This window comes from Solanum stenotomum, chromosome 1 (genome assembly GCF_019186545.1).
Source record: "Solanum stenotomum isolate F172 chromosome 1, ASM1918654v1, whole genome shotgun sequence".
NCBI lineage: Eukaryota > Viridiplantae > Streptophyta > Magnoliopsida > Solanales > Solanaceae > Solanum > Solanum stenotomum.
The window spans coordinates 15,460,976-15,533,064 of NC_064282.1; the positions used below are offsets into that span (position 1 = coordinate 15,460,976).

At 32.3% G+C, this 72,089-nt stretch overlaps 6 protein-coding genes across 6 annotated transcripts; 1 reads left to right on the plus strand and 5 right to left on the minus strand.

Moving 5' to 3' along the window:
- Nucleotides 1-251: 251 nt before the first annotated feature.
- Nucleotides 252-6,406, minus strand: LOC125873326 (ascorbate transporter, chloroplastic). The gene is made up of 11 exons (XM_049554242.1): nucleotides 6,190-6,406; nucleotides 4,272-4,858; nucleotides 3,700-3,807; nucleotides 3,250-3,405; nucleotides 2,717-2,932; nucleotides 2,058-2,267; nucleotides 1,332-1,469; nucleotides 1,109-1,210; nucleotides 956-1,021; nucleotides 736-820; nucleotides 252-644 (listed from the first exon to the last, which is right to left on the minus strand). Exons 1-11 carry the CDS (start codon nucleotides 6,242-6,244, stop codon nucleotides 547-549), a joined length of 1,821 nt encoding a protein of 606 aa, XP_049410199.1. The 5' UTR covers nucleotides 6,245-6,406; the 3' UTR covers nucleotides 252-546.
- Nucleotides 6,407-10,064: 3,658 nt separating this feature from the next.
- LOC125864978 (glycerol-3-phosphate 2-O-acyltransferase 4) lies at nucleotides 10,065-13,159 on the minus strand. The gene is made up of 2 exons (XM_049545130.1): nucleotides 12,468-13,159; nucleotides 10,065-11,118 (listed from the first exon to the last, which is right to left on the minus strand). Exons 1-2 carry the CDS (start codon nucleotides 13,095-13,097, stop codon nucleotides 10,243-10,245), a joined length of 1,506 nt encoding a protein of 501 aa, XP_049401087.1. The 5' UTR covers nucleotides 13,098-13,159; the 3' UTR covers nucleotides 10,065-10,242.
- Nucleotides 13,160-17,665: 4,506 nt separating this feature from the next.
- LOC125853970 (probable aquaporin PIP1-5) lies at nucleotides 17,666-20,155 on the minus strand. Its single transcript, XM_049533676.1, has 4 exons — nucleotides 19,756-20,155; nucleotides 18,514-18,809; nucleotides 18,297-18,437; nucleotides 17,666-17,924 (listed from the first exon to the last, which is right to left on the minus strand). Exons 1-4 carry the CDS (start codon nucleotides 20,078-20,080, stop codon nucleotides 17,829-17,831), a joined length of 858 nt encoding a protein of 285 aa, XP_049389633.1. The 5' UTR covers nucleotides 20,081-20,155; the 3' UTR covers nucleotides 17,666-17,828.
- Nucleotides 20,156-22,711: 2,556 nt separating this feature from the next.
- On the minus strand, nucleotides 22,712-34,451 carry LOC125853954 (signal peptide peptidase-like 4). Its single transcript, XM_049533675.1, has 14 exons — nucleotides 34,075-34,451; nucleotides 31,699-31,857; nucleotides 31,483-31,594; nucleotides 31,042-31,161; nucleotides 30,726-30,877; nucleotides 30,398-30,580; nucleotides 30,054-30,088; nucleotides 27,776-27,938; nucleotides 26,595-26,648; nucleotides 25,576-25,668; nucleotides 25,307-25,449; nucleotides 24,849-24,919; nucleotides 24,253-24,336; nucleotides 22,712-23,301 (listed from the first exon to the last, which is right to left on the minus strand). The coding sequence occupies exons 1-14, from the start codon at nucleotides 34,219-34,221 to the stop codon at nucleotides 23,198-23,200; spliced, it is 1,620 nt and encodes a 539-aa protein (XP_049389632.1). The 5' UTR covers nucleotides 34,222-34,451; the 3' UTR covers nucleotides 22,712-23,197.
- Nucleotides 34,452-39,874: 5,423 nt separating this feature from the next.
- Nucleotides 39,875-49,496, minus strand: LOC125866636 (U-box domain-containing protein 33). The gene is made up of 9 exons (XM_049546936.1): nucleotides 48,504-49,496; nucleotides 47,042-47,163; nucleotides 46,514-46,635; nucleotides 44,139-44,243; nucleotides 43,415-43,841; nucleotides 43,102-43,263; nucleotides 42,296-42,826; nucleotides 40,678-41,439; nucleotides 39,875-40,306 (listed from the first exon to the last, which is right to left on the minus strand). The coding sequence occupies exons 1-9, from the start codon at nucleotides 48,766-48,768 to the stop codon at nucleotides 40,124-40,126; spliced, it is 2,679 nt and encodes an 892-aa protein (XP_049402893.1). The 5' UTR covers nucleotides 48,769-49,496; the 3' UTR covers nucleotides 39,875-40,123.
- Nucleotides 49,497-56,893: 7,397 nt separating this feature from the next.
- Nucleotides 56,894-62,447, plus strand: LOC125877858 (putative recombination initiation defects 3). The gene is made up of 13 exons (XM_049559137.1): nucleotides 56,894-57,095; nucleotides 57,691-57,868; nucleotides 58,763-58,907; nucleotides 59,043-59,174; nucleotides 59,384-59,436; nucleotides 59,529-59,723; nucleotides 59,821-59,886; nucleotides 59,992-60,038; nucleotides 60,628-60,754; nucleotides 60,876-60,920; nucleotides 61,044-61,088; nucleotides 61,333-61,414; nucleotides 62,003-62,447. The coding sequence occupies exons 1-13, from the start codon at nucleotides 57,031-57,033 to the stop codon at nucleotides 62,101-62,103; spliced, it is 1,281 nt and encodes a 426-aa protein (XP_049415094.1). The 5' UTR covers nucleotides 56,894-57,030; the 3' UTR covers nucleotides 62,104-62,447.
- Nucleotides 62,448-72,089: the final 9,642 nt, after the last annotated feature.

Consider the following 72,089-nt stretch of genomic DNA (forward strand, 5'->3'; position numbering starts at 1 on the left):
TAATAAATTCAACTCTATTTCTTTCCAGGAACTAGCAAAATCCCTTTTCTTGTGTGCACGTAAGTGAAAGTAATATAAATTAATAACTGTGTGCACGTAAACGGAAGTAATTCAAAGTCTTAATTTGAAAATGGTTATACTATCCTATCTCAAGTTTCATAAATTTGTTTAGTGTTCACAATCAGCATCCTGAGACGTATTAAACATGGAACGATGAAACCATAATAACGCGATGTCTAGCGAACAGTATCGAGGTTGAAGGAAATTACTCTGGCTAAAGAAATGTCCAGGCGTCTATGGAAAATTCATGCCAGTAAACATACTAACATTTACAGGGTCAAATTACCCAGATAGCTATTAACGAAGCATGGTCCAAAGTTTTATGCTAGTAGAGAGCACCTTTCTTCCCATAGGCAACTCTGAAAATTGTTTGCATGGATCCTTTTCTAGGTATAAACCTGGGGGCATTAACATCCTCTTCTCTTAACTATATTTTATACTTGTTTGCATTTTCTCTGGGCTTCCTTTGGGCAACAAGGATTATCTCTACTCCAGGATTCTCTCTCCCGTTGAGAAGAAATTCCAGACTAATGTGCCTATGATGTATAATACAACAGCCACCTTAAATACATCATCCCAAGATCCTGCACAAGGAAAATATAGGAATACCATTGTATGTATTAACTCAAAACTGACGTTCTCAATCAGAACCACCAAGCTGATAAGGGAATATACCTTTTTGTAGTATGTATCCGGTTGCAGCTGTACCGAAGACACCAGCTAGCACACCAGCAGTATTAGATAATCCCAACAACACTCCCTGCGGGAGGGGAAAGCACACAAAAGTTTCAAACATCTAAATTTAGAAAACAAGCTATGAATTGTACTCTTGTTTGTATAAGTTAAAAAGCTTTTCTTTTTCATTTTGCCATGTATAACAAGTAGAAGTACTTACAGCATAACGTGGTCCAATGTCTTGGTGATTAGAGTAGAGGCCAGATTGAGAGAAGGCATCCGATCCCTGCAAACAGATCAAATTATTATTTAAAAGCAACAGACTTGCAATAATCTCCCAAAAGTATGTCATTTCATTATCCATGGCACCGACCTGACTGCATGCCATGCACAGCACTGCAAACGCAGGAGTTTTCACATGGCTTAATTGCGTAAGGAAAAAAGCAGGGCCCAGAAAACCAATCGATTGCATAATCTGCAAATTTATTTAGGATGAGTTATCTATTAGAACAAAATAAACACAAATAATCCCTCATCATCAGATGGTTAAACTAAAATGCTATACACTATATACGGAAGTTCTATCAAGTGCTTGCCTTACGAACTGATGTTATGGAGAATCCTTTGCTCACAAGTGTATCGGCAATCCAGCCACCTAAATTTGCAAATATGGCCATGGTCAGCCATGGCAATACACAGAGTAGTCCAGATTCGGTGAGGTTGAACTTCAAAACCTGAAGAAATAAGAGGATTGGAAAGTAAGACCTTAAATAGCTTGTACAGTGAGATTTATTCTAAATATGGCACCATCTTCTAAATAATTGATGAGCATTGAGTCATTTCGGATAATTTAACCTGAAATCTCAAAAATTCAACCCACAGAATACAGAGACATGACAAGAGCCACTAGATCTAGTAACGTAAGCACTTCTAAAGGTATGCAAAAACAAACCAATATCCAAATTTAAGTTGTAGAATGAGTAACTGCAATTTTCACAAGATTTTTATTTCAGATTCAGCGTCATAATAACAAATTCTAGAGTCTCAAAGATTCTGAAGATCTAACAGGTTTATGAATGAAAGCAAGACATATATTTCATGATGCCATGCCAAATATTGATATTACAACGCCAGAAAATGGACTCGAACAAAGAAAGTAAAGCAGAATGGATTTGCCTCCAGAAAACAATGCATGAATCTACTAATATCCCCACTTGGACCAAGACAAAGTTTAAAGTTTTGTTTATTATTTCATTCTCCATTTTCCATGGTGATGAATATGCCAAGAGAAGAAATTATTCCAAGAAGGATGTATCAGATACCTGACTATAGTATGTAGGCATCCATGTCAGTAGAATAAATGTTCCCCAGTTATGACAGAAATGGGAGATAATGAGGGCCCAGACAGGTGCCTTTGATAAAATTAGTTTCCATGGGATGTTAGTGACAGGTTCCTTAGAGACACTTCCATCCATGATTAGCCTCTTTTCCTGCTCACTAAGCCCTGGATCATCTTTCGGAGTGCTATATGCCTGGAAAGCAAAATAGTCAATGTATAATAAAATGAGTTAGTCTGGTAGGACTCAGATATGATGGCACAGGAAAAATAAACCAGACAGAACTGGACTTCAAGAGGTCACCCTGTTCACAAGAACCAACAATTACTGTAGCTAAAACTATATCACGGGGTGATGTTTCAACCATGAAAAATCATGGAAAGAAAATAACAACCAGACATTTTTGAGCCATTGACATGAAACTTATGCACCTAAGTTTTAGGTCTAAGCAATGATCTTAGAAGCTGAAAACTAATAACTCTGTTGCATTTTTAGGACCTCATAACTAGCAGCACAAAGGTTCATTTTATCTTAAGCCAATTTGATGAAAGCAGTGAAAGGGGGGAAATAAAGAGAAGTCATGAAATTTTGGAAGACTAAAAAAATAACAGAAGTCGAAATACAGAAAAAGCAGACAAACTCACCTTGGTCAACCAGAGTGCAAACCAGATGCTTCCAAGGGAACCAAAGGAATAAAATACAGATGGCCATCCGAACTTTTGGATCAAAATAGGAGAGAAAGCTAATCCTGTAACAGAACCAAGATACATTCCACTATATACTAGAGCAAGAGATCTGCTTCTTTCTGAGACAGGAATCCATTTTGAGAGCATATTATTCATGGCAGGCATTGCGACACCCTGACAAGAACTTACATAGTCAGAACAAAAACTATGCATGTGATAACTGATTCAACTCCTCACCAACTACAGTACTGGTACAAAAGAATCAGAGTGTGCGGTGAGGCCCCACAATTTATCCATAAGTTTATGAGATGTATCTTCTCAAATCTACTATGTTTAGTATAGCTAAACATGAAGCAATTGGTTTGTCTTTCAATGTCCATAACCAGAATAGCTTCAGACTACTCACAAAATGAAGACAACTTACAATGTTTGGAAAATCAGCTGTGTCTGAGATTTTGGAAGAAACAGGGAAAAAGCATATAGAGACTAACCTCCCCAATACCCATTAAGGCACGCACAACAAGTAAGAACGGAAGTCCAAGTCTGGCAGCAAAAGGAGTTAAAACAGTTGCAATCGACCACCAGACAACTCCAAAGCCAAGCACTACCTTCCCACCAAGTTTATCTGCCCATATTCCTCCAACAATCTGCATATAGAACATGTAAAACGAAAGTAAGATAATGGTTTGTCAAGCACATGAGAATAGCATACCAGAAATTAAATTCATTCTCCTACGTGTTTGTCCCTATTCAATGGCTACATAGAGTAGAGTTATAAGGTTAGCTTAGAACTTAATGATAGATAAAACCTTAGGTTGAGACATGGGCAGAATACATGAAAACCACATCCATCATGCAATAGATTGATCAAATACTAGTACTGAAACAGGAAAGAGTTCATGCACTAGAAGAGACCAAGACAAAGTTGAAGTGAAGAAAACCTGAGTGAGAAGATAGCCCCAGAAGAAGGAAGACTGGATGAGACCAACCGTAGCACTGTTCCAGTTAAATTCCTTTGACATCGGAAGAATTGCAATACTCATGTTTACCTAAAAGCAAAAGTGAAACCCGAATTAGGACAGTATTAAATGGTCACACATGGTCTTGTATCAAATAATATCAAACAGATGAATAGATAAAGTATGGAAGGAGGAAACTCATTTTTATTCAGCTAATTTTAAGAACTTTAAGAGCTTTAGCGACTTAATCAATAATAAAAAACTTCAAGGCAGGGTATCTAGAACCTCACAATCATGTTTAAGGAACAAATTTTGATGGTGATCATTGAAAATATAGGATGTGCAATAGTTAATATAGTGGCCATGAATTTTTGCATGTGTTTAAGCTACTGAATCGGTTATGCTTAGATGTCTTAATTTATTTTTATTTGAAAAAGGTAAGTAAACTACATTCAAACATCCCAAATAGGCATTATAATATCCAATCTTAGGAGGGGCCATACGATCAGAATGGAAAGCAAAGTATCAAAGTAAAAGTTGGAAGAATTACTCACACGATCCATGTTGCATAACAAAAATGCAGCAAAACACAGGAGTACAACAATCCATCTTCTTGGAAATTGCTCCCACCAAGGTTTTGCTTGCTCAACCCCTTCCACCAAAATGGCTTCACTTGCCCCTTCCGATGACATAAGAGACCCCAATGCTCCAGTTATGTCATATCCATCAGATTTGAAGTCGGCTTGGGCTCTATTTACTGCAGCATGTTTTGTCTGCTGCTTTTGTCCATCAATGAAACCAAGCTTATCCAGCTTCCTTGGTTGAATCCAACTGTTACCTGAGTCGGTAGAGGAAAGATAGCATTCCCATCTTTTGGTTCTTCGCTTAGGATTGATGACATGAGACTTTCCACTAAACCGGTTAGGTTGAATGACTTCAACATAAAATGGTGATATCGATCCAAAAGATTTACCATCCAAAGGTCCAACAGATTGGGGATGTGAGCTATATATGCAACCTGAGTGCGATAAGCCACTCCTTGAGCGACACCGCTCATTGTATAACATATTCCTCTGAACATACTTCAAAGCAGCAAACCCCAATCGCTCTCCATGGTGATGTACTGTATACTGCTCTCTGCCTGTTGACATAATTCATTGATTTACTAGCTAAGGCACCACAAAGATGCAAGATACTAAGAACTGAATAGATCAAGTAGATGACAAAATCAGGAAAAAGCTTGAGTGAAGTGTAAAATTTAGTTTTTGCAGCCACAAGTGCTGCCTAACATTCTGATCTTTACATTTCATTTCACTTCACTATTCAGAGTAATCCCCAGAAACTACAAGTGAAGTGAAAAAGAAAAAGTTAAAAGACTCTGCCCTTTACTTTTCAAAAACTACTCGCTTTATCCCGAGGGCAACTTATTGCAGCATTTTCCATTACCAACAGGATTCACAAGATTCCCTGAATTCGTAGTATTCACATATCCATATAATTGAGTCAAATCATGAGTTAATTTGCACATGTTCATTAATTGATCCCAATTTTGGAGTCAACGTTCCCTTAGTTTTGTAATGTATACGAACTATTTATCAAATCATCCAGTACTTTACAAAAGTTTGTGCTAAAGGATGGTCCTTTAGAAAGTGTGCAAGAGATTATTAGAAGCTAAGGGATCAGACAGGTTACACTGTGAATGTTATCTTGATAGAATAGGTCTTTTCTGTTTGTCTCAGTACAAAGTACCAAAATGATTCTACAATGATTTTTAATGAGTGAAAGAAACAAATGGTCATTGTTACCCATGGTCCAGCCGTAACCAATTTAAGGGGCTGTTTGGCCATGCAATTTGAACTTCACAGCAACCTCTGATAAATCAATGATTTCGAATTCATATCCAAACACCTACTAAACTTTGTCTTAGTTAAAACAGTTTTATAGAATCAACCTAGATATAGTCGCTTAATTGAATTCCACATCCAATGTATTCTTGATCTAAATTACACACCTAAATGACCAATGGTAAAATCTCTGCCACACAAAATCTACAATTATCCAATTGCCTGCAAAAGATTCCTTTAGATACCTACAGGTTAAACCAAGCATTGAGGCAAACAAGTACTCCAGCACAAAAAAAAACATACAGAAATCCAAGTAGCCAGCACAAAATCATGAATCTCGAGTCCTTTATGCAACCTTTTCTTTTTACCCCTGGTGACTCGAACTCGAATTTCCACCAAAATTAATTATTCCTAATCACAAAAAACTACATTCAAAAATTCAACAAACATGCAATCAATCAGCCACATGCATCCGCCATCCAATACTTCTTCACTAATTCTCAAAATGAACATTTGCCGTATAGAAATTCACAACTTCCGTAAACTAAACTAATCAGCTAATTGCTACACAGCTAAGCAGAAACACTTAAAGTAAGCATCCAAAGTTCAAAGCCGACAAATTATTTACCTGAACCGATGAAACCACCGAAATTCCGGTTAGAAACAACGGCGCCGATAGCCATTGTCTCCGGCGACTACGTTTTCCGGCAGCTACCAACACTCTCAGCTTCACACGAAATTCGTTCTCCCTCAGATTTAAGCAAAAAACTCCAAAATTCCCTCTCTAAAAACTGGGCAGAGAAAGAAGATAACAAGAGGAGTGATGTTCTTCATCCAAATTTCACTACAAAATTACTACTTATATTTTTCTGTTTTTTTTTTCCTTCTTAAAAGCGGGAAGAGTAAAAATCTCAGTGGGCGTCGATACAACCCAAAGCAAACAAGGGCTGAGAATATGACACGTGGCGTTTCATCCACCGTGATGTAGTTAAAATCTCGGGAATACCCCTTGTATGTTTAGAAATTGATGATAACAAGTAGGGGTGTTCACGGATTGATTTGAATCGGTTATTGGTCAAAATTAAAACTAAACTAATTTAATCGGTTTTAAAATTATCAAAACCAAACCAAACCAAATATAATATACATTTATCGGTTTGGTGGTTGTCGGTTTCGATTTGATTTGGTTCGATTATTAACCATACACAAAAATAAAAGAAAAAACTCATTCAAAATGTGAAAAAAGTGACAACAATCCATTCAAAACAAAAAAATAAATAGTTAGAATGATTGAAATTATTGAACTTTCGATCACTGAATTTATTATGATTAAAGCTTTAAAATTCACTATATTGGCTTAGAAGGAAGAGACATTAACATTTCCAGTCCCACAAAGAATTGTCATAGACACTCTTATACATGAAATCAATAAAATAAATGTTTTCACCTTGGGCATTTTTGCTTTAAATAAGTAAATTATAAAGAAATTATAATGAAAACATATATAAGATCTTTAAAATTGTTTATAAAAATAATATATTAAGTATGTTATTAATAAAATATATGTATATAATTCATCGGTTTGGTTTGGTTATTTCTTCGATTTTTTAGAATAAAACCATAACCAAACCAAATACTATCGGTTTTCAAAAATCTAAAACCAAACCCAAATAAAATCAATTTTATTTTATCGATTTGATTCGATTTTTTGATTTGGATCGATTTTTATCCAAACCGTGAACACCCCTAATAACAAGGTGAGACGTTAAGGGTATTTTAGGGTATTCAAATGAAAGGTGCGTGCTATGGCTTTTTACTGAAAAGCCCTTCATAGTTGAGTCTCATTAAAAGGAATAAATTGATGTGAGATGTACAACGTAGGTCATTTTTATCCACTCTTCTTTGAGTCAATTCCCTAAATGGTCACCCAAGTTTAGGGAATTGACTTGAAATATCATTTATGTTTTATTTAGGATCAAAATATCACTCAACTTTCACTATTTTCCTCCAAATATACTTGACACTCCAAAAGTCTCACTCTTTCTTAGTTGGCATGACATGTCATTACAATCTTTTTTTTAATAATAGACTAATTTAATTCATTAAACTCATTTAACTAAAATAATGATCATATTTTTTAAAAAAGAAAGATATATTATTTTATTAAGAATAAATTTTCATACTTAAGAATCTTTTATCATAATTAAACTTTTTATTTTTTTATGTTATGAAGAATAGGTTTTTAAAACGTACTATAATATCATCAATTTTTAATACTTATAAACACATACATTCAAAAAAATATTGATATACAAATCAGTCATGAATGCTAACTTACATCAATTAATCATAAATTGCGTATTGAATCAATAATATTAAAGGTCAATTAACTATTACAACAATATTAATTATGTATTTTGAAATTCATGCTTACAATAGTGAATAATATTATATTTTTATCCAAAAAACAATACTAAATACCTCAAAAGTCTCCTTCTATTCTAGTTGATACGTCATGTCATTAAATCATCATTTAAAAAAATAATTGACCTATTTAATTCATCAAACTTATGACTCTACAAAACAAATATATAAATTACATGAGAATTTATGGAGATTATAAAAAAAATTAAAAAATATAATTCTTTTTTATATTTTTACCAAACAAAATTCAATGAAAAAACCTCTATGTGCAATTATTACCTGGTAATTTTTAAAATTCCTAAGTAAATTATTTGAAAAATTTTAAGCAATTTTTTCCATAAAAGTATTCAAATAAATTTATAAGGTTGACAAAAAAGTTGGTATGAAAGAGAAAATTATTATTTAACTTTTTTTTTAATTTAATTTTTATTTTTATTCTTTTATTCTGTTTTATATATTTTAACTTCTCATATATATATATATATATATATATATATTCTTATCTCATCCCAAATTTATGATATACAAGTAGTAATTAATTGAATTGCCTATTTTAATTCAATAATATACATATTATATGAGATTAATATACTGATATATAAAGATCAAATTTAATTTTCTAATATAAATAATATTCACTTTCTATTTTCTTTTCAAAAAAAGATATTGTAAGTATATATGGATTTCAAAGCACCCAATTAATTATTTTTTAATAGTTAATTGACCTTTAATATTATTGATCCATTATATAATATATGATTAATTGATGTAAGTTAACATTCATAAGTGATTTATATCTCAATATTTTTTTGAATATATGTGTTTATAATTATTCAAAATTGATGATATTATGGTAAGTTTTAAAAAACTATTCTTCATCGCATAAAAAAGTAAAAAAAAATAATTATGATAAAAGATTTTTTAAGTATGAAAATTTAATATGATCATTATTTTAGTTAAATGGGTTTAATGAATTGAATTAGTCTATTATTAAAAAAAGATTTTAATGACATGTCATGCCAACTAGGAGAGAGTGAGGCTTTTGGAGTGTGAAGTATATTTGGAGGAAAATAGTAGTAGTTGAGTAATATTTTGGTCCTAAATGAAATATAAATGATATTTCAAAACAATTCCCTAAACTTAATGATCATTTAGGTAATTGACTCCTCTTCTTTACACAAAAAAAAAAAATCAAAGTTGTTTGAACATAAAAAGAAAATATTGAAAAATTAAAGTCACGTTTGAAAATACATTTTAACTTTTTTTTTAAAAAAAATAGGGTCTCGAATTTATTTATTTTTTTAAAAAGGTAAGCCTTATGTGAAGATAAGTAGACTATTTTTATTACTTGATTATAGATACTAGAAATTTTATGAAGTGAATGATTATTTCAGATCTAAATTAAAGTTAGTGGTTGGTTTAAGTATAAATTAGCATTAGCAATGATATTATTTAATAACAGAGTAAAGTTTTATCGATTAAATTATATTTCGTTGAGTTAAATGAAAAGACTTGTTAAATTTGTTTACTCTATATTAAAGACGAGATTGATTTATGAATTTATAGTTAGATTGTGAAAGTTAAGTATGTGATATCATTAACAACAATAATTATATATATTTATATTTTATTTATAAAAGAGGGAGTTCTATCAATTAATATATATTCTCTTGAGTTAAAGAAATATATTTAGTACATAGTGAGAATAAGTTGAGTTTATAATTTGATCGATTAGTGTATGATCTACAATGATCTTTTAATCATATAATTAATGTTATATGACGTAATAGATTGTAGTTGAAAAGAAATATATTAAAACAATTCATTCACTCTTAAAATATAGTTGAGTCATTTTTCTTATAAATTCTTAGTTTAATATCACCCGTGTCTTTTAGTCAGAGCTTCAATACGGATTTATGTGCCAGATTGTCAAAGGCCAAATTGATGCCGTTGGCACACAAATTCGAGCTAGACCTCAACAAGCCTGAGGGGCTAAGAATGAGGAATTTCACAAATGATCCGCTAAAAGTGCTTCATCTTTTAGGCCCAAACTAATAAACAGTAAAGAGAAAGTTAGTCTTAGGCACAAATTTGATTCCAATTAATATTGTCTATTGAATACGAATACAAAGTAACTAATCATGTAACAAACATAGCCTCTTCTTAACAACAAGAGTTCTATATAATGTTGACCACAAATTTTACTAACAGAATCCCCTCAAAGCAATTAAAGCCTTTCTCCCAATGAAATTGTAATTCAGGCTTTCTTGGAGTACATAGACTCCACTTTGCCATCATTTCCACCAAGCAACATATACTTATCCTTCCTTGTCAACTGAGTGCATTCAAATCCAAGAACCCCACCCAACACTTTCTGCACATGGTTGGCTACTTCAATTGATGTTTTCCCTGCCTTGCATGTCATTTCCATTGGCAATGGTTCAAGAAATGTCAATTCATAAGTTGGCCTTGGGTTCATGAAAAAGAAATATGGATCCCAAAACTTCACTCCGCGGACTGTTGTACCGAAGAACATGCTCTGCTTTGAATCCACTGCTACTGGCACGATTCTATCGCTTAATTCTGCAAACAGAGCACTGAACCTCAGCAAAAACGGCTCTCTACATGTAGTCCCCTCGGGGCATACAACGAGATCACCCTTCTCCAGCAATTTCTTGATCATTGCAGCATCAGCTTCGCGATCACGTGTCAAGGCAATGGCTGGAATTGGGGATAAGAATCTCGAGAGCTTGCTCACGCTATATGTGACGGTTGACACTTTCCTCCCTAGTGCAATAGCAACGATGATAGGATCAAGTGCTGAACGATGATTACACACATAGAGGTTCCCTGGGGTACCCGGTGATGGTGGAGGTGGTCGAGGGCCTTTGATCACGAGGTTGATCCCTACCATCCCATATGTATAACGAACAATACGCTCAGGGAGAGGGAGATTGAAGTATACGCGAAAAACTCCAAGAGCAAATCCAAATGGCAACCAAATGTAGGTGACTAACGCGTTGAATGGAGTTGGGCGTTGCACCAGGCGACCATCATGGAAGATCAATCTGCTTTTCAAGCGATCAAGTGGTACTGGCTTTGCTGATTCGCTAGGGAGCACCATATAACCCTCCTGTTATTTGACATACATATTTTAGCGAATAAACAACGATGTAGATCACCTATTGATTGGTTCAATGTTGGTACACTTGATGTAACATAGTGGTTTTTAGATGCATTTATTATTCAATAAAGAAAAACCAACTACTCACTATAGCACACTTATTTTGAGACGGAGCAAGTACTACGAATATCTCAGTTATTGTGACATACAAGTGAGAGTGAAGGACCACTGTGATTCAGCTAAGAGGCAGGTAGGAAAGTAATTGGCGAGGCCCCTCCACAATTTAATTACTTTCACGTGTTATGGCTCAACCACTTCATTAAATGGCCTAGTTGTTTTAATTTATTGTTCAAGAGTATAGAGTTGTAAGAAAACGTATTCATTGGAGGCTTTTTTTTTTTCATTCTTTCAAGAAATCAAAGATAAGGTTCTATTTTAAGAAATATTATCAGATAAATAAGAATTCTTCACGCAACCCACTTGAAAAATAATATGACAAGTTTGGTTAACAACATCATGCACTAATTGGAACAAATTACACTATCAAATATAATTAATATAATTTGCTAAAGATAGAAATGGAAAAACTAAACGTCAAAGACTTAAATATTGTTAGATTTTCCTCCAGATACGAGATTACCTCTACGTAAGATTCATACTGACAGAATTTCAGTATACTAATCTAAAAGTGTTGCAAATATGTACGTATTTAAGAAAATAAAGTTATACTCCTTCCTAGTGGTGTAGCCATAAATAGCTTAGAGTGTCAGTTTAACATTATACGTCGAAAAATTATTTTACGTATATAAAAGATTATTCTCATACATATACATTAAATCTTGAACACCTTAACTAAATTTCTGACTTCAGCACTATTTCTAAAAGAATGAAGAGTTCGGACGACTCTCCTACATTTCATTTTATTTGACTCAGGTTGCTTTAACCCTCCTTAAAAAAATATTTATTATACTAAACTAATCTTATTAATTATACTTTAGAAATCTAACTTTGACTACAATAACTTTACGTAGTTATTTCATAAGGCTAATATTAAAAGAAATAATAAATATCACTTGATTTGCTAAAATAAATAAGTAAAAAGAAAAATATAATTTTAACCAGATTTTATTTTTAATTTACCCTCAACATTAGTCAAAACTCATTCTAGAAGTATAAATAGCAATGTTAATAACAAGATGAGTGTTTATTAAAGAGGGATTAATATTTTATGAAAGATTTTTTTCTAAAGGTACACTTATTTTGAGACGGACGAGATAGCAAATATAGAACAGAAAGAGTATAAATTAGAACAGAGTATTGAGTTGCAATTAAAATTAGTGCTAATTAGTAGTAATTACCTTGCAAATGGACATAAAATCATGATCCGATTCTCGATCACCCAATCCAATATCAGGCATTTCTTCTCCAAATTCCTTCAAAATCGACAATTTCTTCCATTTCCCAACCAAAATCCCAGGACTCTTCACAAATCCAGTAGCCTTTTTCGTCTTCGGATTCACCTCGATCTCTGTTCCAAGTACTTTATCACCTCCTAAAAAATCCTTCACAAAAGGCTCAACCATAATAGTCGGATTTGCAGTAACCACAACTTTCCTCTTACACTGATCGAAGACCTCGAAACTCTCCTTCCTAACGTCCGTCGCGTAAAATCTCGGGAGAACAGCTCGCGAAGCTAGCTCAATGTCCCGGACTTTGAGTCCGGCGAAGGAAATGTAAATCAGCATCTGAATAGCTAATGCTTCGGATATGAAGACGTACGCAATCGCGATGAGAGGGAAAGAGAGGAGGAGGATCAGTCCGCGGAAAAGGCTCCCGGCTTCGATTGCAACTAGCATGAAGTAAGGGAAAGATGAACGGGAAATCAAGAGAGTTCCGTCGAGATCCGCCGCCACGGAGTGGTGGTTCACGGCGGAGGTATCACATGTCGTCACCGACGGGAAGGATTTTTTGGATTTTGGAAGTGACATTTTTGTTAATTGCAGAGAAAAACAGAGCTTTTGGGGGGTTTTTTTTTGTAAGAATATAATGGAAGAAGAGGCGAGGGAAGATCCGGTTTTAAATGAAATCGGTTGAGTGTGAAAGTACTTAAAAGTCCTTCTGAGATGGTTTATATAGTTGGAGAATTCTTTGGAGGTAAGATGGTAAAATGACCTAAATATCCATGCTTGAATTTAATGCTAACATTAAATTTTTAAAAAATGGTGTTAGGTTGTGCCTTTGTAATTTTTGTGAAGATAAGGATTAAATTTATATTTGACTTTCATTCTTAATAAATTAATAAAATTTGTTGAATTACCAGAATCAAGTTTATCTACAATATTTGTTGGTGTAAATTTTGCATTTTCAATTTCAAGTTTGAATAAAGAAAAAGATTGCCAAAAGTAAATTAGAAAATACATCTAAATAGGGGTTAAATTAAGTATACTTTGTTTTCTTCAAATTTCATTTATTAACTTACATTCAAATTATTGTTATTGAAATAAAGTTAATATTTTAAAATTGACATTTATACTAATAGAAGTTAAATTGGTAAATAAATACTCGTTTTGGTTGAATGCAAGTTATTTTTGTTTGTTAAGGTCAAATTTGTGTTTAAGAATTTTGGGAAGTAATCATGGTTAATTAACCTTGATTAACAAAAGTAGTTAAATTAGGAAAGACAAAGGAACTAATCAATATGAAATGTGTTACCCAAGGTTAAAATTGAATTATCTAAAAATACTCACATATTTGAAGCGTAATGTTTTATACGAAAATATGTGTATTTTTTATTTATATATTTATTTTTGTATTTAGTACATAAATAAGAATATCACTTACAAATCTTGTTTTTCTATTTCCATTAGAGAATTATTTTCCTACAAAAAATAGTTTCCAAATTCTTTTACCAACTCAAGAAAATATTTCCTCCATATCGAATACACCATATCAAATATAAAAGTAAATTGAACACTTATTTGACATATGATAAAAAAAAAAAGATAATGAAACCCAGCTATGCAAAGCTTTGTTATTAATGTCACGAACTTAATACAGATATGAAACCTTTGTTAGTAATGTCATGTATTTATTAATTTGACATAAAAATGGAATAATTTTTTATTTTTTAGTCTATGGTTGCCAAGCATATAAGCAATTTGTTGTGTGTGGTTTGGGACAATTCTTGACTCACTTTCTCAACCGACTAGACTTTTATGTCCTCCAATTTCATTATCAACATTATTTGTTCCTAATTTAGTTGTGCTATTAATTGCAGAGCTGTAATGTTTGGTGGCCATTTATTATATTTTGGAATGAATTTATAACTTAAGCTTTTTGGCCAATTAGCTTGAAGTAGTAATCCAAGTAAATAATAGAGTAGGGCTCCGTTCGTTTCATATTAATTGTTCACTTTCTTCTTTACATAATTCTTGAGAAATCATAAATAAAAAGTACTTTAGTTTTACTTATTTACCTCTTACGAAACTTTCATAAATAATTTCTATCGTATGTGAGGGTAATTTGGAACTACTATTTACATTAAGGTGGGCAAATTACTTTATCTATTCACTTTTATTTGTCCATTTTAATAATAGATTTTTACTTTTACATGTCACTTTTAACATATCAAGAAAAGACAATTGATTTTTTTTTAATATATTTGATCCTTAGCTTTAATTATTTAATCCTCAAATTATTTTTAGAGACTAAACATCAATTAATATAAATATTATAATAGCGATTCAGAGTATGCAATTTTTATTCCATCATCTCTTTCTTATTCTCCATATATAGTTCTAGGGAAATATATTAAAATTGGAGGGCCAAATAAATACAAAAAATGATATTCGAGTTATACTATTGACTTATACGCCCAAATAATAACAGAGAAATTTATGTGTGATGAAACATCAGAATAAAGGAATGTTTTTATTACTATTATTTTCTTTGTCAAACGACATAGGATTCATTTGTTAAACCGCTATTAGAAATAGAGATTTTTCATATGATGAATCATTAAAAAAATTGTACTATAAAATGTGACTTTTTTTATTTAATTATTATTGAATTAGCTCATGACTGAAAAAATGTAGAGTGGAAAACATATTTCCATTGAAATACTGAGAATAATCATTGAATCCTTTTTTTCTCATTGATTCAATTAAAATATTTATAGAAATTATCAGTAAACACTTTTTTCTCACTAATTTAATTAAAATATCTGTGCAAATAACCGTCGAATATTTTTGAATGTAAAATTTCAATGGAAAATGAGTAATTTTTTTAGTAGTGAAATAGTATATCAGAACAAAATATTGGGTGGGGGGTGAGGTGGCAGAATCAATTGACTAAAATGTACATACTCCATCAAGAAACCTTAAGCATATCAATTTCCCATTCCAAGAAGAAAGTTGAAAGTAGAATGTATATAGTCTTAATTAGTTATATCAACATTTGGTGCCTTTATTTTCTTTTTAATCTCGAATTCGATTCGTGTCAAAAAGGTTCACATTAAGAGAAGGGGTAAATCGTTCTTCCTAATAAAAATAACTTTGTATCTACAATACTTAAAATCTAAAACATCTTATTAAAAATGAAAATTATTTACCATGCTCCGCGATTTAATACCTTTATGAACACATGGAGGTCTAATAAGTAGGTTAAGTTGGTGCTTCTTTTTGTATATGTAGTTGGCTAGCTATTTATTATACATAGGCTTACTTGTACCAATTTTCTTCACAACCAATTTATATGAAGACTTTTTAGTCTTTTGGTATCTATTTTAGTCATTCTAAACCCAACAAAGCATATGAGTTTAACAGCTAAAGAGACCTACTGTAGTAGAGTTGAATGAGAAGTATCATGATCACGTTAACTTTATAAATTTCAAATTCTGAATCGACTCACGAAGAAATCAATAGTATTATTGGTGGTGAGAGACATAGGACATAAAGTGTAATTGAATGTAGAAAAAGGAAAATTTAGAAGTAGTTGGGGAGTGAACCAGGAAACTATACTAGGACCCCATGTTTTCTTGTTGCAAATTCATTAATTGACTGTTAATGTATGAGTAATTTATTAGATGCAACAACTCTCCACCATACATATTTTCCACATTACATATGTGTAATAGAAATATATATATATATATATGGATGCAGTAGCTTCACAGCTCCACCAACTTTCACCTATATTATATGTCATTTGCCTCCTCACTTAATTATTGGACCCTTATCTCTTTCTTTCTTTATTCTCTAGTATTTCTTTCGCGATCGTCTCAACAAGATTGAGGGTCTAATTATTGATCCATTTAACGTGTGTATATATATACATGGATCATAGGAATTGTACTATTTTTTTAATGTGTTTATTAAAGTCTTCGAGTTCACCTCAAGTTTTTGACAAGTCAAGTTCATCTAGTTTAAGTACAACTTGACTTTGAGTACTTAACAAGTTTCAAATCATGAAAAAACAAGTTAATCCTCAAATTAGAGCTTATAATCAATTTCTCATCGCATATTTTTGAAACATATGAAATCTCTTGAGTTTGAATTTAAGTTATAGCTATTATATCGTCCTTTGTATCATAAAATTGCACGTTTTATATTTTAAATAGGTTGATCTTTAATATTTTAATCTTGGGACAAAGGACAAATATATCTTCAAACTATCGTAAATAGTATGCAGATATCCTCCGTCATACTTTTGGGATATTGATGCCCCTACCATCCAAAAACTAGAGCATATATACTCTTCACTTTAACGGAAGACTAAATAGAGACAGGTGGTGCAATCTTATCCGTCAGATCGGCGGATAAGATTATGACATGTGTATGTCCATTAATATAAAGGATATATATGCTCTAGTTTTTAAACGGCAGGGACATCAATGTCCCAAAGTATGACGGAGGGTATCTGCATACCATTTACGATAGTTTTGGGATATATTCGTCCTTTTGCCCTTTAATCTTTATTGGATTCTTGTGTCTGGCCCCAACTGAAAAGAAAGAAACTTTGGGCTCCTTTTGAAGGATCCAATGTCCAATCTTAGCCCATTTATATATTGGCCCATTTTTGCTTTAGCCCACCCAAAAAGATGCCTTCCAAGTTTCCATTTTTCTTTTTAAATGCCTTACAAGTTACAAGTTCTGAACATTTTAAAATGTGCTACATTATAACAATAGAATTTCACTTATTCATATATATACACTTACACTTGGTGCTGGATGTTTTAACGCGACATATTGACGATGAAGTGTCATGGTGTGCGACATATTGACGATGAAGTGTCATGGTGTATGTTATTTGCAGATGACTACAAGGTATATATATATATATATATTTGACATAGCAACACATTTTTACACTTGTAATAACAAGTCAGTTGCCATTTTAACCAAGTTATCATTAATGTTTAGTATACAAATTTACTTGTAATTATTTATAACTGATTTGATAATATAAAGAAAAATCACACCACCAGAAGTTAAAACTCTAAGCAAAAAAGATGACAGACATAACAATGCCAATAATGAAAGGTAGAATAAATAAGATAAATTCAAGAACCAATACAATAATAAAGCATTACAACAGCTTTTTGTACATGATAATTAAACATTAATGACCATCATTGTCAATCATAGCAAAGTAACCAAATACTGAAACAAGACATAGCCATAGCCATAGCCATAGCCAAAGCCAATAGGCCAAGGTGTTTCTCAGTTTCCACTCTTGAATGGAATGGCTCTTATGATAACTTGGTGGTATAAGGCAGCAAGTGCAGCTCCAATGAATGGTCCCACCCAGAAAATCCACTGCATTTTCAAAACAAAGAAAAAATGGAAATCTTTTAGCAACTCATATCGATAACTACGCTTCAGTCTCAAGTAAGTTGTCACTAGCTCTATGAATCCTTATCATGCATGTCGCTTCATTTAAACTCATCTTAGTCATCTATGAATCCTTATCGCACATGTCAGCATACTTTGTCATGACTTCTTCGCTTCCTATTTCTTTTTCCAAACTGTTTTGAAATTCCTTGAGCTGAGTGTCTATCAGAAACAACCTCTCTACTCTACTTTTCAAGATAGGGATGAAGTCTAGGTATACTCTATCTTCTCCAGATCCCACTATTGGGATTACACGAGATAACTATTTTTATTAAGAAAATAATATAAGAAACTTACATGATCATCCCATGCATGTTCTTTGTTGTAGACAATGGCAGCACCTAGGCTTCTGGCAGGGTTAATGCCAGTGCCTGTGATAGGGATGGTAGCCAAATGAACCAAGAACACTGCGAATCCAATTGGGAGAGGAGCCAAAATCTAAAAAACACAACCAAGAGTTAGCATACATATCCATTTAATTAAACTCAAAATGAGAAGTCAACTAAGTACTCACAGGGACATGGGAGTCTCTAGCATTTCTCTTGGCATCAGTAGCAGAGAAGACAGTGTAGACAAGAACAAAAGTGCCAATAATCTCAGCACCAAGGCCATCTCCCTTGGTGTAACCATGGGCAACAACATTGGCACCTCCACCCTTAGTCTCAAACAAAGATGGCTGGAACCCTTTGACAACACCAGCACCACAGATTGCACCAAGGCATTGCATCACAATGTAGAACACTGCCCTGGTTAGGGACAATTTCCTTGCCAGAAACAAACCAAATGTCACAGCAGGGTTAATGTGTCCACCTGATGATCAAAACCAAGAATTTTCTCAAGGTAAGAACACAAAGAACAAATTTAAAGTACTCAAGTTATATAATGTAGCGGCACAAAGATTTCTTGCACTACAACAACAACATACCTAGTGTAATCTCACAAGTGAGGTATGAGGAGTGTGGTGTGTACACAGACCTTACCCCTTAGACCCTCGGCTAAAGTAAAGATAAAGACTTCTTGCACTTAAGAGTAATTTAACTTATGTTAGCAAGTTACTTAATTACCATTTTTACTTGGTTAACATTTAATTTTTATCAAAGAAATTTACTTGTAACCTGCCTTAATAAGCAATCTGATTGTGTGATAGAACTTAAAACTCTATTAAAAAACCAATTCTCCAGGATCTGGCCATCTTTGGCTAAGGTACTACTTAGAATTTAATCAAGCTCTAGCAGAAGGAAACACCATTAGCATATCTAAAAAGACAATAACAACATTACATAAAAAAAACCAAAAAAGAATCTTTTGTTCACCATATGGTCCAAAAGGAAATGTTAATTTTGTTTTTATATGAAACTCCAGAGTACTAGATACAATAAACTCAAAAGCTGGTAAAGACTGCAACTTGATAGGTTTTTTGTTTTCCTTCTACATGAGTAAGAAAAACACATTGAAGCTCCCATCTTTGAAGGAAAAAAGACTCAAACTTTGAAGCTAAACACACAATTTTAGATGAATATATGAACTATAGAGGTAAAAAGTACAAAAAATAAAGCTCTCATCTATGAAGCAAAATATCACTAACATGATAGAAGACTACAACTTTGAAGCTAAACACACAACTTAAGGTGAATACACAAACTAGAGAGGTGAAAAGGACACATTAAAGCTCTCATCTTTGAAGCCAAACACACAACTTTAGGGTGAATACATAAACCATGTATGTAAAAAAGAGTCAAGAGAGATATATGTATACCTGATATGCCAGCAGTGCAGTAAACAAGGGCAAAAATCATACCCCCAAAAGCCCAAGCAATGCCTTGAACACCAACAGTACTACATTTGTTATTAGCCCTTGAATAACCCATAACAGTCAATACAGTTATGTAAAGGAACAAAAAAGTAGCCATGAACTCTGCAATCCCAGCTCTCCAAAAAGACCAAGAATGTAGCTCACCAGCCTCAAAAAATGGTGCTGGTGGTGCCTCCTTGTAGTCCTTGCTCTGTGCTGAAGTCCCTAATGGCTGCCTTTCTGAATACTTGTTTGCTCCAACCTTCACATCCTCTTCTTTCCCCTCCATTTTTACAAAAATTTCTTCAAGATTATGCCAAAGAAAACAACTTTTGCTTTGTGTGTTGTCAAGATTGTGGAGATGGTGATTCTTTTTATAGAGGGAATTCCCTTTGCTGACAAATATTGTTTACTTTTTCATTTGTGACCCTTGAGGTTTCCAATATTGTCAACCAAGTATCCAATTTATGAGAAATTGACAATTTTGGAATCTAATTAAGAAATTAAAGTCTATAGAATCATTCCATGTTTATCAATTGTATTAGTTTTTTAAAAGAAAACTCATAGTTTGATTTCTTTGTCTAGACAAAGCAAGGTTTATTTGTCAATTGTTGATAGCAATTTATTAGTTATCATCAAAATAACAAATTATTCATATTATTATTATCACACTCAAACTTATCTATGCAAAATATAAATCTACTTTAAAGCAAACTGTCAAGCCACTACATAATTTTCTAGTCAAGTAAGTAAAAAATAGTGACTGTTATTTTTGTATTTCAATCTAATTTCTCTTTGAGACGCAATAGTGTACAATTCCATACTTTAACTATGTATGATCTAATTCTCTTTGCCAAATTCAGTTTAAAGCAATATGATGAGTGTAAAGAAAATGCTTAGCTGTTAAAACAAGGAAATAAAAGGGTGGAGTAAAGTGTAAATTATGTAAAAAAGAAAAGGACATGAAGAAAAAGAAAGAATGGGAATTAGGGAGGGAAGTTTAATTTTAGGTAAAGTTGTTCTTTTCATACTCAAGTATATTTGTCTCTTTGGTCCATTTCTTTTTATTAATTATTTTTGCTTTTTCTCTTTAGTTTTGTGTGTGATAAAGTTTAAAGAGCAGCATTAGGCCAGATGTTTCTGGAAAAATGTAGCAATAACAAGAGAAACAAGTGAGGGGTCAGGTCAGTTGAGCTGTCATACTCATTTTCCATTGAACAACAAACCTTTTTCTAAAGTTTTACTATTTTCACAATTTGTGCTAATCAACATGTAATTAGCTAATCTTGTTTTATCTTAATTTTAAACTATTTAATTAATTAACAAAGCTGATTCACAAATTCAAAATCATTTGCTGCAGAGTCTTAGTGAGTGGCATGCACACAATTTTGGTGTTAGCTTATTGATGGTGGTGATGATTGTGTTGTTGTGACAAGTGGTCATGATTGTTGTATATATGGTAATTGATGGTTGGCAGTGATTGTTATTGGGGTGAAAGTGGTTGATGATGGTGATTGTGTGGTGATCGCATAACGTTAAAACTTATCGTTAATAAATCAAGATTTGAATTAAATGTAACGTTCAATTCTTAAAAAGAAGCCCTTTAGATTTTATCACCTTATCTGATTCTCCCTCTGTTCCAATTTATGTGGCACTTTTCGTTTTTCGAGAGTCAAACATTTTACGTTTGACTGGGAGTTTGCGCATGAAATTTTCAAATTTCTTGAAATGAAATTTATATATTTGTTAACTACATAAAAAGTATTATAAGTCACAATAATTGATAATTCAAAATGTTTAAATGATCTATGAAAAATTTACGGTCAAAGATAGATTCGTTTGAATCTTAAAATCCGAAAAGTGCCATATAAAATAGGACGGAGGGAGTACTATATACTACTATAAATTAAGAAAAAACAAAAACAACATGGACTGGAAAAGCAAAAAGGCAAAAGGATCCTTGATTAGGAATTACTCCTCTTGTCTCTATTTATTTATGTGACCTATTTTATCTTTCGAGATTCAAACAATTTAAGTTTGATAGAGAATATATTTGCACATAAAATCTTCAATTTTTTTGAAATGAAATTTATATATTTGTAAACTACATAAAAAATGCTATAAGGCACAATAATTGACAAACCAAAATATTTAAAAGAAAAATTTACAGTTAAAAATAAACTTGTTTAAATCTTGAAATTTGAAATATGTCATATAAATTAAGACGAAGGAAAATACTAAAGTAGAGATGATGTAATTTTTAAAACTGAAGTCATAAAATGTACTATTCCTATAAAAGAAGGGACCGTTAGAGAAAGTTTCAAAAGGTATTTCACGAAAATCAACGCTAACGGTCGCACATGCCGTTGATGATCATGTTCTGCTTTTGGGTTTTTGGGGCCTTTGGCAACTCAACCATAATCATTATTTTAATGGCAAAAAATTTAAAATGTATCGAGCAATTATATCAAAACAATAAATATATAATATGCATTTGAACATATATTTTCACTCAATTTATGTGTTGTGTAAAACATGTTTGTCATAGGGTCCCAAATTCCAAATCATCTCGCAAATTACAACTGATATCAAGCTCGAATAAAGAAGAAAAGTTGCAATAGATTGTAGAACTAGTCTTAACAAAAGCTCACCATATGATAATGTTGCTATAGAAGTGTAAACAGAACTTACTAAGAGCCCGTTTGGATTGGCTTAAAAGTCGATCAAACTTACTTTTAAGTCAATTTTTTACTTTTGAAAGTGTGACAAATATAAAAAATGACTTAAAATAAGTTACGAAGTGTTTGGCAAGGTAAAAATGACTTAAAATAAGTCAGAAACCAAAAGTAGGTCTCCCCCTACTTTTTACTTTTTATTTTTAATTTAAAAGCTACTTTTTTTAATTCAATCCAAACGGGCTCTTATAAAATGATTTCAGCTCAAAGAAACAAAACCATAGTTGAGTAAAATAACATCTACTGTTCACTGAACAGCCCTCAAGTTAGTACAAAAGCTGCACAATGTAAGCTAAAACAAGTTGTGTTATACAAAAGTTGTCTTTTTTTCCTACTATAGATGAAATTACTGCACACTGGCTTCGTCCAAAGAAGCGCGATTACAGCTACTGCCTGATGGTGACAGGATTTGAACAGCTTAAGGCATGAAGCTTGGCAGGTGCACGGGCAGTACAACTCTACTTTAAACTACAAGTTCTACATCTCAGCTTTTCTGCTAAGCAGTGATATGTCTCTGCTCAGCGTTCACAACAAGGACAGTCTACTAAAGTGTCCAGCTATCTTCAGCGTTCCACCCTCTTGAACGATTTTACTCTTATGTACACCAACGTGTATATGGAGAAATCAGAGTTATACGTGGATTACAGATTGATGGCTTGTCTACTATCTAGTTACTCTGGTTGAAGCCGGACATGCGGGCAAGGCCTGTCTGGCTCTCCTCTTGTCCATAGATGCTTGAGATCACCTCTTTGCTTTCCCAGCGTCAAAAATGTGCCTAACATGAGCAATAACAATTGTTTAAAGTGATGAGCACTAACATAGAAAATGAAAAGTTCAAGCTTTTATTGTTTAGTGTTAGAGTGGGGGTTAGAGTCACACATTGGTTGGGAAATGGACTAGTGGTCTACTTATATAGACTTGAGCAATCCTCGTGAGGTAGCTTTTGAAGTTCAGTTAGACCCAAAATTCATTTCCTTTACATGGTATTAGAGCAAGAGCCAGAGTAGTTCTCTCTACTGTGAATTCCTCATTCTTCTCTCGTAATACCCCTCGTCTTTTCGTTCATAGCCTTTGACCAACACCCACCATTTTCACAACTGTTCCCCAACCTATTCTAATGCGCTGGACTTCTCTCTCTCAAAATACAATAGCCTCACATGCCACTATGGGCTCCCTCAGCCATCTAGACACCGATTTTGCTTTAGTTCCACTCTTAAGCCTGTTGAACGTATGCTTTCTTTACTCTAGATTCATTCTTCAACTGGTGTCTCATAACTACAGCCTCTCTCTTCTCAAATGAAAAACAAAAACATGAACAAAAATAATAACTAAAACAATTTCCCTCCACAAGTAAATCCAGAATCGAGTTGCACGTGCAGGATGATGTTACAAATAAATTTACACCTTGTAGATTGTGGAGAAGTTCTCAAAAAGATTTCATAATATTAGGCCCTTGGTGTGGGGATGATAAATTGTCTTATATTAGTTGCTCAAAATGATGATTTTGGATAATCCCTCACCTCATAAGCTAGCTTCTAGACTTGAAGGTCCATTTCTTTACACTCATTCGTTCCGATGTTAATTCTCACTTCTTTTACATGGAGCGACCCTATGTGTGTTTGTGGTGGTAGATTAAAGTGCACAGTGGCAGATTATCACTAGAATCAAACGTTATCGGCTTAGCTGCTCCATTATGAGAGATGTTTTTGTGCTTCATGTAATATACCTAGTGTGAAAGGAACAATGTAAAGCAAAGCAGGTTGACCATGACCATCCATCAAATTCAGTGCCACATATGTAGTGAGCAAACCTGTAAAAGGAAAGAAAGAATTAACAGGCAAACAGAGACTTGCATTGGTTCTAAATCTTGAAAAACACTGATCAACAGTACAAATGGATGCTAATACATCATACATACGCAATAGTTCGATTGTTCACACAAAACATATTAACTTCTCTTGACATGGTAAAAGACATACATATCAAGCTAAGACACTAACATATCACTCCTCAAACTTCGCCTAATGCCTGAAATACTTTTAATTGAAGTATTTATTATAAGTAGGAAAATGGGTATAAACCGAGTATCATGACAGCAGTTAATCACTTAACCATGATCAAGTTGCATATTTCTGTGAGATAGTCCCCTGCTATTTCAGATTAAAGAGGTGAAGAGAAGGTAGAAAGAGAGAGGGATGAAACATAGAAAACACCAACCAGCAAGCATTTCTATTGACAACAAGAAAATGCTGTTCCATTTGGTCACAATCAAAAGTACATTGTGCTAAATAATTTTACTCCCATTTTTTGAAGAATCAATACCTAAACCATAAGCAAGCATAGCCCACAAGAAGTATCCATCTCGAAGTCTCTTATTACACAGCCAGTCGTACCTGCAACAAAGAACAAAATCGATGGGAAAAAAACAAAAACAAAAAAAAAGGTATAAAGCTTTGGACTGCTTTAATTTTTTGAACTTACAAGCATTCATCATTTAAAATGATAACCTAATATTCAATCTTTCTTTTAAGTCTTGAGATTAACTTAAATTGCTCATCTGAAGAATCAGAAATATTCAACATGGAAGCACTTAATTATGCAGCCATGTCTCACAGAGGCAATCATAGGCTGTTTTGGAGAATGGAAAAATAAGTTTACTGAAAATAAAATTGAAGCCTCCAAGAAATATAGAACTTGATGGAACCACATCAAGGTAGAAAATAAAAATAAAAACAAAACAAAACAAACAAAAATAGTTTCATTCAGCTCCATGGTCAAACCTTAAAGAAAATGCTACCAGTAAACCTGGTAAAATTATGTCACCGAATCCAATGATACTGTAGCCATGCCAAGGATCAAACAACCGTGGGATTTTCAGTAACATAGGAATGCCATCTTCTCCGCTTTTATCACCTCGTGCAACCTACAACAGAGAAATTGATCACATTTCCAGAGCAATAGCCAAAGCTTCGTAGTGATAACTGATAACAAGGAAAAAAGTACACAAACAACACAAATAAGAAACTCTACAAGCAAATAAAGAGCTTACCACTATCATCACACTCTTATGGAACAAACTTTTGGAAAGAAACACCCAGAAAAGGTCATACAATAAAGAACAACTCAGAAGAACTGTTCCCACCTGATATAGTCAAGGAAAATAAAGGATAATGTCAGACTGCCAGTAATACTGATAATCTTTGCACTACTCACCAAGAATTCAAGTCTAGAAGGACCAATAAATCAACACAGTAAAAGATAATTCCTGAACCAAAGTATTAGTAAAAACTGTTGTTTTTTTCTTATAGTTGTTTGGCTGCAGGACAAAAGAGATACAACATGAACTGCAGAGAAATCAGCCGTGAAGCATTTTCCCAATAGGAGGAGGAAAAGTGAGAGGACTACACAAATGATGGATTCTGAAACCATGATCTCGTCTTTCTAAACCTCTTCTACAAATATTTTTTTATATGGTAATTTGCTCCCTTAGTGACTTGAACCCACAACCTTAAGGTTGGTGGTGGAGGGGTTTTCCACTTGAGCTATTCCTCTTCTCCAAATAAATAGAGCAGGTCACTGATTTGTTTAATAAGCATTTTAGTGGCTCTAAAGTGAGTTATATTAATATCCATTCTAGGGACTGTACTCATTTGGTAAACTTCTTGAGCTTAAGAAGATTTAAGGGAATAAAGGGTAATTGAGATTACTTAGTGGTAACTCTCTGTATTTTAATGTATATACAAAGAAGTAAGTCAAAGGTGATTCACAACTTTCTCCATACTCTCTCCTCGTTTCTTATTAGTTGTTGACAATTGAAAAGCAAAAATATAATTTCTACTGAAGTAAAAGGTTAACTTCTATAGAGTTTAGGTTTTGGGGGAGCACTTATCTACTTAATAGTTGACGTCGAGAACAGGGATACCACAATACATTAAGACATTGCTCATCCACAGTAAAATTTCAAGCATTATTGAGAGAGTCCAGGAATATACCATTTCCTAAAACCAAAACATTATATAAACTGTAAAGCTGTAACACAATAAAAAACAGCAGCATGAATTGTTTTACCTTGAGGTTTGGAATCTGCACAACCTGGAGAACCGTGATGATCAATGCAATACCCTAGTTAAGAGAGATCATCAGTCCATTACCTTGAGTCAATACTAATAAGAATAAAAATAGAGCTATCCAATTATCAAGTTACCCTACTTTCCTTTTCTCCTGCAGCTTGGGGGTTGGGGTAGCTCTCCCTATTGTCTAGATATATAATCATACCTATTGAAAGTAGTGGTAGCCAAAGAATAGGAGTTGATATTCCAACACTGAAAAATATGCCTAAAACACCCCCATGTTGCAGGGTGAACAAAAAACATATTTCCAAAGAGTAAAATGTTTACAGATTTAAATCATCAAACGTTCTTACAGGAAACAAGAAATTGCACCAGAAGTACAGTAGTTCCAAGAGAACAAAAGACAATGAGAACAGAACTTGATAACTCAAAGAAAGAACAACGGAAAAAAAAGAAGCAGAAGCCAATATTATTCTCTTGAAATCCAAAGATGAAAAGAATTCAAGCACATAGGTACGTCAATTCAAGAGCAAAGATGTTACTAGTAATCTGATAATATAGAAGAAAGCTTCCAGTTCCTTCCTCACAACCACATTTTTAAACACATACCTACTGTCTAAATAAAATAAAAAACATGTCTACTCTTTTTAAGCATATCGTGTCATCCTTAAGATAGCATCTGCAAAAGATTTTTTTTTCTTTTGTAGCACAGAAAGGGTTGACTGCTCTGGAATTTTTAAATTTTTTTTTTATAACTGTAGTGTCTGGAACAGCTTTCTCGCACCTTGATTAATTCCACGAGATACCTGCCTCCTCCCACCAGCAACAGGTACCAGGTGACTTTGCCCACCAAGGCTAGGATAGATGGGAAGAATAGGCTTTTTTGACGAGGTAAAATTTTGTTTCTATAAATTTGTTATCTCCCATAATATGTTAACCTTAACAATTTCCACTAACCAAGAAGATTAAATCCAAAGCAGGTGGTAAGAAGTGGTTTGACATCCCACCAACCAAGCCCATAAAAGAAAAGGAAAAAAGAAAACTATGGTTAGATAAGTGCAACTCTCTAACCAATAGGTCAGGGTTAAAACTGTGAAGAGAAAAACGGAAATAGAGGAGATACAAGCAACTGAGATGATATTAGACAAAAGAATAGTGTGAAAATGCAGCAACACTTACAAGTATATCTTGACCTATCCAAGCAAAGGAGATGTGACGGTAAACAGCCCACAGAACTGCAAAGGCTATGCAGAATGGAGAAATCGCCAGCGTCAGATATGAAACAGGTCCCAGAAAAGGAATTTTAATGTATGACTGTCCAAAACGTTCAAACCATCTGAAACTATATATAATGAATGTTAGCTACACTTCTAAGAACCACCAGCAACTTGAATTGTGGCATGTAAAATGAACTTAAATCTTATTTCAAGAAAATATAAATAAGAATTTAGTAGCAAAGATTTGGACAAAAACAATTGATGACAAGGTGTATATAATGCACCACAATGACAGAGCACACGCCCAGGGTGATCTGAAAGAGTACATGGCCCCTCCTCCCAGCAAAAGAAAAGGAAAAGAAGGATAAAAGGCATATTTGATAATGCTCCTGTACAGCTGTGCTTTACAGTGAAGGTCTAAGCCACAGTCAATTTCATCAAAGCACGCAAAGCCGGACCTTAATAACTAGTACTACTCTGGTGGGAACTAAATGACCCATCACACATGAAAGGATGTAAAAAGATCAAAAACAACATTTCACATGGCCAAATCGTTATTAGAAAGGAACATCATGCGTTACTGTTTGTGATCATGTTTAAACAACAGATGTTGGATGATTTACAGCAACAACCATAATCTTTGTTTTGTTTTGAAGAAATAGCGACCGTAATCTTTATTTATGCCACTCATAAATGGTTGGTGTTTTTGGTTGAGAGAAGTTTAAAACAATGGTACAGTCAAACTTTGAGATGGTAAAAGCCCTTCTTCCTATATAGGTACGGTAAGAAGGTAAATGCCACTCAAAAGGCAGGTTTATGGAATCAGACTTTCAAAAGAACGAACATGTAATGCTAATGTGACTGCTACTGTTGTGTATGATTGTGGCCATTTATGATGGAAAATATAATTGTGGTTAATGCTTGAAAAGTGTGATGTAAAACATTGAGGGGATAACATGTGAAGTTAGAGAACAAGAAATTCCTTTTCCATTTTGCCTTTTAATTTGTTGACTTCCAAGAAAGCTATTACTCCCTCCGTCCAATAATACTTGTCCACTATACTTAAAATAGATGCCCAACAATACTTGTCCACTTTATGAAATCCATGAACAATTTTACACTTAGTTCCTAATTTACCCTTATCATTAATTATAGTCATTTCCCTATTACATTTTGCAAGACATTGTATTTATTATATTCAAAGGGTGATATAGTAAAATTACCCTTCTATTTATAGTTTCTTAAGGGGTGTGCCAAGTCAATAGTGGACAACTATTGTTGGACAGAGGGAGTATAAAAGTTTTGAAAAACAACAAAATGATGTCACATTTAGTTCCACCAAAACCTGCAAGAATCTCACTTGTATTTATTATCACATGATCAAGATTTATGCACAATGCAACCACAGGTCAATATTACCAAGGGCCAGGATTGCAGAACACATCACAGAGCGTCAGAAATAGAAAAATAAGTTGTGCTAGTGGTGCCAAAAAAAGAGGGAGACTAACTCTAAACTTGCTTCAAACCAATGACGGGGGCATCAACAACAACAACAACCCAGTGAAATCCCACTAGGACGGGGGCATCATATCCACTATTAGATATGATCTGATATCACTCTAACTAATTAGGCTTCGGGCCCTGAATCCTAGATAGAATTTTAACAAGATCTAACTATGCAATTGTATAAGTTGATGTGAAAGTTGTATTTGTTTTCCATGCTCAGCTGCCTAATTACAGATTGATTTTCATTCTTGGTCTTTCTTGGAGCAGTTTTACTATAGAATTTCTGAAGCCAAAAAGAAGAGTGCTGACTGCCAGTTGGAAAAGTAAGAATAATGAGAATTTGCTTGAAGCAAGAGATGTTTTTCCTTTGTTTTCTAGTGACGATGGATGATGTTCAGAACAAAAATATGCGGCAATGAAATCAGCCAACCTACTCAACCCTCCATGTTTGAAACTTCACTTTCCAACCACTTCTTTTCTGGAAAGCTTTGCTAGCCTTTCTAGTTTGCAGAGCGTTTGCTTGGACAGTTTATCATAAAGATATTTGAAGAAGTTTTCTTAATTAATTTCTAACAAACTTCTATAAAACAACTAAACAAAATCTTTACTTATTTCAGAAAACTATTCTCAAAAGCTTCTCCTGAAAACAACGCAAACGTGGTTTTGCTTAGTGGAGCATTTGACACACTGTAGCTAAGAAAATCATATAGGAATAGCACCAATAAGATACATACCATGATAGCAAAGCGACCAAACAAGTTTGTAGACCCTGTAAGGACAATGTGAGAAAGGTGTTACTTCAAATATTGTCCGCATGAAGATAGAATGATTTAAACCTCATTCAATCCATTCACGTCTTTCCTACATGTGAAGGATGTGCTAGCAAGTTCTTAACTCAGATGGATTAATGAAAGGGGTCACCAATGGATGAAATTATAATGGAAACAAATATGAAAGGAATTGTGACATGAAAAAGATAATGTCCTGATTTCCGTTCATATTTAGGGTCTTGTTATTTGCGTAAAATCTTATGTATTGCTACCCTTGAATTAAGTCTCCTTCTATTGGTGTGACATACCTCAACACCCCCAATGGCGAATAGAACCACTAGAACCTCTATAAACCAGGAGGACATCAATTTGTAAAGCATAATCAAGAAGCAGGATGCAACCACCACAAACAGAACTGCTGATATTATGTTGATTTCCAGCACAACACCGGAACGAGACCCCTCTGTGACGTTGCATTCATTTGAGCCATCCTGTGAGATTTAAGATACATATTTCAACCAAACTGCTAAGGAAAGATGCAGTGAGTTTCATGCTTCAAAATCGTAAAATACATGGGATGCTGCTAAAGAGCAGGAATAATAAATAGGAGAGGGAGAGGAATGTTTGTGATTTTACTTTTAAGAGCTTGTCCTGCTCAATTGCAGCTTCTCTGGCACGCCATGCAGACCAATAAGAAGCACATAATATGGTAGCAACTGCCATAAGCCATAAAAATACTTCAGCTACATCGACCATTGGGCGCTTTGGAGAGTACAGCTGTACAGAAACTGAAAGACAGAAAATCTTTTAGTCATTATTTCAGAAAGAAATCAGCAATAATAGAGACCATGTCAGATAATCTCAGCTAACTATGCAAATGGAGCTATAAGCTGTGCCCCCCCACCCTTCCCAAATAGACCTACAAAAAAAAGTACAATACCACGAGACTCACCAGAAGAGCTATTTCCAAGAAACTTTATCAGGCTTGTGCCAGCATGTTGTGGGAGCATGATAGCAGGGATACCAATGTCCAAGTCAGGTTCATGGGGTTCACAAACCATCTTGAAGAGCTCTACATAGCAATAAGAGAACATAAGTTATATGTAGCCGTTTGCATGTGCATATCAAGATATTAAGCAATGGTGGTAATACAGGAATTTATCAGATGATTTTAATTTTTCCATAGGGCACACTGTGATGGCGTTCCAAGACAACATCAAAATCGATCACTGAAATTTGATAATAAGGAAATAGCACTGCCTGTAGTTCAAAAAATAAATCATGACTGTTGGTTGGCTGATTGCAGTTTCCACAAGACAATCAAGAATGAGCCAATTTATATTGGAAGTTTTTAAACAATATAGATAATAATACTTAGGAAGAGCACTTGAACCTGTTTGGTTGTTTATTATGAGGATAGCTGAAGCACCGGCATCTTCTGCAACGTTAGCTTTGGTAGTGAAACTGCAATTACCTCGGTGCACCAGGATGGCCTCACCAGTGAGCTACACATATAGAAACCTAAATTTTGAGTTCACTATACAAATGACATTTTTTTGAGGTTTCCAGCCAAATATGCTTTCAACAGGAGAAATAAATGTGAAGAAACCTTATTCCTAGGTGTGCTACAACAATCCGGAGGGTCTGCAAAAGCCAGTCTTGTCTGATTAGCACGCTTCTCCTTTGATTCCAATGTCGGTCCAAATCGAGCACCAACACCAACAAACTCTGTTACTTCTATACCGTCAACCCAGATCGGAACTTTGACCTATTTGAGGAATTTAGATAATATGTCCAATTACTAGTGTGAGACAAAGAGACTCCAATAAACATATACAAGTAATAAAATATTTGACCAAGCAAAATTAAAGTAACATCTAAACAGCAGTCTGCTTCCACGTGAAACTGACAACAGCTCTATCTTGCTCAACCTTTTTAGATTCTTTTGGACTGATATCTTATGCAAAGACTATCCAATATGAGCATAAGATACAACAGTCAAGTGTTCCAATTAGCGCTTACATCAAAATTAGGACCACCTAATGTCTCATATCCCATAGTGGAAGAAAAAGAGAGGTCATAGAACCAATATTCACGAAAGTGGTTATTCTTTACTTTTTGTTTTTCCATGTTGAAAGTGATCACCAAACTTCGACTTGGGAAAAGAGTAAAAAAGGTACTATACATTGTATAGATGCTGGAACCTGCATTGAAATAATCTCTTTTTAGGATTAGGAAAAGGGAAGATGGTATTCAGTGGGGGTCATTTTGTTACACAACACCTGTTTGGGCTTCTTGTCTAGGAAAGTTGGCCATTACTTCTAATGGCTCATTGAAGGACTTTCAACTTGAGAGGTAGAGTTCCATATTACTTTTTGTCTTTATACAACCTAAGTTGCTCGGAGTTGGGTGCAGGTGTCCTATACGGATGCGGATCTAGAGGTCAGATCTTTCATGATCTAATTAAAGATTCAGGAGTACAAATCTAGGTATGGATACAAGTACGGGGATTCAGCTAAAAATAATTCAAATATCTAAAAATGAGTTACAAAAATATGATCCGAGAGGGTCTATCAAAAACAACCTTTCTATCTTCACAAGGTAGGGGCAAGGCTACGTATAGTCGTATACACTACCCTCTCCACACCCCACTTGTGGAATTACACTGGGTATGTTGTTCTAGAGTTATAAATGAAGTGTCCAAGGAACTTAGGATATACCATACAACATCTTGATAACAAACTTCCCCACTTCAGAAATTCAATTAAGTGATTAACTATAATCATCTATTAACTGAAGATTAATTGGGGAGGTGCAATCATATTTTTGCTGAAGAGGAACTGTGGAAGTACAATCATATTTTTACATAACTCTTAAATGGTAAGCCACTCAATCAGGGGCAATTTCAAGTAACTGGAAGTGGGAGCGCCCATGGCTCAAGTCTCAACCTCTTTATGAGAGTGTATTAGGAACTTCTAAAGATTATACTAAATTAGCACCCTCTTCAAGAAAAGTGTAAGGGGTGCAATAATAATCTGCATTCGCTAATTTAAAATCCTAGATCCGCCACCTCTTTTCCTTTTTAAAAAAGTAGATTCACCACTTCCTTCAAACTCTTATTTCTTAATTTACGTGCCATGGGACAATGAGGAAAGAAATTGAGAGCACAGTGGGAGGGCTTAGAAAACCAATGCATCCTTCCCTTTTTTAAAAAAATAAAGTATGCATGCGATGCATCATATCACTAACTTAGCAACTAAATCGTCAAGCTGCAAATCAGCACCAAAACAAAGAAAATGTGAACCAAACCATTTTTATTGTGATTTGGATAAAGGTGATTTTTTTAGCAACTCCTGTGCACCTCTACTATTTCACACGATACCTTCCCGTTACAGACATTGGATAATTTTATCCACCTCGGACTTAGATAGGTGAGAAGAAATCACCTAACTCTTTTATCAACCGTAAGGTCACCCTTGATTGCTAATGTCATAGTTCCCTTTAATTGTTCAAATGATAATATAATTAAACACATATAGCATAATAATAGCAAGTATATCACTCAAATATTGTTGATAAATCGCCAGACAAACACAAACAATCAAGTAACATAGTCTCAATGGGTTCAGCTATATGAATTCTCTACATCAATTTCACTCTGTTAGATCAAATTTCATTTCAGTACCAACTAATTAAAACACACATAAACACCCCCAAAATAAAAACACAAGAAGTGGGGAAAAAATCACATAATTCTCAACAAACCAAACCTACAATTCCCCATTCATAACTACAACTAGAATACCAGTACAGTACAGAAGAACAATGTCACCAAAATTAAGTTTTTCTACCATATTTGGTGAACTAACTTCTTGTAGCTAAAGAATGAAGAGAACCAGAAAAATTAACCAACTTTTAGCTAAAAAAGACTCAATTTTGAACTGAAACACTAAAAAACAGTTGAAATCAAGAATCAGAAGATTACCAGAACAAAATTGTTGCTACAACCAGGTCGACTTGGAGCAATATCATCTTGGTGAACTATATCACCCCCACAAACTAAACCAGTACATAGCACAAGTACAACAACAAAAACAGCCCAAATTGAACAATCCACTTTCTTGAACTCCATGAAATTCAACAAACCTAAAATAAAAAACTCTCCTTTTTTATTTTTTTGAGCAAATCTTGGAGATCAAAGGTAAAATGGTGAAATGGGTGTTGTTCTTTTTTTTTTTTTTTTATTCCCTTTTGTACTTTTTTTTTTTGGTGGAAGATGTGAAGAAAGACATGGGAAGTGGGGGATATATGTACGAAAACAAAAAATGAGTCATAAAGAAAGATAATATTCAATTAAAGTACTGTTTTGGTCTTTTTATTTTAATTTGTTTTGTTTAATTATTAGTATTATTATTAATGAGTTGTTGTGTTTCTTGTTGGTTTTTTTCTACTCTCACTAATGTCGCGTGGACCACACGTACTTTTAAGGTAGTTGACTAATTTAATAATAAGTCACCTCATTTTTTTGTAGTGGAAACTTTCTTATCCTATCTTATGGATGTGTCACTAATTGGTATATTTATGTATTGTCATTTCTTCATGAAAGGTGACATTGCCTTTCGAGATTTTTAGAAACACCTTCAAGTGTTTGATACGGAGTTTCAATTTATATAACATATATTTTTTTTATTTATTATTAAAAAAATATTCAGTTTAAATGATAAATATTTAAATATTATTTTAGATCACAAGTTTAATTTTTTTTTTCTTCTTAAATTTTGTGTTAAGTCAAACGATGTCACATTAAATAAAACGAAAAGAGTAAGAGTTTTTTCATTATTTTTTTCAAGAAATGAGTGAATTCTAAATAGCACTAAAAGTTATATTTGGAATTTGAAAATTACTATTTAAAATCTTATAATTTAGTAAACTACATATTGTATTTGTTAATTTCTTAATAGATTTGTTATACTAAAGTGCACTTATTTTTGTGGAGCCAATCAAGTGAGAATACACACACGACCTATCTATAATAATTAGGTGGAGCCAATGAAGTGATAATACACGCATAACGTCGTTATTTTCTTGGTTTTAATTTTCTTTCAACAAAAAAAATTTTGAAAATAACTATAGTCGAGTACCATATGAGAATCAACTCTAAAGTAGCACAACCATAAAAATTCGATGAGTATTAACTCTTTCAAATTTTTGTGATTATATATAACTATAAGGTATATCTTTAGCAATTGCTTTCAAGTAATCCCAATCCAAAACATTATTTATTGAGGTGGTTTTCTCTTGTCATATCGTGTGGAAAATGCAACAAATTATAGAAACGACTCACAAGATACAACAAACAACATAAAAAGGCTAGAAGCTAATTGACGTCATGACGTATGAAATGGTTGTTTAATTAATGACGATTGATAAATTAGTTTTCGAAAAAACTTTTGTAAAATAATTTGGAGGAAAAAGAAGGTTATATGATACATCTACTTGAATTAATTACAGTCTCAAAAAACCGTTCTTTATGAACAATTATTTGTGAAAACTTATTTATTGGAGTAATTATTTTAGTTTCAATAGTACTGCTATTTTTTTTAAATTCAATCATTTCCTTACACGTACACAAAAAAAATAGACAAACCTTGTCCCTAGATACCAAAACCATCACGATCACATTTTTCTCGTTGCAGACTTTTCTACATTATTATACGCATCTTTTTTCTGTTATTTCGAACTGAAAGTTGAGCAACAACGCATAATTATTTTTCACCTTCAATCTTAAGATTATGAGTTTGAATTAAAAAAAAATAAGAGTTCTAGTAAAGGTTAGCAATATCATTTTATTAGTGGATACGAAGACTTAGAGATTGTTTCCAATAAAATTTGACAATAAAAAAAGGAGCAATTTTCACATATAATAAACATAAAAATCATATTTGTATGTTATAGCTATAGTTTACATAATTGTGTTCCATAGCAAATTTTATGTTTGCTATGGAGCTTTTGATTTGTATAATACGCTACAAATATTCAATTTTATACAAATTGTTCAGTTTTGTATAAATTCATTTATACATGTAATTTATATAATAAGATCTGTATTTGTATAATTATAAGTGTATAGGACGAAAATACATGTATTTGTATAAACACTTTTCTCTCACTTTATACAAACACAAACGCATTTTATACCGAAATGTATAAAATGACTAATTGTATACCGAATCAGATGGAAAAAAAGGGGATGTTTGCTACGAATTACCATTAAAATAAACTATGGCTATACCATTTAATTTGAATTAATAGTTTGTTATTTCATATAATTTTCTAAAAAAAATCTCACTTTAATATGAATAGTGGAGAGACGTGCCTGAACCAGAGGTCTCAGGTTTGACTTTCAAGCCCCAAGTATGAAAAAAATCACGTTGAAAGCACACCCTAAATGGATCCTACAGTGCGTAATCCAAATTTAATCGGAACTTTAATGTGAACTCCAAATAGCGGGTGAATAAACAAAAAGAGTTGAGAGACGTGAAGTATAAGGAAAATTTGAAAGCGCGTAGATGAAAAATGGAGGTTGTTACCGGCTACGTATGGGATCGGTAAACAGAGATGTCCGTATAAACCGTACGACAAGAAAAGCGCCATAATTGTAAATGGGTCTGAGATTCACATTCAGGTAGCCGGTCGTAATCACCTGTACTCAACCTCACGTGTCTAGTTTTATTCCTTTCACCTAATTGGTTCATAAATCTTCAATCAAACTACTCAATGATTTATTTATTTTTTCTTTTTAGGATTTCACTAAAATTTAAATTTGACAATAAAAATACACAATATAGCTGAGCATTATGGCTTATTTATACTTCTTCGGTTCCTTTTTAGTTGTCATATATAATTCACAATTTTCTTTTTTTTAGTCAGACGATATAAACTTAGATTAACATTTTAAAATGCATTTTTTCATCACATTAATGTGAATGAAGATCACAGTTTGTAACATTTTTCGTATAGTTTTTGAATATTCTAAATTTTTATTTTTAAATTATCGAATTAAGTAATCTAATTTAGCTTCGAAAGTTAATTAAATTGACTTTCGAAAAATGTTACATAACAACTAAAAAGGAACAACAAATGGAGTACGTGTTGTACACGGTTATTTTGCTAGTATAAGCAAATACTTCTTCTTCTTAATTTATATGACACACTTTCTTTTTTTAGTTATTCTAAAATAATAATAATTTATATTTAATAATAATTTAACTTTAAAATACTTATATAAACATCTCAATCTTGTTTTAGTACTATTTTTTTAAGTTCAATTGCTAATACTTTTTTTTTTGTTATTATTACAACCAATTAATATCCGGACATTGTGGGACAATAGGATAATTTTTTAGGAGAAATTTGATTGTCAGAAAATGAATTATTTTATAAAAAATACTTTTATAACTTCTAACAACTTACAAACTACCTCTACGTCACGTAAATTAAATGCCAAATCAAGGGGGTGGAGATTGAATAATTAAATCAAAATATTATATTTTAATTTATATAACTATTTGGTAATTAAAGTTTACAAGGCCTATTATTTTAAATTTTCGTTGCATAAGGTTTATTTAAGAGAAAACACTCCATGTCAGAATTGTTGGTTTGGTATAATTTTCAGATTAATTTACCCATCTAGGAAATGCAAAGGATTTTTCCTTTGTGAATCCATAAATAAATTTGACGCAACAAAGAGAAATAACTAAACAAAACAAAATTTGCTTTTTTAAGGATTAGACAAAAATAGGGAAGAAAAAAAAGTATGAATTATATATATTCTACTTCATTTGTTCAATTTTACCTGTTTACTGTTCTAAATTGATATGTAACACTCAGGCACTGAATCAGTATATACATATTATTTCCTCGTTCATTTTTACATATCCACTATTTTAAAAATAAATTTTCACTTTTACTTGTCATATTTAGCATATGAAGAAAGGATAATTATTATTTTTTCTATACTTTACCCAGTATTAATAACTTATGTCAATTATCATTTTCTTAACGAGCGTGTCAAATCCAAATATAACAAGTAAAAATGAACGAATAGAGTAATTGTCATTATATAATTTAACTATACGATACGAGTCTTTCACAACGATAAGTGTGAGTTCAATTTTCATTATTTCCTTTTTTTCCTTTTCTATTTCTTAGGATAAGAATCTTATCCCCGTACTAGAAAAAGAATCGAATTTGTAGATACTATAAAGCCAAAATTAATTTCGTCAAATAACTTTAAGCTAGAAAGTTATCCTTTGGAAAAAAAAAAAAGGAAAAGAAAATTAAACTCTAATAAGTAAAGATTTTGTTACGTAAAGCATATTTAATTAAGTTATCTTAACAATCTTTCCTCTTTTAGAAGAGGAAATGAGTACTCACTTTGTGCACTTTTAACCGTCATATTTCGTTTTTCGAAAGTTAATTTAATTAATTTTCAAAGTTAAATTATATTACACTAATTTGATATTTTAAACAAAAAAAATTAGATATTCAAAAACTATACGAGAAGTACTATAAATTGCATTTTTTGCATATCAATATGATGACATAAAATGTTAGTCAAAGTTTTTATCGTTTGACTCTAAAAAAAGGAAACCATGACAATTAAAGTGGACAAAAAGAGTATTAATTGTCGTAAATAATTAAGTCCAGAAAATATCAACAAAGTCTTAATTAAGGAAGATGATCATATAAAAATCCCTTTCGAGTTGATTAACATTTATGGCAGGTGATTCAAAATGAATCTTAATTATGAATCTTCAAAACATTAATTTTTCCTTAAGGATGGTTTTAGTCAAATAAAGAATCTGCTCTTTTTTAATTAAAATATATATATAAAGACGGTTATGTTCGGTAGAAAAATATTTTCCAATTTTCCTACCTTCGATTGATAAAAAAAGTTGGAAAATATTTTTTCTAAGAAAATAAGTTCTTGAAAATTGAAAAAAAGTGTCTTTCCCTAGTAGAAGTAGAAAACCACGTTTATTAAAAAAAGTAACATTCTACCTTGATTGTGTCATCGCATGTATATTCACATGTCTACTTTAGTTAACTAATTCGAAACTATTTTACTCTTATAAAACAAATATTAATTTGATAAGGTTTTTCTAGGATATGTAGTACTGGACATACGTTTAAATATTTAATATACATTTCTAGCAAAATAATAAACATAAGTATTATTTATTTCAAACAAACTTCAATATGACGTGACTCTCTTTTAAAGTTCCAATTTTTGTGATCTAATTTTGTCAAGAACGCCAAATCCAAAACAGAATTTTGAGTAGGACATGTTACCTATCTTATCAAACTATCATCTTGAAAATTTCATAATCAATTATTAAAATTGTCACTATATTATTTTAGAAAGTTTTTATTTTTATTTTTTTTATATCTTATTAATTTATTTTGAATCATTTAGATGTCATTTTTCGTGCGTTAACGTTATTATACACTTTATAGCATTTTATAATGCCCCTTATCCCTTTCTTTCTATAGTTTCTCCTTCATAATATCACTATATTATTCTTTGAAACAAAATGAAAATACGTTCACAAAATACAATCTATATATATTTGTAAATAACTTGTAAGCACAAGGACATATGGATATGTAAAAACTAATATACCACAATATTATAATTGAGGTTCTAATCAGGCTAATATGGCACAAAACATGTTAAGCGTTTCGCCTCAGTTTTGCGCTTTCTAAAGGACCTTAGAGCTTTCTGAGCAAATTTTCATAACACTGATGGAAACAAGTCCATCTGTTCTATTTCCTGTATGTTTTATCAAACCACTTTGTTCATGCTCAGATTTCAGTTCAGTTTATGCTATTTTTATCTAAATATGTATAGAAACATGTTTTTGGAGCATTGTTTTACAATAGAGCTAGAGATCAGCATCTGTCGAAAACTAAGGTAAAAGAAGGGATATAATGACTTGTATAGATAATTACACAAAGCTCGAAAACTTCTGTCAATTCTGTTGCAGCCACTCCTGAATTGCAGAACGGAGAGCATGGTTAGGAACAAGGTTCTTATGGGACAGCGTGAGGTTTGTCATGGGGGAGGTCTCATGCCCGCTGTCCAACCATCCTCTTAATGCTTCTGCTTCGTATGTGAAGCCATCCGCTGCTACTACAGGATCTTGCATGATTTCCTGTTGTAGTGAAACACATGAACGACAAGAAATGATTAAAATGGATGCTTTCTGAAAGGGAAGAACAAAGAAAACACATAGACTATCTTGACTTCCCTTACTTCACCGAGTTGGATGATAAACTGGAAACCAAAACACAAACTTGCATGGGTGTTATAATCTTGCAGAACTGAGAATCGACAGTAAGAGATGCTGGTTTCTAGTCAAATGTGGTGATTGGGGGTTCGAGAGAGTGAGGATGCTAATTCCCCAGAACTATCTGACAACTAGAGCATTTAACTCTTCTAATCGTGTATAATGACTGCTCAGTTCAAACTGTATGGAACTTATAATGAATTGACTGCTAGATTTAAAACAAGCAATTTACTAACCTGAAATATGGGACAAATAAAATAGGATGGGATGTCACAATGCTCTTCGGAATCCATTCTAAAAGATGATGCCCCACATGAAGCTCTCATTGGTTCAAGCACCTTCCACACCTCTGAAGAAAGTTCAGGCCGGCACCTACTGTTCTTTTCACAACAACTCATAGCTAAGTGAGCCAACTGTTTGGCTTGCACAAATGGCCAGTCTCCAGCAGTTGGATCCAGCAAATTTTTCAAATTTCCTTTATCCAGTGCATATTGGATTTCATTTTTTATCCCCAATGCAGATCTTCCAGTTAACAACCTAAGTAATATAATCCCAAATGAATAGACATCGGACTTTCGAGTAAGCTCTCCTGTTTCGAGGAATTCAGGGTCCATGTATGCGAATGTGCCTTTTGGGTCAGTTCTGTAACAAAGTGTAGTACTATTTTCTGAAAAGTCATCTTCTGAGAGAACTCGACAAATTCCAAAGTCACTAAGCTTGCTCACAAAGTTCGCATCAAGTAAAACATTTGCTGGTTTTAGATCACCATGAATTATGCCCCGAGCAGTGCAGGAATGGAGGAAGATGAGAGCACAACAAAGCTCTGCTGCTACACGGATTCGAGTTTGCCACGACAGTGGAGGCGTGTTATCTTTGCAGGTAAGACGATCTTCTAGGCTTCCGTTGGGAAGATACTCATATACAAGAGTCCATGCTTCTGGACACGCTCCTATAAGAGTGACAACATTTGGATGCCTCAACTTGCTTAAAATATTGACCTATATCATACCAACAAAATATCATGAATTGTCAGAAAGATATCTGTGGTAAAGAAATAAAACTTTATGTTTCATATGATTAAGAGAGAAGCATAGTATACAAAGCAAATATACGAAGGTAAGTAGAACAGAAAATGGACTGAAAAAACACACTAGTATTCATCAAATTGAATAGGCGTGTTTACCACTGAGCATGGAAGATATCAGATGTACTGACACTACTCAAGGTTTATGTGTAAATCAAGCCTTACAAGGTAATACATTCTAGCAAAACAGACAAGATGACTAGCTTTTAGATATTTCGACATGCAGAATTATCTCAAGAAGGGATCACTAAAAGTTTCCCTTCCAAGATAAACCTATTGGTCCAACCAACATAAAACCATTTTTAGCAGATAATCTACCATCTTAGAGGAGATTTGTGGGAGAGACCTTCTTCAGAGATGAAACGATTGTTCTCGTTTAGTGAGTGGGAAATGGCGATGAACTAAGTGTAGCCACAATATATTGAATATGATACCTTTTAAGATCAAACAATTCCCTCGAATCGAGTATGATTGTATGTGTGATAACATCTACTATACCAAATAAACATGGAAGTACGCTTACTTTCCACTATACCCATTTGTGATACCACCATCAGCAGATATCATACCAAACTAAGTATTTCTGTGTTTAGTTGTTTTACCTCCCAAAACAGGGATATTAAGTAGAATATGCACAAAACCGGGTATACAATTGATAGGGAAAATATCAAGACCCAAAAGAAATAGAAATTACACAACAATTCAGGAGATGACACACATTTTAGCTTCTATGGACAGATACAGATTTAGCAAAACAAAATGAATCTGACCTCCTGTTGGAACTCTGAGGGCCCTTGCAAGCTATGAGGGTGCAGCATCTTTACTGCCACTTGAGTGTGGCGAAGGAGGCCTCTATAAATGCATCCATAACCACCTTCTCCAATCTTCAAGGCTGGGTCGAAAGTCCGAGTAGCTTCTTCAATTTCATGAAAATAAAATTCAGCAAATAGTGAAGATGTAGATGTAAATGAAGACCCATCTGAGTGCTGTTCCCTCAGTGCCTCTGCTGATTTGAGTGCATCATCACGCTCCACCTCCAATTCATCTCTCTCCTTCCTGTACTTCTGCAAAAGGTCGACAGCAGAGAACATTTTCTGTTCCAACTCTTGTACCTGAGTGTCAGACTCTAATAGTTGACCCTCCAGTGAAGAGTTTTGTGCTTGAGCTGCTTGCAGGTCTCTCAGAAGTTTGTTTAGCTGTGCTTTCATCTGATCAGCTTTTTCTCTGTCTTTTGCAAGTGCTTCCTCTATTTCTCTCCTCCGTCTCAACTCATCAGCATAGAATGTTTCTGATGCTTTTGCCTGAAACAAAACTATCAGAATAAGAATCTCAGATCCTCCATCATTCCCACTTCCCTAGGAGAGTCACATACTTGAAAGAACAATCTCCTTCTCAAAAAATGGCAGCCTAGGTCTAACCGTTTATATCTCAATCAAATTAAGCTTCTCATAAATCAAGCAACGGATGGAAACTTGGCATAAAGGGGTAATAGTTGCAAACAACTGAGAGAACCAAATTGTAGTACCATAACATTCAGTTAAAAGATTTGAAGTAAAATATAAAATGAATAAATTACCCTTCGTCTAGCCTCAATTGCATCCTTTTCCGCTTTCCTACGCTTGATTGATTCTTCAAAAGCTTCCCGCCTAGCGGTTTCTGCTTCTGCAACATGCTGCTCATATCTATCATAGAGTTCATCGTTCATGCTTCCAGCTAGCTCATTATTCACCCTCTCTGCCTGTATCCCCAGAATCATCCAAAATTTAAAAAGCATATTAATTCTAATTCTTCAAACAGAAATAGCCCATTTCATTAGGAAGCAAGAAATGAAGGAACTGCTTGTGATTTAGCAATTTAAAGAGACAAAAGAAATAACATGATTTACTTACTATACTTGGAGCAGACGACTGATGAGGACCGAAATTGAAATAGCGCAGTCCGGATGGATCGAATGCAGTCTCATTCCTTTCAGTCTTTGAAAAGGAATCATCAACCATTTCAACAGATGAACTTGATGAAAAACGTGAAGCCACTGAGGAACTTATTCGCGGTATGCCATCCCAGCTATCAGCACTTCTATCTGAACTCATGAATGGAAAATTAGCCTGTAAAGTCCCACCAGAGGGAAGTCCAGATAAGATTATCCCATGATTGTCAGAAACAACTCTGGGATATTCTGTAAATGCCCCCCTGAGCTTTACTTGTTCGCTGTAACCTTCTGTCACAGATCCTGATCTCACAACAATATCATTAACTGGACTTGCTGGAATTGACGGTGACACACTGTCTGTATTAAGTCTCTCTGACTTACTTTCTCTGCATGACATAATGTAGTTGCCATTTAGAGTTCCCCATGTTTTCTAAGTGACATAAGAGAATGAACCCCACCCTGTCCCAACAGTTCACGCATCCCAATCCAAAAGGAGGTCAATCTCAGGGGAGAAACGGCAGAAACAGAAATCCGTAGGAAAATGATATTTACAAAACAACACAGAATATTGTACAAGTTATCCCTACTTTTTTTTTATGACAATAAAGTTATCCCTACTTGTCCCCCCAAATATCATCCAAAACAAAGTTTCAAGATAGATTCAAGAATGAAAAGTCGCGTACCTTGTATAAATGAGGTTCCCTTTGCATACAAACCAGATGCAACAGAATGTGGGTGCTTGTAACCGTACATAGATGGCTTTCTTCGACCTAAGGTCAGACATTTTCCTGAAATTTCATTATAAGAGCTCAATTCTCAGCTTGGAACGTTACGCAACAAATTGACTTAGATTTATCCGTCACCTTCCCCCCCCAAAAAAGGAAAGAGGCAATAAATTCTCAGACTTGATTTATTTGTTAAGGTAAAAAAAGTTTGAGGTGTCCTGTTGGAAATTTCCTTTCCTTGTCCACGTGGTTTTAAGTTTCCGTTTTCCTTTGGGATTTTTGTCTTTGAGTGATAGGAGGGGTGGGGGGTGGATGGGGCTGATGGACCTCTTGGTTGAAACGAATTACTATAGATCCAACAAACAAAGTAAAGAGTACTAATACAAATATTGTGAATAGCATAGTATTGTCCGATTCATATCTGGTAAGTATTTAGATGCACAGAGGAAGACTGAATCAAAATAGTGATGGACCAAGAAGTGAATGATAGTCAATTTAATCTGCCAGTGCTCAAGAATAGGATAGGTATTGGAAAAAGAAAAAAGGGAAAACCAGAAGATCAAGGACAAACAAATTAAATGAACTAAGACACCATAAACCATAACAATCTTGAAGAATGGGGCGGGATGCACTAAGACACCTTTGGTAATGCATGAAAACAATATTTCATTTTCAACTTGCATTAATCATTCGAGCGGTCCATTAACTCCCATGCACTAAGAAACTTAAACACACAGAGCTACAAGAAACCTTAGGTTGACTCCAAGTACGTTTCCTTCACAGCTCACAGACCTTTCTTAGATAATGCATCCATCAAATGAAGCTTATCAAAAAGAAAGAGATCAGTATTTTTAACATGAGCGACTTAACAACAATGCCTACAAAATAGGACTACAGGGGATGCCAGGGGGCCCAAAATATAATTGGAATTACTTTTGGAAGAGTGACATTCCTACAAAAGTAAAGTGTTTCACCTTGTTAGTGATAAAGAGAGCATGTTTAACAGAAGAAGTTCCACAGAAGACAGGCAGACAGCTGGTCCCTAGGTGTTTTTTGTGCAACTTGACAAGGGAAACAAATAACCATCTCTTCCTGCATTTTAAGTTTACTGCTCAAATTTGGAACCTGTTTCTCAACATCACAAGCATGAACTGGACAATGACAGAACATACACCAGATTTGTTGAGCTGCTGGATTAGGAGGGGAAGCAGTAAGAGTCAAAAGAGATGGTGGAAGCTAATACCATCATGTGTATGGTGGTCAGTCTGGAAAGAAAGAAATGGAAGATGTTTTGAAGATAGATCCAATTCCATCCACAAAGTTAAATGGAATTGTATAGTATCTCTACTTTTTTGGTGTAAACAACTTTGCATAGATGATATAGATCAGATTATAGATTTGATAGGAAATCTGTAATTATCTCTTTTTGGAGGTAGCCAACATACCCTTAATGCTGAAGAATTCAACCTTACCAGTTTCAAAATAAAATAAAATACATGAGCAACTTAAGTGGATTTTTTTTCAAATATTCTACCAACTTCCAGAGGCGGATCCAAATTTAAATATAATGGTTCAACTTCTAAGATTCTTAGCATTGAACTCATTGTACTGATAAAATTTTGGGTTTGTGTTTGTTGAAGTGTGTGACCATCTCATCTAAATGCTTAAACATGATATCAGAGTAGGCAAAGGTCCAAAGATTGAATCTCAACGCCACCCATATCAAAAAGAATTTCCACATGCTTAACTCGTGAAAAAAATCAGGCCCGCACGTGAGGGGGCGTGTTGAGAATATAATTAAATAATAAAAGTATGCTCTCTCTAACAACTGAAACTTTAGATGAGATGGTCACACACTTCAACAACATCCAATAGTTGTTGAGATTTTATTAGGGTTTTACACATACATCTATATTCCACATCGGTCTCTCTACCTTCCAAAGTAGGGGTAAGGTCTGCATACACACTACCCTCCCCAGACCACACTTGTGGTATTACACTGGGTTGTTGTTGTACCTATACTTTGCGTCAAAAGTTATGGGTATAAACCCAAAGCCAAAAAGCTACATCCACCACTAATGACTTCAACTTTATAATGCTAGTATTTCTGTAATTGAAGTGAAAACTAGAACTTGGAAGGATGAAACTAAGAAGCCAGCTAATCAACTAGATACACATGATGGACGAGGGAGGAGATGGGAGACGGGACCTTTCAAATCATTTCTTTATTGTTTTGTCGCTTGAATTCTTAAACCAAACAAGAGTACCGAGATATTCACTCTATACTTTTCGATAGTGACATTCAAGTAACAGAAAAAGAATATCATTTTTACTTTGAGTAGCACTTGTTTGCCGCAGCTCCCATAACAAGCTTCCCTATACCATGTTGCGATATAAGCTCGACTATGCCCTTCTCAATCGAGTCCATTTCAAGGACAATTTTATCAGCACGAACCTAGAATAAGAAACAGACAGATTATAGGAAGTACAAAACATCAGTTCAATCAAGAGTATAATAAAGGAATATGGAAGTATAGACTTTCTTAAGATAATTAATGATGTGCAGAGTGAAGCTCTGAACTCAAAATCTGTTGCTTTTATCAAATATTTGAAAAAGCAATCTGGTTTATGACTTTTACTTAATACTTATCCACGCATAAATTGGAGATATGGGGGTAAGGGAGAACCTCCATTACAGTTGCCAGCAAAGAAATTAATATTCACTACTCTTCCAGTAATGCTCTCAAGTTACAGGCAAACAAACAGTTTTCAGCTTGCAATATTTTCACCAACATCAATTTTCTGAATAAGGCCTAATTGAAAATGAAGCGAACTATTGATGCAAAAGACAAAGACTATACCCCAGCTCGTCCACAGATCAGAATATATTTTTCCAGGATCTTGTGCATGACTTGCCTTTCCTTCTCATGGTACGCCCTGACTTGGTGCACATCCAATTGATCTATGTTAAACTTTGTACCCACTGCAAAAACCGTTCAAGAGAAAATGTACACACTTGTAAACAAAATTTGTGATGAGACTAACCTAACCAAGTAACCATCATTCCAATATCTAAAGGAAGTTAGATAAGTTATGGAGAAAAAATGGCATCTCAAGCAGAACAGTGAAGAAGAGTTTTCCTTCTATTTCTTTTGTTCAGAAAATGGAGTGCCGGTACTTAGATTCTGGGAATCATTATGGAAGCAGAAAAAAACATCTTGTACTTAAGTAAAGAATTAATCATCATTCAGGAACAATTTGTCTTAAAACTCAACACTAAAAACATTTTCAAAATTTCCAAATGAATGAGAGTTCACGAAAATTTTAATTGCAAAATTTGTTTTGTTCCATTATAATTTCTTTGAGAGTCGCGTGGGCGTTGGGTTGACAGAGCTATAAGTGGAAGTGCATTGACTTCCGAGATGAACAAATATTTTGATCTGTTGTAGCCAAATATCAACTTTTCTTTTTTTTTTTCCTCATTAAATTAGCAAGCAAACAAGAATTCTCTCTACGCAAAACCCCACTCCTCCCCGCCCAATTTTTTTTTTGAAAAAGGAAGTCTGGCAATGAGATTATTCAACACCACATCATCAGTCTTGAGCCTCATATATCAGGGAAATGGAAGGGATTGATAAGCTTAATCCCAGCAACAATTGCAAAAGAAATGGTAGCATCCTCAAGTTTGAAAGCTCACAAAACTGTAAACTAATAACTGACCTTTACTTAGCAGAATTCTAGGCATAAAAAATGTTCAGAAGTAGTTGATTAGGTAGGAATGTTCATTAAAGAATGAAAAACAGATCCATTAAAACAAAGTTTGACCAGAGAATTACAACCAACTTTCTCTAGCATTTCTAGCAGCTGATGCTAATCAAGTATACAAGTTCAATTATTTATGCCTGAACTATCAGTTTAATACCAATTTCTCTAAGTCCTAACTCTTAGCATCAAACAACAAACATACCATCATTTGACTTTACAGGTCTAAACTACAACTACATACCCAGTGTAGTCCTAAAAAGTGGGGTTGTTTCCGAGAGACCTCATAGATAAAGAGGTTGTTTCCGAGAGACCTCCGTTCAAGAATTTACTGGTCTAAACAAACATCAGAAATCAGTGAGAAAAGGGTTCTAGAATTCTAGATAGAATAAAAGGGTGAGAAAAAGCAAGACAGTTCAACAAATCAAGCTAACTCAACAAACCACCTTTTCCACAACACCTTAGCAATCAAAGATTTAAAAAAATCAAAACTTTATCATCAAAAATCACATTAATTTAGGAAATAGTAAAAAGAAACAAAATAAAAAAGGAGCTAATTACTCATGGGTATCTTCTGAGCAGGAGTATGAACATGAAGAATGCAAATTTTCCTTCCACCGGACTTGTGCAAAGCCCATGTCAAAGTCGGTTCAGTCTCCTTCAAGTCTTTCCCGACGGCAACATACATCACATCGTCGACCACCACCGGCGTTACTGGACTTCCTTCTTGCACGATTTGCTCACTCAAATTCAGACGGGACAAATCAACTTCCGGGTACCTTACCGGACTACGTCGGACTACGGATGATGGAGTCTCCAAAGCCATTTGTAATTGTATAACAACCTAGCTAATTCTCTGCTTATACACACAACTAGACTTACAACACAAAAGGGTTTTAACTTCACTTCATGAATGAAAACCCCATTGATTTCTTCGGGTTAAAACAATCAAAATCCCTGTTTATATACACAACTAGACTTACAACACAAAAAGGTTTTGAGTTTATTGATTGAAAAACCCATTGATTTCGGATAAAACAATCAAATTCTCTGTTTATACACACAACTAGACTTACAACACAAAAGGGTTTTAACTTCACCTCATGAATGAAAACCCCAATGATTTCTTTGGGGTAAAACAATCAAAATCCCTGTTTATACACACGACACAAAAGGGTTTTGAGTTTATCTCATAAGTTCAAACCCCATTGATTTCTTATTGGGTATAACAATCAAATTGTCTTTGTATACACAAAATTACAGGTACAAGAGAAAAGGGGACGAATGAAAAAAGCCCTTGTTTGCGATGAAATTGAGGGGAATAGCAAATGCTGGACCAAAATTTTACAGATTTTGTGAAAAAGAGATTGTTTGTCTGAAGTAAATAGCAGTATATGGTGTTATAATCAAACCAATAATTAATTAATCATATGATAATTACAACTAACTTACCAACTAGGGTAGTATTAAAATGAAGAAGTTTGATGGTAATGATATTAATAAATTTAATAGTAAGTAACCAATGCATATCGTCATTGAAGGAATTTCTGAGAACGTTTCAATTTTGGTCAACTTTTCTCTCTCTCTGTTTTCTTGTACTGTTTTTTGTTCAGAGATTTTCTTCTTCCTTGACACAGAAGCTTCTGTAGTTGAAGAGGCAATTCCAACTAGATATGTATTTAATTGATTATTTTTTTCGAACAACTTTGTTTATTAATTACTGTAATTATTATAATAATTGATACAAGTGAATTGATCGAATGATAGATATTTGTTTCTATTTTTCTTTTTCTTTTTTTTTAAGTTTTTTGGAAATGAAAAATATATACATTCACTTGGTTTTAATTTATTTATCTTATTTTTTTAATTGGTTTCAAAACATGTTATTATTATTATTGACAACTCTTTAAGGACATGTTTGACCTCAAGAATACTTGAGAAAAACTTGGGGAAGTGATGTTTGGCTATATATAATTTGGTAAATATATTGGTCAAGAATCCCAAGTTCCTAAATACTAGAAAAAAACTAATTTTTGGGTAAGTTCTAGTATTTGGGAATTTAAAAAAAAATCAAAATTAACTAAAAAATTTATATCTTATAAAAATACGCATAATATTTTAATTTGGGTGACAAAATTAAGGAAAAGGAACAATTTGTTTGAGTGACAAAATTGAGAATAAAGAACAAATTGTTTTTAATGGGTTATAATGTTATTCTTTATAGGAACATATTCATTATAAATAGATAATACAGATTTATGGGTATTTTTAATAGTTTTTAGAACTTATGGATATAAATCATATTTTTTTAAATAGCCAAATATTTTTGAAAAAACTTGGGGACAAACACATAATTTCACCAAAAACTTAGCCCAAATATTATTTGCCAAGAATATTTGGAAATGGAAGCGAAACGCTAGCTAATTCTAATTTTATGTATGACTAATAAGATAGGAATAAAAACGGGCTAAATGTGTAGTAAAAATAAATTATATGGAAAAGACGTTCATTTTGGAAAAAAGGCTCTATAGTTCCTTTTTTTTTAAAAGATCAAACCGAGAGATCAAAAAAATATTTGAATTTTGATCATATAGCTTCCTTTTGTTCTCTTTTTTTTAAGTAGCAAGATTAATCGAATAAATGTTTGAAAAAGAAAATCAGTATGTTCAAAATCTAAAGAGTAATTATTTTAGAGTATAAAATATTTCAAGAAATTTCTCATATATTATCGATTTTATTGTTTTGATTAACTTTTTTTAATCAAAATAAAACTGACTAATAGGACGATGCGACATTTTAATACTCACTCATGCAGTCTCTAACTCATTCATACAAGATGATGTATTAACATTAAAACAAGATCTTCAAAAAAAATATGAAAATTAAGTTTAATGAGGCAAATATATTAATATGGATCTCCATAATCTAGTTGCAACTTAATTTAATATTGCAATCTCAATTATAATATTGTGATTAAAGAGTCAAGCTAAGTTTGCTTGTAAATTATGTTAACCTTTTATTAATTATTCTCTTCATTTTAATACAAAATTGATGTATATATAAAATATTTGTTTACTAACGATATATATACGCTTAAGAATTAATCAAACTTATTAGCATGCTTTACATACATATGATTGCAATTTATTTTTAATTTTTCATTCACTAAATATCTATATTTGAACTCGACTAAATATACGCTAAAAAGTCTCACATTAAAAATAAAGTTCCCCTAACAAACTTAACCAAACCTCATCTTTACCTACTTTTTCTTTGTCTCCCTATTACTTTTGTAGCGGCACTCATTATTTTGTTATATTCCTAATTCCATATATGATAATATTACTCGTTTTTAGAGTATCATTTTTGTGCAAATACACGTATATCACATTGCTATAATTTGAAAGATTGTTTAAAATGGTTAATGACATAAGCTATGCATTACATATTTTATTGTTTTAATTATTACTATTATAATCTCTCCCAAGTTAAAATTTGTACTAGCTAAACAAAAAATTTAGGATTTTTTTTTATCAAATGCATTTTAAAGTTGTCTGGATAAATTAAATACACACTGCAACTAATTGAACGGCTTATTACCTCTATACATATCAAAAGTGAATTTCCAAAAAAATTTAACATGAAAATGACAAACATACCTTTTGGATTACAACTTCTTGCGTTTGTTTCATTCAATATTTCCATTATAAACCTAAATATTTTTGAAAAAGAAAAGTATATTCTATGGCGTTATAATTATTAAAAAAATATATTATGCAAATATATATTATTTGAAAAGTATTGAAACTTTAATGTAATTGGATCAAAGTAGATTGTAAATTAATGTAATTTAACTTATTCAACAAATAATGACCCAATCAATGTTGAGATAATTGATCGTTTGACTTATTATCGTTAAAAAAATAATTGTTATAATGTAACTTACTACATTAATCTGCATAGTTGTATCAATCTGAAAATGCCAACGAAAAAGACAAAGAGCATTTAAAACAAGAAGATATTATACCTAATAATAATAATAAAATACGTATTCTAATAATCCCTTCCAATAATCATAAATATATCTATATATAATAATCCAAAATGCAAAGATTTTTATAGTATTTAGTTACATTGTAACTATCTTGTTAACTTTCAACCAAAATGAGTACTTCTTTTAAATAATAAATATGTCATTGTATGAGCTATTTATTACTCATTCCTTTTGAATTTGTTAATCTGATTTTGATCTGACACATAGTTTATGAAAGTAAATTAGATTTTGAGAAAAAATATTAAGTGATACTTGAAATTGTTCCAGATTTTCAAAAAGACACCTTAACTTTGCGTGCGTCCTATTACCCCACAAAACATTCAAAATCACAATAAATACACATTTTTCACACAATATTTCCACTTTGGACAAAAATATCCTTCGAATGTACAATTTTTTAAAAACAAAAAGCCGGACCCATTATTGATGTATTGAAGGATGCTTTGGTAATTTCCTATGATTAATTCGTTTTGTTTGTTTCTTTTAAATTTATTTTAATATGCTAAATAATTGTATAAAATATTATGAATCACGATAATTAATTACTTAAATATTTAAAAGATATAAAAATATATAAAAGATCTGATTGACTCTTCAAATTTTACCGGTGACACATAAATTGGGACAAATGATATAATATATATTATTTGAAAATTTCTTAGAAAGTACTATAAGTTACGGTAATTAACAGCTAGAAATATTTCAAAGACAAAAAAAATTGATTGAATCTCAAAAAAATTTTAGTACTACATAAATTGAGAAAGAAGAAATGACCTCTATTATTTGAAAATGTTGTAAAAGTATTACAAATCATACAATAAGAATTAACAATTTAAAATTTTAAAAGACTTTAATGCTTTATACTTATTCTATTTCCACTTTGGACAAAAATATCCTCCCAATATGCATATTTTTTTAAACAAAAAGTGGGACCCATTATTGATGTATTCAAGGATGCTTTGGTAATTTTCCTTTGATGAATTCGTTTTGTTTGTTGTTTAATTTTTTAAAAATAATTGTATAAAATATTATAAATCACAATAATTATCTACTTAAATATTCAAAAGATATAAAAATATGTAAAACATTTGATTAACTCTTCAAATTTTATCGGTGACACATAAATTGGACAAATGAAATAATATATATTATTTGAAAATTACTTAGAAAGTACAATAATTTACAGTAATTAACAATAGAATATTTTAAAGAAAAAAAATTGATTGAATCTCGAAATTTTATTAGTACCACATAAATTGAGAAAGAAGAAATAACTTTTATTATTTCAAAATTGCGTAAAAGATATTACAAATCATACAACAATAATTAGCAATTTAGAATGTTAAAAGACATAAAAAATTTGTTTACCTTAGTTAACAATAATTAAAAATTTAAACTATTTTAAATTAATATTAAAGTTTGATTAACTCTTTAATTTTGTCTCTGTCACATAAATTGAAACAAAAAATGATACATATTGGGCCCGTGCTAGCACGGGCTCCGATGTCTAGTATATATATATAAAAGAGAATCTTAGACCTGCCTACGTAGCATCACCACAAACCAGGATTCTTTTTTTAATTTATAAATTTACAAAACTAGCTTTCCCCTTTCATGAAAAGTTGCGACTTTTATGAAAAGTTGTGATTTTAATGAAAAGTTGTGATTTTTATGAAGAGTTGCAACTTATATGAACAGTTGCAACTTTTATGAAAAGTTGTAACTTCTATGAAGAGTTGCGACTTTTATGAAAGGTTATGACTTTTTGAAGGGTTGTAACTTTTCCAGAGAGTTATGACCTTTCGATAAGGCACAATAAACATTTGTTTACACTACTCTTTGTTGTCTAGCTATAAATAGAGGGATTTTCACTCATTTTAAAACAACGAAAATTCTAAACTTCTTCTTCTTGACCTACACAATTAAATATTCATGTACAATTTTTTCCTTTCTGTTTCATCCTATTGTTACAGATCCTGGTATGTTTTTTTACAGTCATTAATTTATGCTTATGTTATTAATTGTTATTATTTAGCACATGTTTTAAACTTTGTTGTTTATGTTTCTACAAAATTATTGTTATAAGTATTTGTTAGTACAGATTAAACAACACACATTAATTGAGTATTCATGCAAGCTTTCTCTACTGATAATGAAATTGTTGAAGGTACAGTAAAAAAAAATCTTAAAGATCTATACTATTATTTGTCATTATCACATAACTCAAGAACATATGATGAATGAATTATTCAGGAAATAATAAATCATTGGTTCTTTAATCAATATTAAAAGGATATATATATATATATATATATATACAAAGGCATTTCGTAAGAACAAGAACACATTTAAGTTGCATAGATTTTACAATTGTGATATATGTTTCAGGAAAAAAATAAAAAAATTATTAACATATTAAAAAAAAAATAACTTACATTATTAATGTTTGTTATATGTAGTCTTGTATGTAAGATAATATAGTGTTTTAGTTTTAATGACTCATATGTTTTAAGTATTATTTTATAAATTCAGTGATATTAAATTCTTGCACGAAGCGCGGGTAATTTTACTAGTACTTAAAAATAACAATAAAAAAATAACGAGGTTTTGAAACGGTAGCTTGCTTTGGTGATTGAGTATATTGAACGAAGATCCGAGTCATATTGGAGAATAAGTGAGAACACTATCGATCCTTCTGTTGGGGGTAGAGTTTAAAGTTAACTACTTGGAGAAAGAATATGGCTTTTTATATTTTAAAAATTAACAATTTCGTTAAAATTAAAAATTTATATCGGTAATTTAATCGTACAATTAAAAAATTGTAGCAACCAACATTTCCCCTTTTTTTCATTTCAAATCAGTTTGAAAAAATGGCTGAATTTAATGTCAAATATATATGCAGTGTAAAATAAGTTTGTACAAAACTATACCCCAAATTCCTAGCAATTTCTAGGCAATTAATTATTTGACTTTTATGAACTGAAGTAGCAAATTGCAATAACAATGGACAACATAATAAAATTGGCTGAAAATACGAAGGTAAACGTGAAGTTTTTTTTTCTTTCAAATAACAAGTGCATATTAAATTAACCAAGAAGAAAATGTTACAAATTGCTATTTTATAAGCAATTTATAGTTGATAACTCGATAATTTTTTTGTTTATGCTAGCAAAAATTGTTCATACGGCATAAATGTAGATCGTTATCAATCTTATACCAGATATAATTTAATGTAAATAATATTCTATACGCTAATTTTTCAACCCTATTGCGTTGGCTTTGTATTTTACATTTTAAATATATGTTAAAAAAACTCCTTAATTGTCGATCTCAAACTCTATATTATATACCATAAAATACATATATAAAAATGTCATAAAAGTCGATATTGTAGGACCAAGTGAGGTGATATACAAGGAATATTCCATGATATACTCAATTCATCATCTTTTTGTTCCCCTCTTAAATGTAGTACTTAACTTATTAACGTGTCTAGTCAATGGTACTCTAACCTTATCAATCTGTTTTTTTCGATTACGATGTGAATTTATTTGCCACGTTCTTGAATTTGACTAGTAAATAGTACGTATAAAAAAAAGACAAAAGAGAGAAAAGAAATTCATACAGACGACTAATTAATATAAAATGTGTATCTTTCATACGTTTTATTGCGATGATTGTGTTTTATTGATTTAATGTAAATATCGAGATAGACATTTTCTAGATCTTCAAAAAAAAAATTATCCATGCATGTATTCTTTCTTTCCTCAACTCTTTATGTACATATTTTTTTTTGTGGGTTAACGCTTTCGTTAGATACTTAACCTTATCATGTTATAGGTCGTGTTTGTGTTTGATAGGTGGAATAAAATAGATAAATATATCTCATTGATTGAGATACTTTTTGAAATTATTTATTTGATAAAATAAGTTAATCCTAGAACTAGATGTAATGCCACACACAAGATAAAATAATTTCATATAATATCTCAAAATAATTATTCTTTATCCTGCTAATCAAACAAGTCATTAGGGTGGGTAAGTAAGGATGTACTATAGTAAAGTACCATTTACTGATAATATGGTCATGGAATTTGCTCAAACATCACATCATTTTTATTTGTTTTTCAACGAAAGTCGAAGTTGATTAATCACCAGACCTATTGAATCTGTATATTAATCTATCTGTCCAAATTTATATGATATTTTTTGTTCTTCAAGAATCAAATATTTTAAATCTGATCGAAATTTGCGCATAGAATTTCAATTTTTTAAAATATATATATATCTACGTAAAAAAGTACTATAAGTCACAATAATTGACAATTCAAAATATTTTAAAAGATATATGAGAAATTTACCATCAAAGATATAATTATTTGAATCTCGGAATTCAAAAAGTGTCATATAAATTGAGACGGAGAAAATTCAAAAAGTGTCATATAAATTGAAACGGAGAAAGTAGTTAGTTTGTATATGATAGTGTATATGTTATTTTGAGTTTATCTATTGTTACTCCACATTAATATAGTTCTAAGAATAATCTAAACATATCAGGTAAAGGGACTAAAGCATAGATTTAAATTAATTGAAGATTAAATTTATTGATTCATAAATTGCAAGGATGGAAATCAGAATTTATCAATAATTAGTAACCAAAAAGTACGAATATCCTATTTTAATTAAAATCGTCTGAACTAAATGGGCCTAGTGTCAGATGAAATGAGTGGGCCATAGTTATTAGGCCCAAATTAATCAGTAGAGGTCCATCACAGCCCAAAAGTTACATGATAGGCCCATATGTACCATTTTCCCCAAAAGATTTGAAATTTCCCTGTATATAAACCCACACTCTCCCGCTGGATAATCAACGCAAATCACACTTCCAAGTTCCAACTGTTCGACGGAGCAAAATCACAGAGAGAATTCAAATGTATTTACAAATTTGATTATATCTTCATCTGTTAGGGTTCTGTAATTGTTTAAATTGAAGTTTTAATTTCTCGAAGATTTCAATTTTTATAGTATCTGCAAATGAAGTTGAAGATGAACAAAGCATCGGATCTCAGCTCTATCTCTGTTCTTCCTCCTCATGCAAGGTAAAATTCTATCTCAGTTTCACGACTTCATGTCTTTGCATTGTATAGCATGAAATTGCGTAGCTCTCTGTGTTTCTGCGTTTTGTTCGCATGCATTCCAATTTGAATGTTTTGTGTGCGATACACATAGCGAGTTGGAGTGAGATAGAGAGAATTTTACTGTAAATTTCAGCTTCTTCGTGAAAATTTAAGGAGGAACTAAGCGCGCATCTCTCTTTTTTTGCCTTTTCTTCGAATGTATATTGAAGATATTTTGATGTTTTGTGTTCTATACACACATACGCATTTGTATACATGCTACATGTATATTTATATGGATAAGAGAGAGAGCCGAGAGGTAGACTTTTTTCTGTAATATTGAGCTTTATTTTTGTGTGATGATGATATGAGAAGAACGCCAAGTGCGGAGCCCCTCTGTGTTTTCGCCTACCTCTCCGTGTTTGTGCGATTTTTCTCATACATTACAGGTATTTTAGATGTTTTCGTGTCCGATATACCCAAACTGTATATATACATATATATATGTCTGTGAATGCATGAAGAGAGATAGAGAGATTTTGAAATAACATTAATCCTATTTTGATGATATGAGAAGGAGGCCAAGTGTGGTACCAAGTGCAGCTGAGTCTTCCATTTTCGGGAAAAGCCAACCATCACAGGTTCGGTCACAGCAGCAATCGCAACAATCCTTCTCACAGGGATTTTCATCTCAGCAAGCAATCTACTCTCAGTTATCACAGAGCTCTCTGGATGATTTTGTCCCTAATGAGCAAGTAATTCCTCCATCTCGCTATCTCTTAGTTATTCAAAGAGAAGTTGTTGACGAGATGTCATTTTGGTATACTATACAAAGGAACTGATTCATTTGGTGTGGAATTGATAATGATAGACCTCTAAAAATCATTTTTGTTAGCAACTTCTGCAGAATGCTTTAGATTGTCTAAAATGTATTTTGATGCTTAGCAATACTTGAATATGTTATATTGTAGATAATTGTTGCCTAGGTTACTTTTGAGTGTAATTTTGAATTAGTATGCTTTATGATGCTTGAAATAGATGAATTAAGCTTCTGACAATGATTTACTTTGTTAAATGTTGTGTCAACACACAACACTCACTTTATATGACGTATTTGATTTAAGTGTTATATTAGCGAGGCTTGAAAAAATATTGAAATTTAAGTATATTTGAATAGCTTTGAAAGTTATGAAAGTTGCATAAAAGATGAATGATGCCAATATTTTGCAAGGTCCTTGAATGGAAAGAGTGTCAAACAAATTGGGATGGAGGGTGAAGTAGATATTATTTATCATCTTTACTGTACTGGACAGTGAATCAAAAATTCTGTTGCCGCATCTGGCAGAATGTTTCTTATTGGTATATGACAAAACAGGAGATTGTCACAATGCAGTTTGAAGTGGTTGTCGGCAGTTAGGTCGTAGATCTTCTTAGTGTTCATCTACAATTAGTTAACTGATGGACTCTTGACTTTTAAATTGATCATATGCCTTCTTGTTTTCAACTCTGCCCTGTGCCAGGGCACATAGTTCCATCAAACTTCCCACTTTATACATTGGAACTTTTCCTCATCGCAAACAATATGCTGTTATGGGAATTTTACATCTTAAAGCAAACAAATGTTGTAACTGTTAATAATTTTAATGCAGAGATTGGGTTCTCAAGAAAGAGAAAATTCAGCAAAAAGGATGAGCTGTTTGCCTCATATCAACTACACACGAGAAGAGACTCAAATGCAGTTATCAAAACCTTCGACCAATTATTTGCGCAAATGGTCAGTTCCTGAAAGCAAATGTAAGCCATAATCCACCACCAGAAGCTACATGCTCTCAACTTCTGTTTAAAAGTTAGGAAAATGTACTCCAGTTCAGCGCTAATTTGCAGCTGGAATCATCGGACTAAACATGTTTATCTAATTTTTCTGGGCAGACCAGATTGAAGAACTTGAACACAAAATTGGAATGGTAGAGACTTCATTAAGCAGGCAAGGAATGATCTTAGATTCTATTCAGAGTGATATTATGCAAGTTAACCGGGGAACAAAAGAGATATTGATGGAGAGTGAGTATTCACTACCCTTTTAATTTACGTGATGTGGCAAATAATTAGGAACTCCAAAGAGCCCATATCATTAGTTGACGAGTGTGGAGTTTTGTCTTGAGAAGACTGCTGGTCCGATTAAATCTTTTACTTGCAAATATTCTGGTGGGTGTAAAAAAAATGGCAACAAAATCTAAACACATTTGTTTTTCTTCTGAATTTTCTTTCAGTGGAAAGCTTACGACCGAAGTTAGTTTCTCATGATGAACTGTTGCAATTGATGGTAACTACAGCTTAGCTTCTCTGCCTACATCCAGGAATTAAGTGCCTGTTTGTTTTATCACATTTCCTAATCCATGTGGCATACAATATTAGAACAAGGAGAGGGAAGATCTGAAAGCTAGCCTGGAGGGGACCTTCAAATCCATGTTTGAAGAGCTTAGGGAGAACAAATATCAAGAGAACATCAGAGATCTCTTATCACTGCTTAGAGCTATGCCCAACAAACTTGAGATGTGCATTTTGCAACTTCAAACTGATTTGAGCAAGACCTTGGCTAAAGAGATTCAGGCATGTTGCATATTGAAACTGACTTTTTTAATTCATATTTAGGCTACCCTATGTGGTTGGATTAATGCTGCTTCATCTATATTCCTATTGCTTGCAGATATTTTCCCCCCGCCCAGATTGTCATGGACAAAAACATGAAACCGCTCCAGTTGATCCACCAAAAGTACGTTTTCAAGAACTTTTTTCTCCAAATTCCATATGATTTGTATGAGTATTGAGTGTAATGAAGAACGCAATCAGAAGTCTTAGTGCATTTGAACATTTGTAGGTCATCAAGGATTGTAGCCTTCCCCGTGAAGTGAAGTTTCTAAAGAAGTAAGTTCTCAAACTTCCTTCTCATCGCCATCACTGCAGCCTTAGTTTTGAAATTTTTAAGTAGCAATTAGTGATCAGTAGCTCTCCAGTATGCAAAGTTCATAGTCACTTGATGGATCTCTTATTATTTGCATCATTTGTGTGCAATATGCATAAGCGGTAGTCATTTCACAATGCCTCTTGAGATGCATGCATTGACATTTGAAAACACTTGCGGCTGGGATACACTCTCTGTCTTCAGGAACTACTTAGGTGACAAATAGATGTGAAGATTCACAGCATAGTGTCTTTTGATCCATATCATAACCAGAAAGTGAGTATCCCCATTTCTCACATTAGCTATATGAAGGAAGAAAGGGAAAACAAAGGAAAGCACTCCCCTTATTCCTCGAAAGCTAGCCTTCATGATAAACCAAATGAAATAAGAAAAAGTTAAGAAATTTGCTATAGCTTCAACAGAAATCTTGTAGATACTTGTTAACAGAGTTTTGCTGATTTTTGTAACATTGAGCGACTTAATTCTTCATTGCTGTGCAATTACAAATCACCAAACATTTCTTTTCACTTCTGGTTCAACTATGAATCTCAGAGATCAGAAAACAACTACGCCGCCGAAGATTGAAATGGGAAGCTGGACTACAGTAAAAATTAATCAAACTTGTATGAAGCAGAAAAATCCCATCAGAAGTCACACACAGAATGAAGCATTTCAAAAGGTAACTCTCTCATTGTCCTTAAGCAAACAAATGTTTGTTGAGTTATGAGCAACAGTTGCTTCCTTTGTATGAAATGGGAAGATGGACTACAGTAAAAAATAACCAAACTTGTATGAAGCAGAAAATTCCCATCAGAAGTCTCACACAGAATGAATCATTTCAACAGGTAACTCCCTCATTGTCCTTATGCAAACAAATGTTTGTTGAGTTACGAGAAACAGTTGCTTCCTTTGTATGAAATGCGAAACTTGGACTACAGTAAAAAAATAACCAAACTTGTATGATGCAGAAAATTCCCATCAGAAGTCACACACAGAATGGAGCATTTCAACAGGTAACTCCCTCATTGTCCTTAATTGTTGAGTTATGAGCAACAGTTGCTTCCTTTGTGGCATGAAACATCCAAAAAAGAAACAATGGAGTTTTAGATGTTGTATTTATGATATGTCATAGTCCACCATCTCTGAGGCCTTCAAGTTGAAGTAACAAAAACTACTTTGTTCAGCACACCACATTTTTTGATAACTTGAAACTGTGTCATCCTTATTCTCAGACTGAGAACTGGCTATCCATTTCAGGAAAGGGGACGTAGAATTAACATTGAATCTGATGAGGATATTGACGCGGGCTTTTCCTGCTTGCTTGAAGAAAATGGAACAGGTAATTTGCACTCCTCATCATTCATTTTTGAGAATTTCATGATAAGCAAAGTGATTCTACATCCTGTAATTGATCAATGTGCTTATTGACCCATGCATGTTGAACTTATCTAATGAATTCAAGATCTATTTAGATGTATATCAAATTATATCCTATATCTCAAGACTGACTACTGACAAGAATGACTTTTCCATACTTTTAGTCAAGCAGAACGCCTAAGATATATTATATGAAATCAAATACATTAGGTAACAAGTCAGAACATGTCTAAAATCCTGAAGAATCTGTTACACTCCATACTATGAAGTTTTTCTCAAACCAAAGAGAAACTGATAGCTCTCTCTTCCCTTTGCCTGTTGGGGTACAGTAGGGAATTGGAACCTGTTCTCAGGTTTAGTGTCCCCAGGGATCTTGTTTATTTTCTCTGGAATAGTCTCATTTCGAGTCTGTCTAAAATAAGAAATTTTGAGCATCATAACTGCAGCAACAAGTGTTCTTTTACACAGACTGAAACAATCAATCGTATATTTTTTTTGTCATTTGCTAAGATTTGCGTGCTTAAACTTGTCTTTCCCTTAAAAGACCCAGGGATTTATCCACTAGATGATGCAAAGGAAGAGAGTGCACGCATATTAAGGAAAGCAAGGAGGCGAAAGAGAAAGCATTTTAACACTATCATTATAGATTGAAGGTACACAGTGAATTTATAATCTGCTGAATCAAGGTCCTGTGATTTGATAAGCAGTAAAAAATGTATTATTGATTCTTCTGTCTTTCTTTAGCCGATATAGGACATGTTTGCTATTTGACTTTTCATTATTATTAGAAAATCCACGACTGACCATTACATAGCAAGCAAAATCTGTGTTGCTGCTGCTATACTCAGTCTTAGGTGATTGTATAACGAGATGTCAACAGACTCAGCACCATAAGAATATGTAATGCACTGGGATTATATAAGCAAAATGATTACGATGTTTTAAATTTTGAATTGCATAAAGTTGGCTGGTTAGATCATTGCATCTTCTGTATACAATATTTTATTAGCTAATGAGAGTAAATATTATGCTAGTAAACTTTTCAGCGTGTGATATTATATAATATGGAAAAGAGAATCCTTTTCAACTGTGCTAGAGAACTTAGAAACACCTAGTTGAGAATGAAAGCATTTCTACCAAGGGAAAAAAGGAAGGTCGGAGAGGTTTTACTTATTCCTGGACTTGGATGGTCAGTATTTTTTATTTGGTTACATTCTGTACTACTCTTTTGTCAAGATCCGGAAGCCTAAATAAGAGAACCATTCTCTCCTGGTAAATCTATTCACGTAATTTTCCTTGGAGCATAAATATCGTGTGGAATTTATTCTTGTTTGCTCATAAGAATCTATAGATCATCCGTCATGTTCCTTGCCTGTTGCTTTTGGTGTATGTTAGGTTCCTTATTGACTTAGTTAAAGTTCAGCCTCAAATATATTCAAAAAGAGAAACAAAAAAATGGCTTAGTCTAAGTAGCATAGGCATTACAAGCCACATCGAATTGCACTCGTGGTGTATTCTTATTAATGTAATTAAGAAGCATGCTCAATACAAATTCTCTACAAGAGTCGTGCGTGGGTTGCTTCTTCTTTTTGAATACCATCCAAAAGTCCAAACAAACTTTTGTTGGCTGTAATAGGAAGTTTCCCTTCCTGCAGTCACCTACTATGCCTCCATACATGACTGTAGTCACTTTTGTAAGTTGAACTAATTTTCAGGACCCACATTTTAATTAAGACAAATGAAACTTTTAAGCATCCTAATTGCTGTTCTTACTCCTTAATTGTTTCAATTTATGTGACATAACTTGAATTAACACGGATAATAAGAAAGAAATGTAGACTTTTAAAACGGGATATAAAAAGTAAAAACATCTCTCTCTGGCACCAACGGTGAGTACGGTTATGGTTAGGGCTTTAGCAGGTCTCATGATATTAACATTTGTAAGATTATGGGTAAACTGAAAAATGTAAAAGTTAATTGTTTTTAAATATAGAGTTGTGTCATCCTTCTTTACATTAGGAGTATATGGTTATTTATTCATTTAATTTGACTTTCTCAACTCTCATTTATCTAATTAGGCAAACAGCGGACTTTAAGTTTAGATTACTTCCCCTTTATTCTTATTCATGAAGGCTTAGGCTTTGAAAGTCTTTATGTTGACTGTTCAATCATCTTTATGTAGTCATGGTTCTTGCCAGCTTTTCATTTTTCCCAACCTAATTTGTTTTCTCTTGAATAATTGTTAGTTGAAATATTTGTTTAATCTAATTGCTATATCCGTCTTCTATTTCTGCTACACATAAAAACCAAAACAATGGTTTCCTTGTGGCCTGCAGAAAGGGAAAGTAGAAGGGATGACAATTTCTGATGATATCAGAACGCACTATGATATTGTATACCAAAATGCATGCTTACATATTTTTTACATTATTGTTACGTACAAACTTCTTTTAGGACCAGTAAAAACTTAAATAATTGAGGGAGAAATCAGAAAAGTAGAAGAAATGAGATATTTTGTTAGTAGTACTATAACTCAAGATGGACCTCCATGCGATCCAGTTTTTAGTAATAACATTGGGAGAAAAAGTAAGAAAAAAAAAAGGAGAAAAGAAGCACCTTTACAAAAGATAGGTTTAGGTCCATAAGGATTGATCCTTTAATTTCACTTTTTCTAAAGAATTGAAGTGCTTTTGATCTGTTCTACTGCATTATTCACTTGGGCATATACACAAATTTGCACATGCTTTGCTCCCCATGTGTAACTTTTTTTTTAGCTTGGTTGAAATGATAAGTTTGTCTAAATTAGTCACATTTTTAATCTTCATTTTTCTTAAGCTAAAAGCCTAACCTTTTTGACAATTACTCTGACTTTTACCCCTTTTTATTAGATCTGTAAAACTCATTTCTAGGACTAGAAAGTGTAAAAAAACAAAAAAAAAAGAGAGGAACTTTGTTGGCTTTGGGTTATATAATGGACATTATATGTGGGGTTGATGGTGGGAGGGTAACAGGGTTCCTGTGTTTGTCCTATTTTGTCTTCATGCTGAGTTACGGAATGTCTCATTTCAAGTACTCCGTACCGTTTCCTCCAAGCATATCATGAATTGAGTTATTTGATATGGCATAGTTAGAATTAATTTGAATTGTTTTTGTCAAAAAAAATTTACATTATATATACATATACAAGGTTAATATTTTGAATTTACTTGATGAAAATCGTAATTTCGCCATTATCTGTGTTATAGGAGGGAGAATATTTGTGAAATTAGTGGAGCCTCGGAGGTATGCACTAATCACAATTATATTTAAAAAAATAGAAAAAAGTATTCCAACCCTTTTCAAATATTAATAGTTTTGGACTTTTAATTAGTTAAATTTATCTCAAAATATTTGATATTTGAAATGTAAGAAATTATTTACTTACTTTTCTTTTTTCTTTTAAATTTTATATAAAAAGGGTAGTTTAGACACGTAACTTCAAAGGTTATTAAATATCTTCTTTATCGAGTGTACACGAATATTAAAAGACAAATTATGAGCCGAAGGTAGCGTATTTGGCCATGTAAAGATTAAAAGGACCCTTGATGCTTGAATTTTGTTTTTTCTTCAAAAAATACTATAGTTCGTGTATTTATTAATCCAAATAGATATTGTAATCATTAATCAATATAAAATACAAGCAAATGATTTTGCAATCTTTATATAATTTTGGTGTTCGAATCAATTTACATGCATCTCCATTAATTTCACAGAATATTTATCATCTTCCATCATCAATATATATCAGATAATTTTGTCTATCAAAATTAGGACATAATAAAATATTTATTTTTTTGTCTTTGCTCAAATTTAAACTTGAGACTTCATGTTTTCAATTCACTTTATTGACAACTTACGAATGATTAATTATATTAGAAGAATTTGATTCTGATAATTTTTTTTAATTCCATCGAATCACAACCACCCTGTCCTACTAAGCACATACTTGGTAATGAGCTTGTATTTTATATATATATATATATATATATATAATATCATTTAACAAGTTGATTTGTCAATATTGTTATCAAATCCTATATATATATATAGATAAAGAAACAAAACCTGAGTTTTTTTGTTGATTGTTTAATTATGCTCCTTTGTCTTGTGTCCTTTTCATCTGTCACTTTGATCACTACTTTACCCTTGGATTATTTGCTAAGGAGTATGGATTGTAAGCTGATTTATTTTTTGAAAAAAATATAAACATACTTAAACAGTAAACAATTTTTTAATTAAATAGCCCCATTGATCTAATTTTGATAGCGAAAATCAAACTCTGAGTCAAGAAAATGACTTGAGCCTTGGGGTTTGCTCCCTTTCAAGGTCTCAAGTTCCAAACCCACTAGGTGCAAACAATTTCTGAGGGCCATCGGACTGGGTAAAACCTGAATTAACCGTGGTGCACTTGCGGGAAACTCCTTGCCGAGGGCCTGTGCACCCCCGGGATTAGTCGGGGCTCAAAGAGACTCGGACACCCGGTGCAAATCAAAAAAAAAAAAAAAAATGATACAAAAATATCTGAAATATGTATCTTATGAAATTAATTGAAATATATGTAAATTAATTTGATCACTATAATTTTAATTAAAAGAATGACATGAGGGCACACTATGTGGGTGGCAGTAGTTAGACAAAGTTGATTTATTTTAAAAGAAATCATCATTCCATTTCATCCTTTATACTTCCAACTCATAATATCTAATAAACTATTTTGATCAAGATTACACTTTAAATTCTTACTCATTATATTAAATTTGACCGTTCTTGCGAGGCACACGCCGCTACGCTTATTAACATTAACACATTTGAATTTGAATACACATTTAAATATTAAGATTCATTTAAATTAATCAGTCACTTAATTTCATTACTACACCATTTTTATCTATACTTTATTCAGTTTTTTTTTTAAATTCTCATTAGATGTCTGATATTCGATTAGAAGTCTGATAAATTTGGATTTAAGATATTAAATATAATTCATCCTTCAATATTAAGCTACCAAATATAGGGATATTCCTTCTAATCTCCTAATAAAATAATGACAATTACTAGAATATTGTAAAAAAAATGGAATTACTTATGTTGTCCATGGCATGAAAACAACCCCACCTCAAAAGTATTATAAGAAAAAAGTCCCAAAATACGATGATATCATCAGATAGTGCCAATACCTTAAGAAAATCAACTAAAACTGAGAATATCAGACAAAATTAAAAAGAAATGAAAAAAATCCAAAAAAATTATTTCTTTTGGAAGAATTAGCCATCCACCCACCCACCTACCTACAAGTCAAGACAAGTTAATTAATTAAATTAATAATACTTAATTAGTTTAGTTTTGTCATAATGTTATTTATGATCGTTCCCCACAACATAAACTATTATTTCTTTTCGTGGAAAACCATATAATTGAAAAAAAAATATTGGTTGGGAAATAACAGTACCAACCAATTCTTGATAACTTCATTTGAACAGCTTCCCAACGAAGAATCTGATGCTGAATTATATTAAATAAATTTTCCTTCTTACAATAAATAATTAGACTTGCCACGTGTCATTCCATCAAAATTAAGAGTGAATTTGTGTAAAAATATAATGCAAGGGGTACATTTGAATCGAAAATATAATGAGGAGCTATATGACCTGAAATAAATTTATATAAGAAACTCAACGAATGAATAAATTAAATCGACTTGAAATTAAAAATTTATGACTGAAAAATTCATATGCAAGTAATGTCAAACTCTTTAAATTGAACTCCAAAAATTATAAAAAGAAAAACTTATTTAAATCATTTTTTTTGGCAAATAGATAAAATAATATAGTGTCGTTGACCTATATGGCTTGTATTTTAATTTAATATTGGAACATTAATAAGTAAAGAATATATCAAACAAATTTGAACCTAGATTAATACCTATCTTGGACTAAACCATTTAACCAAATAAAACTGGCTTGTTAGATACCGATTAGGTAAATTTAATGAAATTGCACCAAATTAATCATTTGTTTTAACAAATTATTTTGGTTAGATATGAAAGTGAATGTCTCAGAGTACGTAGTTCAATCTTGAAAGTCACAATGACACGTTTTTGGATTAATTAACAAGCTATATATGGATTGTGTAATGCTAAATGACCAGAAAATTTGGTCAGAAATTTTAAAAATCTATAGTATTTTTTTAATTTTAAAATAAATTGATATTTTTTTCACTTTTTAATTAAAAGGTATTAAAGTTAAAAGGATAAAAATATTTTAAAAGGTAAAATTACATAGGTAAAATATCATTCTGGCCAAAAGAATTTTCCCACATGGTTTAACATGGGTGAAATTAATCTAATGCCCGAAAACCTATGGGTTCATCCACAAGGTTCGTCCACGGACGGTGAGTCAAGGTCTAAGATTAGGCTAAAATGCATAGTGAATGGACAATATGTTAACATACACTCTCTCGATCTCAATTTATGTGGAGAAGTTTAAAGTACATGAATCAAAATATTTAATTTATACTATAAATTCAAATATCTCTCCAAAAATAATTTAAAATAAAATTCACTTATTTATAAACTATACGAAATGAAAGTAAAAATTATTTAATTCTCCAAACGCACAAAATGAGATAGAGGGAATAGTACTATTAAACTCATAAACTCATACTCTATATAGTATTTTTCTTTCGTTTCAAACAAGTATCACCTTAAAAATTCAGAATAAAAATTAATATATTTTTTAATTAATTCCATCATTATACCTCTTTTTTTTATTAGTGTTCAATTTTCAAGAGACATTATTAATAGAGATACTTAACTAAATAATAAATTATTTTTATCAATTTTTTAGTGAAACTAATTTTTACTAAAATAACACTTATTTTGAGACGGGAAAAAAATAGTCGCTAGCACCAAAATGCTCAACATGTGTGCTTGTTACTTGTAGAGGAAAAAGTTGGTGTGGAATGATTGAATTAGAGAAAGGGTACGTGAATAGGAATGAGTGGTTTTTTATTGTGGTCCTTTCAATGTGTGCGTGTGCATCACTATTTGCATATTAATTATGTTGAGTCTCTTCTAGGCCAAGCAACACACAAAATCACATTCTTATCTTGGCATATATGGTAAAATGCAATGCAAAATATTATTCACCCCTCCCTCTCCTTATACGCGATAAAATTTTACTCGCATCTGATGTTTGATATCAAATCAGCATACTTCAATTGTTACTATTAAAAATTTTCAACTTGATGTTCTTGATGAAATCAGGTTAGAATTTTATTGATGTTGATATATTTTTGATCGAATGTCCTTAAAAAATTAATGTTTTGGTAATATAAATTAAGTAAAAATGTATATTGATCATCATAGTTTGGTAATAAAAGATGTGTTGAAGACGCAATTCATACTATTATTTATTTAAGGGATAAGGATCTGAGAAATACCTCAACTTTGGTCGGATTTGCTGTTTCGATACTAAACTTTCATGAGGACCTATTACCTCCTAGACTATTTAATACCGTATTTTAAACATATATAATTACCCACGTGGACATAAAAAATAATGCAAAATTATAAATAGTAATGTGTCCACGTGGGCACATATATACCTTTAAAATACACAATTAAATAGTTCAGGGGTAAAAAATACGGTACTAAATAGTCTAGAGAGGTAATAGGTCCTTATGAAAGTTTAGTATCGCAACAACAAATTCGACCAAAGTTGGGGTATTTTTCAGACCCTTATCCCTTTATTTAATGTTAATATTAAGTGCGGATAATTTTTTATTCTCCTCATACACCCTTCTGCTCCTCCGATTGCACCTTTTAATGTGTCAAATTAGGATCTCAAAAAGAGTTAAGTAAATGCAAGGATTGCGATTCAATCTATGTAAAATTTATTATTAAAAGCTAGATCAAATATATGTATTCAATTGTTGTTCAAATAATTTGATTTCTTTGTTATACAATATATACATAAATTAATAATCTCAAACTTAATTGTATTTAAGTACAATCAAGAATATATTAGCAAAACTTAAGTTAATAAATACCTTTATTATGTTCATACTCGACCTTAATTAATTCCACATTTTATATTTCTCTTTAATAAAATTTAATTTAAAGTTTAAATAGATCAACAAGCAACTATTGGAAATTTCTTTTTCTTATCTTTTTTATATATATAGAGATGTGACAATTAAGTCAAAAAGGAGAAAGAGATGGAATAATTGAATACATTGGGCATTTGTAGTCCCCTACAACTACAATTTTTCTAATTAATAAATACTCATTGATTGTATATAAATTAATCTAATATATCTACATTGGACTTTGTCCATGGTCCCTCTTTGGTGTTCGACAAGGATTTATTAGCTAATTTATAATTTAAATTACTAATCCCTGGCTTAATTAACACAAGAGAACCATATTCATTTTTTCCTTGACATGTAATTAAGCGGGAAATTGACTAGAATTAGAGTTGTGATGTGGATATTATTGATAATATGACACGTTATACGGAACATATTTCGTCTTCTTTCCTTTTTAATGGTTTTTCTAACTTCAAGTACGTAGTATAATTTATGACCACGGGATGTGATAGAATGAATAGATTTTTGTTCTTAATCGGAAGTCTAAGTTTGAGCTCCGAGAACAAAATATTTATGGTAAATTCATTTTTTTTCCTTTAGAAAACCTTATTGATACAAATCTGAATTAGTCAGAGCCCTACTATAAATACAAGACACATAATAATAAGAAACTAAAAAATGGTACAATTTAGATTGTGTCAAATGTCAATGTGTAACCTACACCAAAGGCATACAATTTCAATTAATTAGAATGCCCATTTTTTATTTTCCAATGTTTTGATAAGAAGATACGTCGACTCATAATACAAAATTCCCTTCTCAAACACTCAAACTTCAAGAAATATCCTTGCATATTACTCTTTATTTATTGTAATTTATTTGTTTTCATTACTATATATTTGTAATTTTTCTCTTTAATGTATTCTACATTTTTATAATCTACGATTACAAAACTATTACTATAGTAAATTAGTAATTAATAAATTGTCATACGTACGATTCTATATTTTAAAAATTTTCAAATAAAAAACAACTAAAAATTAGTTAAGCGGCCTCTAGATTCAAATCTCAACATTCTATTATTTTAAATTTTAATATCAGCATGAGGGGAACAATCATAATTATTACCACCATTATAAGTTATGATCTTTTAATTAATTTATCTAATATTGTACAAAGCAAATATCCACTCCAAAAAAAAAAAAAGTGAATTAGGAAAAGTAGTAGTGGTGGGGTGGGTGGGTTGTGGGGAGGGGGTGGGGTAAGATAAGCTGTTTGTCTCATATGGGCCTTCAAGATTAGACAATACAATTTACATCACCCTGGAAATTGGAAGTAGGGAAAATAATAATTAATAAGGGGTCCAACTGCTCAATTTTATATTTTGTGGGGGGCACTTTTGCAATATTCATTCCTTACAAGTTACACTTAACATCATTTCTGAATATGACTAAAACTGGTTTTTCACTATTTTGATATATGTTAATTCTTAATTGGTAATATAATGGGATTCGAATTTTTTTATTTTGTCGTAAGTGAGTTTGTCACATACACAAATTTAAAATTAATCCCGCTAAATAAAATTTGAATATGTATGCTTACAAAATTGTACTCTTTATGTTTCAATTTATGTGACATAAGTTTAAATATACGTGTTCCTCTTCTTACCTTCTCTGATCACATGGAATTATTAATTTAACTAAATATATATAATAAAAAAATAATTAAATATTTCATACATAAATTGTGAATAAAATTGGTGTTGGAAATTAGGCAAAAGTTTGGGGAGGAACCAAAAGTGCACCAATATTACAAACACGAGGGACTATTACTGCTCCGTGTGAAAGCTCAAGGATGAATTTGAGTCTTAATCCAAAAATAACTGACTATTTTGGGTTTTTTCACTTCTTTTAACTATTTTAAATGGTTAATTATTGTGATTTATAACACTTTTAAGTGGTTTCCAAATCTATAAAATTTATTTCACCGAATATGCTATAAGTTTAAATCTCAAAATTTCAACTATGCCGTATAAAATGGGATACAAAAAGTACATAGAATATATCGTGTAGTTCAAAAGTGTGTACATATAAATTAACAAAAGTCACACTCCGTTTTATAAATTATTACTATATTGAATAAAAATAATGAATTACCTAATAAAAGTAAAAATAAAAATAAAAATCGACATTCCACATTCATTATATATTTTTTTCATTTCTCACTCTCCAATACACCTTATTTTCGGCCTATCCTTATAGCCTTATTACACCCTTAAGGCCCTACTCCTCCATAATATTTATCTAGATTATATATAATATTTTTATGATAATAAATCTTTACTTATGTATTGGATATATTTTTTTTAAATCAGTTATTTTCCTAAAAAACGTATTTTCCTTCTTACTAGCACATCCTGTGATTGAAAATAGGTGCACACCTGTTTATGGTATGATAATATATTAATATATATTGTACTCATATTTGACTTTTGAATTTTAGATATTGGT

Bases quoted from the DNA above. Each gene is read 5' to 3' on its own strand.
- LOC125873326 (XM_049554242.1), bottom strand. From the start codon at position 6,244: ATGGCTATCGGCGCCGTTGTTTCTAACCGGAATTTCGGTGGTTTCATC. The intron at 4,859-6,189 runs GTAAATAATTTG...TTATGTCAACAG, and splicing joins CGGTGGTTTCATCGGTTCAG to GCAGAGAGCAGTATACAGTA. The intron at 645-735 runs GTATATTCCCTT...TTCCTTGTGCAG, and splicing joins CGGATACATACTACAAAAAG to GATCTTGGGATGATGTATTT.
- LOC125864978 (XM_049545130.1), bottom strand. From the start codon at position 13,097: ATGTCACTTCCAAAATCCAAAAAATCCTTCCCGTCGGTGACGACATGT. The intron at 11,119-12,467 runs GTAATTACTACT...GTCAAATAACAG, and splicing joins ATTTTATGTCCATTTGCAAG to GAGGGTTATATGGTGCTCCC.
- LOC125853970 (XM_049533676.1), bottom strand. From the start codon at position 20,080: ATGGAGGGGAAAGAAGAGGATGTGAAGGTTGGAGCAAACAAGTATTCA. The intron at 18,438-18,513 runs GTGAGTACTTAG...TGTGTTTTTTAG, and splicing joins CTAGAGACTCCCATGTCCCT to ATTTTGGCTCCTCTCCCAAT. The intron at 17,925-18,296 runs GTAAGTTTCTTA...TTGAAAATGCAG, and splicing joins AACATGCATGGGATGATCAT to TGGATTTTCTGGGTGGGACC.
- LOC125853954 (XM_049533675.1), bottom strand. From the start codon at position 34,221: ATGGAGTTCAAGAAAGTGGATTGTTCAATTTGGGCTGTTTTTGTTGTT. The intron at 30,878-31,041 runs GTGAGTCTCGTG...TCTGTCTTTCAG, and splicing joins TCTTGGAAATAGCTCTTCTG to TTTCTGTACAGCTGTACTCT. The intron at 26,649-27,775 runs GTAAGTGTTGCT...TCTCTTAACTAG, and splicing joins GGATAGGTCAAGATATACTT to GGTATTGCATTGATCATCAC.
- LOC125866636 (XM_049546936.1), bottom strand. From the start codon at position 48,768: ATGGCTTTGGAGACTCCATCATCCGTAGTCCGACGTAGTCCGGTAAGG. The intron at 44,244-46,513 runs GTAAAAATGATA...ATGAAATTTCAG, and splicing joins GCAAACAAGTGCTACTCAAA to GAAAATGTCTGACCTTAGGT. The intron at 42,827-43,101 runs GTAATTTATTCA...GTTTTGTTTCAG, and splicing joins CAATTGAGGCTAGACGAAGG to GCAAAAGCATCAGAAACATT.
- LOC125877858 (XM_049559137.1), top strand. From the start codon at position 57,031: ATGAAGTTGAAGATGAACAAAGCATCGGATCTCAGCTCTATCTCTGTT. The intron at 57,096-57,690 runs GTAAAATTCTAT...TGATATGAGAAG, and splicing joins GTTCTTCCTCCTCATGCAAG to GAGGCCAAGTGTGGTACCAA. The intron at 61,415-62,002 runs GTAATTTGCACT...TAAAAGACCCAG, and splicing joins GCTTGAAGAAAATGGAACAG to GGATTTATCCACTAGATGAT.